This window comes from Malus domestica, chromosome 07 (assembly GCF_042453785.1).
Source record: "Malus domestica chromosome 07, GDT2T_hap1".
In the NCBI taxonomy this organism is placed as follows: Eukaryota; Viridiplantae; Streptophyta; class Magnoliopsida; order Rosales; family Rosaceae; genus Malus; species Malus domestica.
Window position 1 is genome coordinate 29822461 of NC_091667.1, and position 60948 is coordinate 29883408.

The 60948-nt window shown below is 39.9% G+C and overlaps 4 protein-coding genes and 3 long non-coding RNA genes across 10 annotated transcripts; 3 read left to right on the forward strand and 4 right to left on the reverse strand.

Annotated features, from left to right (window-relative positions):
- Window positions 1–18949: 18949 nt before the first annotated feature.
- LOC103432947 (probable LRR receptor-like serine/threonine-protein kinase At3g47570) lies at window positions 18950–22409 on the reverse strand. The gene is made up of 2 exons (XM_008371172.4): window positions 19601–22409; window positions 18950–19483 (listed from the first exon to the last, which is right to left on the reverse strand). The coding sequence occupies exons 1-2, from the start codon at window positions 22299–22301 to the stop codon at window positions 19068–19070; spliced, it is 3117 nt and encodes a 1038-aa protein (XP_008369394.3). The 5' UTR covers window positions 22302–22409; the 3' UTR covers window positions 18950–19067.
- An 11318-nt stretch (window positions 22410–33727) lies between these two features.
- Window positions 33728–35854, forward strand: LOC103432813 (uncharacterized). Of its 4 annotated transcripts, none has more exons than XR_011583083.1 (5): window positions 33742–34121; window positions 34312–34346; window positions 34630–34744; window positions 34956–34985; window positions 35538–35854. It is a non-coding gene; the product is annotated as an uncharacterized lncRNA (long non-coding RNA). The 4 variants fall into 4 exon arrangements; XR_011583084.1 differs by having other exon boundaries at window positions 35600–35854; XR_011583082.1 differs by lacking the exon at window positions 34956–34985 and having other exon boundaries at window positions 33728–34121.
- Window positions 35855–35918: 64 nt separating this feature from the next.
- On the reverse strand, window positions 35919–39544 carry LOC103432945 (putative receptor-like protein kinase At3g47110). Its single transcript, XM_008371170.4, has 2 exons — window positions 36749–39544; window positions 35919–36610 (listed from the first exon to the last, which is right to left on the reverse strand). Exons 1-2 carry the CDS (start codon window positions 39204–39206, stop codon window positions 36171–36173), a joined length of 2898 nt encoding a protein of 965 aa, XP_008369392.2. The 5' UTR covers window positions 39207–39544; the 3' UTR covers window positions 35919–36170.
- Window positions 39545–41537: 1993 nt separating this feature from the next.
- LOC139197813 (uncharacterized) lies at window positions 41538–42437 on the forward strand. Its single transcript, XM_070825792.1, has 2 exons — window positions 41538–41993; window positions 42102–42437. Exons 1-2 carry the CDS (start codon window positions 41538–41540, stop codon window positions 42435–42437), a joined length of 792 nt encoding a protein of 263 aa, XP_070681893.1.
- Window positions 42438–44833: 2396 nt separating this feature from the next.
- Window positions 44834–45526, forward strand: LOC139197814 (uncharacterized mitochondrial protein AtMg00810-like). Its single transcript, XM_070825793.1, has 2 exons — window positions 44834–44936; window positions 45099–45526. The coding sequence occupies exons 1-2, from the start codon at window positions 44834–44836 to the stop codon at window positions 45524–45526; spliced, it is 531 nt and encodes a 176-aa protein (XP_070681894.1).
- Window positions 45527–46868: 1342 nt separating this feature from the next.
- Window positions 46869–60583, reverse strand: LOC139197585 (uncharacterized). Its single transcript, XR_011583085.1, has 3 exons — window positions 60463–60583; window positions 47603–47663; window positions 46869–47116 (listed from the first exon to the last, which is right to left on the reverse strand). It is a non-coding gene; the product is annotated as an uncharacterized lncRNA (long non-coding RNA).
- On the reverse strand, window positions 55250–56410 carry LOC139197455 (uncharacterized). Its single transcript, XR_011582892.1, has 2 exons — window positions 55830–56410; window positions 55250–55654 (listed from the first exon to the last, which is right to left on the reverse strand). It is a non-coding gene; the product is annotated as an uncharacterized lncRNA (long non-coding RNA).
- Window positions 60584–60948: the final 365 nt, after the last annotated feature.

Here is a 60948-nt window from a genome sequence, read left to right on the forward strand (position 1 = left end):
TACATACAGAGTGAGAACGACAAGCAACTCACCCTCAACCTGGATCTAGTCGAGGAACACATAAATCAGGCTCACCTGAGGAATGTCGCCTACAAGCAGCGCATCTCCAACTACTACGACTCAAGGGTCAAACCTCGCTCTTTCAAAGTGGGAGACTGGGTACTGAAGAAAAGATTACTCTGTGATAGAGTCCCGAGTGAAGGAACACTCAGTCCTAACTGGGACGGACCATTCGAGGTCGTCGGCATCAGCCGCCCTGGCTCCTACAAGCTCAGAAACTCCGACGGCAAGACCCTTGGCCATCCATGGAATGCTGACCACTTGAAGTACTATTACAAATATACTCACATTGTACAAGTGTTAAGCTACAGCCGTTCGACATCCTATGTAACAAAGACCATTTGGTATGAATTCAATAAAGAGGTGATTTAGCCAACTCGGCCATAAACTCTTTTCCATTCTGAGCAATGAAACACTCAAGTGTTGAAGCTTCAACGCAAATGTTTCCAATACAAAACAAAATCTAAGTATGTGTCAACAAGACTATACAAAGGATCTACATCATACATTCCAACACATTCATACATAAACATCATACATTCCAACACATTCATACATAAACATCATACATTCCAACACATTCATACATAAACATCATACATTCCAATACATTCATACATAAACATCATACATTCCAACACATTCATGCATAAACATCATACATTCCAACACATTCATGCATAAACATCATACATTCCAACACATCCATACATAAGCCAACTGTGCTTCGAAAGGGTTCAACACACTTTGTGTCATTCGACATTTGCTACAATGTGTCTCGACACCTTGCCCTTATTCTCACCAACTAGGTGATGAAGGAACTCACCTTCGTACCACCAACTAGGTGATGAAATGTACAACCCGTACTCTAATATTATTTGGAAACTTGCCACTCTTATCACCAATCAGGTGAAGAAGGAACTCATCTTCATGCCACCAACCAGGTGATGAAATGTACAACGCGTACTTTCCTTCATGCCACCAACCAGGTGATGAAATGTACAACGCGTACTTTCCTTCATACCACCAACCAGGTGATGAAATGTACAACGCGTACTCTCCTTCATGTCACCAACCAGGTGATGAAATGTGATGAAAGGTGATTAAGGAATTCACATTCGTACCACCAACCAAGTGATGAAAGCAACCTACCATTCATTCCATTAACCAGAAGACGAGTGGTACAACTTGTACATGTGAACTCCTAGCATTCATAAATAATAAAAAACCATCAAGCTTTACAACTCAACTAGGGGAGCACTTATGCCTAACAAGAGCTATAGTCACCAACAAAGTCTTATTGCAAGCCAACAATGGCTTCAATGCATGGTATACGAAGATCAAGCTCTTCAGCCCTCTTGCATCTGCTTCAGACATTTCTCCTCTGTAACAATGCAAACACTACAACTCATAGAAAGCTTCAAACGCTCTTGATCAAGACTGTTCAAAGCAAATTCAATTTATATGGTTCATCCAAACCTTCGACTACTACAAGATGTGGCTTGCATCACAATCTCTCGCTTAACAGTATGGAAGCAAAATTTGTATACGTTGTCTTTCCCACATTTTCAAATTTCTAGTTTTCCCAAAAAACAAAAAAAACAAAAAAAAAAAAAAAAAAAAAAAAACAACAACAACAACAAAAAAAAAGAAAAAAAAAGAGGAAATTGGAAATTGGGAAATTCAACAAAGCTTCATCAATGGAACACAACTACAATCCTCAAAAGCTTCGCACTATCTTCATCAAGATAGTGTGAAGCAAAATCAATTTATGGTGCCAACAAAAGCTTCATCAATGGAGGTCAAATATCAATCTCAAAAGCTTTGCACTATCTTCATCAAGATAGTGTGAAGCAAAATCAATTTATGGTGCCAACAAAAGCTTCATCAATGGAGGACAAATATCAATCTCAAAAGCTTTGCACTATCTTCATCAAGATAGTGTGAAGCAAAATCAATTTATGGTGCCAACAAAAGCTTCATCAATGGAGGACAAATATCAATCTCAAAAGCTTTGCACTATCTTCATCAAGATAGTGTGAAGCAAAATTAATTTATGGTGCCAACAAAAGCTTCACCTATAAAGCTTCAACCCCAAAGCTTCACCTATAAAGCTTCAACACCAAAGCTTCACCTATAAAGCTTCAACCCTTCAACACCAAAGCTTCACCTATAAAGCTTCAACACCAAAACTTCACCTATAAAGCTTCAACACCAAAGCTTCACCTATCAAGCTTCAACCCCAAAGCTTCACCTACAATACAAAATTTCAACACCAAAACATATAAAAGCTTCACACACTCTTCATCAAGATAGTGTGAAGCAAAATCAATTCATGATGCCCAACAAAGCTTCAACACCAAAACTTCACCTACAATACCAAATTTCAACACCAAAACACATAAAAGCTTCATACACTCTTCATCAAGATAGTGCGAAGCTAATTCCAGTGGAGCTGAATTTTGGACATCTTATAGTTCTTGAGCAGATGACCAACTTTCACGAAGGAAATTTTTCTATTTGAGTGACGGAAGTTAGAGTGTTGAAGCTCCAAACATGACGGTCAGATTTCTGCAAGCTTCAAAGCTGATGTGGTGTTTCGAAGATCTGAAAATATTCAACCGTTAGTTTGTTCTGAATTTTTGATATGCTATGGAAGAGATGATGAGGAACAACTTCGATGAAGAAAGTATGTTGATCTGAACAAGAGAAAATGGAGTTTCGAAGCTCACAACAAGTCTGACGGGTTAACAGAAAATTGATGAACAGTTACTCATCATACTTGAATTTCGGAAGTTGTACTACTCCGATGGATCTCAAATTTGGATATGTTGTAGTTCACAAGATAAGGAACAACTTTCATGAAGACGACTTTGCAATCTGAGCTATAGAGAATGGTGTTATCTTGCATCCACTCAGGCTGATTAGTGGAAACGAAAAGCAATTCCACCAAAGAAAAGATGAAAAAGAGAGAAAAGCTACTAATTGCACTTGATCTTGTCTAGTCAATAGCATGCAGTATCAAACACACAAAAGTTGGAAATATTTTTAGATAAGGCATATACGAATGTGTGACATCGAAACAAGGATTCGTTACTTTGACAAATTAGTAACAAGCGAGACACCTCATTCGGCAACTCTCTTCGCCTGAAGACTTGGGGGACTCCCACCATATGCTAATGCACCTTGATACTCGGCAGTCTCATAACCACTCAGTGACTTGGATTTTTCAAGTCTCCAACAGAGAAGTTTTCCTCACTCGGGAAATTAAGGGAACACTATCTCAAACTACACGCTTCACTCACAAAGCTTCAACAATACAGGTTTCAACAAAAGAAAAAATTCAAAGAACTTTCTGAAGAAGGCTTTGGTGTATTTAACACAATATGTTGAAATGAAGCAAAGCTTATTTATTAATATTTTCGATAAGCCACAAATATGTACATACACATGAGTCAAAATAAACAAACAAAAGGGAGCCTTCACAAAGGTTGCTTAGGGGAAGTCTCAGCAGTCGGTAGAGCCCCAGAAAGAGAAAGCACCGGAGGGTGGTTATCCGGAGCCTCAGTACTTGACAAAACCCCAGAAGGAGGAGGCATTGGAGGTTCATCATTTGAAGCTTCATTACCAGGTACAGCCCCAGAGGACGAAGGCAATAAATGCCTTTGGAACAAACCCACAAACCGCCGATGATCAAGTAAAACCTTACCATCAGATTCCTTCATCTGGTCAAGCTTCCTCTTCATGTTTGTAGCATAGTCATGGGCGAGCCGGTGCAACTGTTTATTCTCATGCTTGAGCCCTCTAATCTCCTGTTTGAGACTTATCACTTCAGCAGCCAATTATTCAACTTGGCGGGTTCTAGCAAATAGGCGTTGGGCCATATTAGACACAGAACCTGCACACTGAACACTAAGAGCCAGAGAGTCCTTAACAGCCAACTCATCAGACCGTTTGGAAAGTAGTCTGTTATCTTTGGGAGTGAGAAGGTTCCTAGCCACCACTGCAGCGGTCATATCATTCTTCATCACAGAATCCCCAACGGTAAGAGGACCAGTAGGGGATATGAAGGATGGGCGCCATATGTTGTCTGGAGAAGGCGTGGCTGTCTCTTCTCCAAAGTTCAAGTCAAAACGACGGTCGGAGGGTCCAGACATTTTCAAATGTGTTGAAGAGGGAAGAGGTCAGACAAATCAAGATCTTAGAAGTGCAAGAAGGGAGCTTCTACTGGTAGAGATTCAAGTGTGATGTGGAACTTAATGCCAGCCTCTATAAAAATCTGCACTCGACGGAGCTTCAGAAATCGAAGAGGCGTTTGCTTTCTCAAAAGCTGGGCTACTCAGAGACCATGAGGGCCGATCTCAGAAATCGAAGAAGCACCTGCTTTTTCAGCCTCGTCAGCACCTGTCACATGCACACTCAACTTTGCGGAAATTACGGGCAATCTGTCGAAGATTTCTGGTGAAGTAGAAAGCACGTGAATCTTACTGTTCAATCACCGCTCTCCACATACACCATCAACTCCTCGGGTACCACATATAACTTTGTCAAAGATCTCTGACAAAGTTTAGGCACGAGAATTTCGAAGTTCCAGCTACCCTACTATTACACACAAGGGTAAAGGAACAGCACCACTGCTTGACAACTGGAAAGTCCCTATGTGTGTCGACCTCCGTGTTTTGCGGCAAGACAGGTTGGCAAGAACGTCCAACCTTTACTCACATTCAAGAAAAGACTTCCAACATAATTACTTTCTCAAAAACCGAAGTAGCACCGCTTTCCGAATCTCGAGAGTCAGATCCTCGACGGGATTGCTTGTTCGAAAACCGAAGAGGCACAACTCTCAGAACTTCGAGAGCCAGATTTCCTTAGATAAAGCTTGTCTGTAATCTTCACACGTAACATCAGCTTTCCAGATACCACATACCACTTTTTCAAAGTGCTCTGACAAAGTTAAAACACGTGAAGCTGGCAGCTCCCACTACATTGCTGTGACCAAGAAGGGTAAAGGAATAGCGTTACTACTTGTTATTGGGAAATCCCTATATACATCGACCTCCCTCCTCAACGGACAAGCAAACCTGCAAAAATGCTCAACCCTTTCTCGCATTCGAGAAGGCACCCTCAACATAACCTCTCGAAATACTCAGCTTTATTTCCCCCCGATAATACCTCAGCAAATAAGCCACACCAAGAACAAGAGTATCTCATATCATCAGGGTCGAAAGCAAGAGTATCCCATATCATGCTTTCTCCCTATCTTTGTCTTTGTCCTTGTCCACACCTGCAGGACAAGGAGAAAGAGAGCAGTCAGTCGGAACCTGAAATCAAACCTCCAATCTGGAACTGACTGCCTGGAACCTTTGCCTGGTTGCTTACTTAGCATTGCTCTCGAGTACTCATCCTCAACTGCTGTCAAGGTCACGAATTCCACCGGCAAATACCTCATGACAGTTGATCAGATATTGGCTCTTTACACTGAAGCTGCCAGGCGTGGATAAGTCACTATGAAGGAATGTTCTGAAGGACCATTTAAATGCAAAGGTTGCACACCACTTCTGCCATGCAAAAGATTGAAGCAGAAGGTTCAACGGTGAGCTGAAACAGATCACTACAGCACGACACATTTCCATACCACATTCATTATTCCATCAACAGCAAAAGTATCCCATATCATCAAGGTCGAACGTACTCTAGATTTGATGGACTTGTTTTGACCCTCAAATTCTTGAGTTGGCCTTATACTCTGAAGGGAACCAAAAAACCCTCCAGCACAGTTCAAGAATAAGCCTGTGGAAAGTTACTTCTTCAAAAGCAAAAGTATCTCATATCATCTCTTCTCCATTTGCTTCTCCTTATCCTGGCAGTTGAATGAGAGACAAGGAGAAGGAGAACAATCAACCGGAAGCCGAAGTCGAACCTCCGATCCTGGGTTGCTTGCTTGGAAGTTTGACTGCTTACCTTGTCCGTCACCTCTTTCGGCAGATCTCCTAGCTCAGCGACTTGGGGGACTCCTACTATAAGGTTTGTATCGCACTTGACCAAGTCCGAAACTACAAGTAAGCTTCAAGTGAAATTGATACATTACCTTGTGCATCTTCATCGGTTAAAGATACCACCCATGGATGGAGGAAAAGTACTTCCAGAGAAGATGTCACATCTACATATGAGACAGATAAGACACGTGAAAATGATACCACACTTCAGTACTTAGAAGTTTCGTGATTACTCAATGGCTTGGATCTTACAAGTCCCCAACCGAGGAGCTTCCCTCACTCGGGAACTTAGGGGAGCATTGTTTGTACCATACTTGACCAATCCCGAAACTACTGAGCACCGGTCAACGTTATACCGTCAAGGACCTAGAAGAGCTTCCCTTCAACCAGGAGGCCAATCACAATGCGACACGTGTCGACATCAGAAGCCAATCATAGCTCGACACGTGTCAACATCAGAAGCCAATCACAACACGACACGTGTCGATGTTAGAACAAAACTAGAAACTCTCCTCTATAAATAGGGATCATTCTCCCACAATAATCTCTAATGTCATTTTGTACTAAACTATTCACTAGAACTCACAAAATGAGAGCTTGAACCTATGTATTTGTGTAAACCCTTCACAATTAATGAGAACTCCTCTACTCCGTGGACGTAGCCGATCTGGGTGAACCACGTACATCTTGTGTTTGCTTTCCTGTCCCTATTCATTTACGTACTTATCTTCACTAGTGATCGAAGCAACCAAGCGAAGGTCACAAACCTGACACTTTCTGTTGTACCAAAATCCTCGCTGATTTTGTGCATCAACAGAAGGTTTAAATGAGTGACCCCTGAAAAAAAATTTGCTCGGGTTTTCAACCTAAAATCAAGAAAAAAAAGGGCCACCAACATCAAAGTACAAACACGCATTCAAATAGAACTATCCGCGATCACTGTCTTCCCGATATGTTAACATGTGGTTGACTAGATTGTCTCGTCTATGACTCTATGTTGTCTCATTACATTCATAACAAATAAATCTTAAATAACGATGATGTTATTGTTGATATTTTTAATAGGGATACACACCCTTTTTAGTCTCACAAACAATTAATTTTTCCTGGATTATTTTTTTGACAAAGTGATACATTTACACCAGGGAGGTGGAGGAATAAATTTGTATATGAATGCAGATCCCTGATGTTTCTTCCGAGCATGCGAGACCAATCTCCAGAACTGGAAGTATGCTGTATGCACTTCCTCACGAATGGATTCATTTCACTTGTGTTCGCCATCTGGGTGCCAACTAGTACATCCCTGGAGAACATAGTCCACCTGCACACCAGTGCTGACGTCCGTCTGGTTGCTTTCTCTCTCGGCATTAATTAACAAGGGTCTCCTACTTTTGCACGGATGGGAAATTAAGCTCCCGACGAGGTTCATGCGCGCCATCGGGCATAATATTCCATCTCTAAATCTTTATTCATATTTCTTACACATAAATCTGGCAGAGACTAATCTAGCCCTCTCACATCGACCCCAAAATCTTCCCATACCACTAGAAAAAAATTCTGAGAACCTAAGGGCATGTTTAGTGCTTTATTTGAATCTAACTTTTGGGTTCGTTTGGCAAGTGCTTTCCAACAATTGAATGACGCTTTTAAATAAAATGTTTTTGTGGAACCAAACCTTAATTAATAAAAAGGGTAAATTACACTCTCATACCTCAGATTTGGGCTCTATTTCAATTCCTTACAACATCTTTAAAACATTTCATTTTCATACCTTAAGTACTATTTTATTTCAAAATAATATCTCTGTTACATTTTCCATCCATTAATCCGTTAAATGTTGACGTGGCTATCACATATATGCCACGTGACTGCTAAATGTCTGCAACATGGCAAAAAAAAAATTAAATTTTAAAAAAAAAAAACCTGAATTTTTACAAAAAAAAAAATGAAACCCCAGCGACCCACATCTGCAAGAAGAAGAAGAGGAAGAGGGAGGAAGAAAGAAAGAAAAAAATCCCAAAATCCCACCCAAGCCACCCCTCCTAAAAATCCCCCATCAACCACCCCCGAAAATCCCAGCCAAGATTAGGTGGATCTACCACAAAATTAGTCCAAAAATCATCTCAAACTCAAAATATTTTCAAAACTCACCCACACTAAAAATCACCAGATCGCGGAGGGAGGAGGGTTGCGCGGGGAGAGGGGGGAGCTGGGTCTCCGGCGAGGGGGAGAGGGGGACGGGAGGAGGGTCATGGGGGTTGGTTTTTTTTTTCTTTTCTTCCTCCCTCCTTCCTCTTTTTCTTCCTGCTGCAGATGCGAGTCGCGCTCAATTGTTTTTTTTTTCCCTCTTCCTGCTTCTTCTTCTTCTTCTTCTTCTTCTTCTTCTTCTTTTTCTCCCTCATCTTCCCCTTCTTCTTCCTGCTGCAAATGCGGGTCGCGCTCATATTTTTTTCCCTCTTCCTGCTGCAGATGCTTCTTCTTCTTCTTCTTCCTCTTCTTCTTCCTGCTGCAGATGCGGTTCGCGCTCAATTTTTTTTCCCTCTTCCTGCTTCTTCTTCTCCCTCCTCTTCCTCTTCTTCTTCCTGCTGCAGATGCGGGTCGCGCTCAATTTTTTTTTTCCTCTTCCTACTTCTTCTTCTCCCTCCTCTTCCTCTTCTTCTTCCTGCTGCAGATGCGGGTCGGGCTCATTTTTTTTATTTTTTTTCCCTCTTCCTGCTGCAGATGCGGGTCGCGCTCATTTTTTTTTCCCTCTTCCTACTTCTTCTTCTTCTCCCTCCTCTTCCTCTTCTTCTTCTTGCTACAAATGCGGGTCAGGCTCAATTTTTTTTATTTTTTTCCCTCTTCTTGCTGCAGATGCTTCTTCTTCTTCTTGTAGATTGCAAATGTGGTTGCTAGGGGTTTTTTTTTTTTAATGTGTAAAAATTCAGGTTTTTTATAAAAAAAATTTAAAAATTTTTTTTTGCCACGTGACAGACATTTGGCAACCACGTGTCATATATGTGGCAGCCACATCAGCATTTAAAGAATCAATGGATGAAAAATGTAACGGATGTTTTATTTTGAAATAAAATAGTACTTAAGGTATGAAAGTAAAATGTTTTAAAGATGTTGTAAGGACTTGAAATAGAGTCCAAACGTGAGGTATGAAAGTGTAATTTACCCTAATAAAAATGCAAGTTAATTCCGAAAAAGCATTTGAAGTGCTTTCAGTAAGAAACACATAACTTGTGCTTTTAGCAAGAAACATTTCGAGTGATTTTGAAACCCAAAAACTAAGTTAAAAATAGCCTACTTCTAGAAAACACAAAAATTGTTGTAAAATTGATGGTGGGTGCAGTGGAATAAATAAACAAGACACAAAATTTACGAGGTTCATCTACAGTCGGTGTGACTGGAGTACATCCTCGGAGCAGCAGTGATGCTTTCATTGTAATCTGAAATAATAAAAGTACAAAGATAACTCTCTCTTTTCTCCTCTCCTCTTCCTCTCTTTTTCTCTTCCGTGATTCTGTCTGTATGTTTTTCGTGTGTTGTTTGTTGTAGTTGGAGCACTCTATTTATAGAGCGGCTCCATACACACAATTTCTTACAATTTGAAAATTTACATCGCATCTTTTGACAAACACGCATTTTGTTTCCATAGTCTATGTCAACATTCATGAACATTGACAATAACAATGCCATTGTTGAATATCATCTTGCACACACTTTGAATAATCTTCCAAGATCTGTATGGGCATTCACTTTTCACTAGTATTTTCAACACTCCCCATTGGATGCCCATATATCAACATCAGTTACCTCGTTAAAACCTTGATCTGTTTTGGATGCTCCCCCTGATGAGTATCTCCCCCTATTTTCAAATCATTTAAGTTGATCGTTGATCATTCTACTTGAGTCTCTTAGTAAGAAGAGTTGCCGAAAGAGGTGCTTTACTTGTTGTTAACTTTCCACAGGCTTGTTCTTGAACTGGGCTAGAGGACCTTCTGCTAGACTTGATCCAAATATCTGAATTTACTCCTTTCATCTGAAGCGGAATTTGATTCAATGGTGGTGAACACTTGATCTTGAATCGGACTTGTGATTTCTTCAAGGACCTTCGAGGCTTGATCTTGAATGAAATTGGACCATGAAGAGCTTCATGTGACAAGTGATCTTCGGTTTTGTCAGGGATGAGTCAACATGCGTTTGTTGCGCTTGTCTCCACATGCTTCAATGTATCATTTCCACTTTCCTTACTTGCTCCCCTTGCTTAAGTAGTATTTTCCCTGCTTTTCCCCCATGCATGTGTGGCATCTTCTCCTGCAGTATTTGCCCTCTGATGTAGGAATGGAATGCAACCCTTGCATTTGGATGGTTCATCACTTCTTGGTGACTAGAGACCCAACTCCAACAACAGTTGAAGATGACTACTCGAGAGTTAGGTAAGCAATCAGGAAAGGTTCCAGGCAGTCAGTTCCTTACCGGGAGTTTGAGTGGAGGTTCCGACATATTGCTTTCTTTATCCTTGTCTTTGCAAGTAAGAACAAGGACAAAGGAAAGGACAGGGAGATTGCATGATATGAGATACTCTTGCTCTCGTCCCTAATGATATGTGATACTCTTGCTCTGGTATGACTTGTTTTGAAGAGGTATTCTCTGAGAGAAAGAAAACTGAGTATGTTGAGAGGTTTGATTGCAGATGCATCTTCGGCAATGAGAGAGAGTTAGGAGTTTTGGATGTGTGCCTTGCCATGGAGGATGAAAATTGACATCTATAGGGATTTCCCCAATAGCAGGTAGTGGTGTGGATGTGACTTTGTCATCCACGCTTGTCGGCAACAGTGTTGTAGTTGGAATAGTGAAGTTCACGCGTTTTCAACTTTATCAGAGATCTTTGACAAAGTTATACGTGATATCCAAAAGCTGAGATTGCGTCTGAAAAATTTTATTCAGGAAAATCTGGCTTTTGAAATTCAGAGAGCTGTGCATCTTCGATCTCTGAACAAGTGGCTCTGTTTCCTCTTCTTTTATAGAGGTATTGATTGTATTCAAATTTGCACACTTTGAAGATTTCCCACTTGTGAAAATTATCTCTGCTGTATTTTTGAGATTTCACTATATCCAAACTTTTTCTTTCATCAATTTCTGAAAATGGTTTTCCCATCTAACATTTGCTTATATTTGAGTCTTAGGACTAATACAGGCGAGCATCATCAGGATAATATATGGCGCCAGTCTTTCTTATCTTCAAATGGTCCTCTTACGGTTAGGGATTCTGTGATGAAGAATGACCTAACCGCTACAGTGGTAGCTAGGAATCTTCTCACTCCCAAGGATAACAGAATCCTTTTAAACCGATCTGATGAGGCTGCTGTTCAAGACTCTTTGGCTCTCAGTATTCAATGTGCGAGTTCTGTCTCTAATATGGGCCAACGCGTACTTGCTCGAACTCGACAAGTTGAATCATTGATGGCTGAGGTGGCAAGTCTTAAACAAGAGATTAGAGGGCTCAAGCACGAGAATAGAGTATTACATATGCTTGCAAATAATTATTCAACGAGCATGAACAGAAAGCTCGACCAGCTACTGGAATCCGAAGGTCGGACTCAAAATGACAATCAAGGGTTCAAGTCTTTATTCCAAAGACACCCATTGTCTCAACCATCTGGAGTTTCACCAAATACTGAGGTTTCAAATAATCAACCTCTGGTGCCTCCCCTTTCTGGGGTACTTCCGAGTACTGAGGCTTCACATGAGCAACTTTTATGAAGGCTCCCTTATGTTTTCATGTGTATGTACATGTCTGTAATTTCTCGGATATATCAATAGATAAGCTTTATTTCATTCAATGTATTGTGTCAAATACAATAAAGCATATACTTCACCAAGATGTGATACTTCTTGACCAAATATCAATTTATCTTTACCCTCACGAAGATAAATGATCTTTCTTAGTGTCTACATCATTTGAGTATTCAACTCATAATCTTCAATCCATATGGTTTTTTAATATCATAAACATCATAGATAATATTCGTGTTGGCATATTGTTCGATCTATAGTTCGAGACAATATTTCCCTTAACACTTTATAATCTTTCTCGACTCTTCAGGAGTTCCAATTTAACATCATCAACTCTTCAGGAGTTCTAATTTAATGTCATCGATTCTTGCAAGAGATTTTAGTATGTTGCAACAATATCATAATGATAGTACTCACTAAGGCAATTACACCATCCATTGGTATTGAGTACATAATTTATGCTTTCCCCTTCGGGGGCTTACTTCAAGCAATTTGAATCCTTCAAGGATTTTCTGCACTTCATAACACATTTTCCTTTGGAATTTATATAGAGCAATTTGCTCCCATGTATAATTGAGGGATTTACTTATGGAGATACGATGTGGGCGACTCACAACCCTTCGTATATAATTCTCCATTCAAATGAACTCATTTACAACAGTATAATTTCAGGTTTCAATTAGTAACCTTGTGTCATATCATGTGAGTGTAATTCACTGTATTACAAATGCCCAATGTAACCTTCTGGGTTCAACATCTTTTGGCTATTTGTATTACATTCAAATATATAGGTCCATTTTCCCACGTTCTTACAAAATTGTAATGGAATTGCCTTTCTCCATCTTTGTTTTTCGTTGAAAAGAACGAGACTCAATATCAACACAGCTCATTGATGATTTTAGTAGCTACTTGTAAAAAACCAAAATTACCATTGGTTATCATCAATCCGTGATCCCATATTCTCATGTGCATGTGCATGCATAAAAGCTTTTTATTTCTTTGGATATCCATTGTCTTTTCAAGGGCATTACACTATCTCTTCCAGGATAGTCGTAATTTAGAGAATGCGGATCACAACCTCTTCTTGAGCGTTATAGAGCTTGGATCTTAATCTCCACTTCCGGGAGTTGAGTCATTGGAACCTATACGTTTATCATGCTTCATGCATGAGACATCAACATTCCCATGTCCGCAGATTGTCCTTTCTGGGATGTGTATCCATGCGGCAATTGTCATGCTTCTGGCATGCAACAGTTATGCTTCGGAAATGCAATAGTTCAGTAATGTAATATTCTTCTTCTTTTGAAGGACTGAACCTTTTTTAGTCTAAGGGTTTGTCACGCTTCAAGCGTGCAACAGATAACTCATTTACTGCCTCATTATTTTGTCCAAACAGGGATATCAATTCTTGTAGGCACATTTGCAACAAGTATATGTGATTTCATCACTTTTGTTGCATCATTAAATGCATCTGGCATTTGATTGACACATCATTGCATCATTCAATTATTCTTACTTCATTTTCTCATTGATTGCTTCGTGAATCAAAATAAGACAAATTCTCTTCGTTCTTCTGGAATGATTATTTCTCGTCATTCTTCTGGAATGATATTTTCTCATCGTTCTTTTGGAAGGATATTTTCTCCCCCTAACGGCGGGAAAATTGTCTTATCAAAATGACAGTCTGCAAACCACGCGATAAACATATCCCCAGTCAAGGGTTCTAAATATTGAATGATAGATGATGTTCAACATCAATGTCCATTTTAGTACGTTGTGGCAGTGCAATAGGTACATAGATAACACAACCAAAAACTCGTAAATGTATAATGTTTGGCTAATGCCTAAACACGAGTTGTACTGAGAAATATTGATGGTTGGAAACTGGTCTCAACTGAACTTAATAATGCGTCATGTAAAATGACATTTCCCCATGTAGAAAACTGGTAATTTCATTTTCATGAGCATAGCGCGGGTAATCAATTTCATCCGCTTAATAAATGCTTCTGCTAAACCATTTTAAGTATGGACATAAGGAACTTCTGGTCCTTATTAAATAGTCTATGGACTGAGACTTTTATGACCTTTATTACAATTAAGTTGAGGCATTGTGGCACTTTAAACTTAAGGTACTCATCAAGGAACTTCATACTCGATCTTTTTGTATGATGGAACTTCGGGTCCAATCATTTTATATGATGAAGATCAAGAAACTGTAGGTTCTGATCTAATCAAGGAACTCTGGGTCCTTGTTATACTCATCGTAACAAAAGATAAGTACAATAAATAAATTAAAGCAACAGGCGGTAATTCCAGCCATAGTAAATAAATTGCATTTAAGTAAATAAAGCTTGTGATAAGGGCTTTAATTCAGCACCATTCACATAAATCAAAACTTAAAGCAGTAGGCGGTAAAACCGTCCATGATAAATAAATTGCTTTAAAGTAAATAGATCTTGTGAAAGGATTTTAAACCAACACCAATTCACATAAATAAATATATATTTTTTTTTCTTTCTTTTCAGATGGTACGACACCATCCAAAAAGTCTTCACCCTTTATATTTTATTATCTAAATGGTGCAGATGCACCAGGCACCAAAACCTTTTTGTTTCTTTCTTTTTCAAATGGTGATGTGCACTGTTGACTTTTTCAGATGGTCTCATGCATATTCCATAAACTTCCCCTTTTTTCTTTCTTTGTCTGTCTCTACCAAAGACTGGCGTTGTTCTTGCATGGCCCAGAGAACATGGCATCACAAAGCAAGAACCTCCATACAAAGACATAGATGACAACGGGGTTGATGGAGGCACAAGAGAGGGAGGCCTGTGTGGATTCATTCTTGCCATCACGATCTCAGACAACTGAGTATTCATGGGAGATCTCGAGATCCGTCGAAAACGACGCGATCTGGGTTTCCAAGTCTGATGAGATTCTTCTGGATCTCTGGAAACCAGTTGTCAGGTACGAGTTTTCTTATCTCGTGACGACTTCAGGTAAATTTCAATTCTCACCAGAATTCAGCGGGGCGCTTCTGGCGCGGTGGGAGATACAGAAAATGGACATACCTTTTATTCTGTGAGATTTTTGGCTAGCAGAGGTGGGAGGTAGGTAATGCTTCACTGGATTTATGGCATTGTGCCTTCCACTGACATGAGAGCTTCTTGTGCTGATAACGTGTTGTAAAATTGATGGTGGGTGCAGTGGAATAAATAAACAAGACACAATTTACGAGGTTCCTCTACAGTCAATGTGACTGGAGTACATCATCGGGGCAGCAGTGATGCTTTCATTGTAATCTGAAATAATAAGGTACAAAGATAACTCTCTCTTTTCTCCTTTCCTCTTCCTCTCTTTTTCTCTTCCATGATTCTCCTCTTCCTCTCTTTTTCTCTTCCGTGATTCTGTCTGTATGTTTTTCGTGTGTTGTTTGTTGTAGTTGGAGCACTCTATTTATAGAGCGGCTCCATACACATAATTTCTTACAATTTGAAAATTTACATCGCATCTTTTGACAAACACGCATTTTTTTTCCATAGTCTATGTCAACATTCATGAACATTGACAATAACAATGCCATTGTTGAATATCATCTTGCACACACTTTGAATAATCTTCCAAGATCTGTATGGGCATTCACTTCTCACCAGTATTTTCAACAAAAATGAGTTTTAGAGTTTTTAAACTCAAAACCCCACCACTTTCTCTCTTCCTCTAAGTCCCATTCTTTCTCTTTAGCTCTCTATTTCTAATAGGGCCGGGAATGTAGTCATGAAAAGCCAAACTGTGCCCAAACCAAACAACAAAAAATCAATTGGTTCGGTTGTTTTTCAACTCACCTAGGTATGGTACAAGTTCTGTTCAGTTACTTGATTATTTGGTTTGGTTTCAATTCTAAATTTGGTATCGAACTGAACCAAACCGAGCCAATTTTTCAATTAAAATCGTCTTGTTTCCATTGTTGCTTATCCAAGTTCAGAAGGACTCGGTCACACCTAAGAGCAAATCCACCCATGGACATTGCTCGGGGGACAGGGGAGATGAAAGAGCCTGAGGCCCTGTGAACTTGCTCCAGCGTTGAAAGAGCCCGAGCGGAGGTGATGCTCGAGCTCCGGGACTGTGAAGAGTTGACAACCCGAGAGCCCAAGTGGGTGTGACGCTAGCGCTGGCGTATGACCCTTTTTTTATTTTTTTCTGTCAGGTGCATGCACCCCACTCGTGCGTGGGGGCGTGTTTCTCGACCATTTTTCAAAAAAGTCAACCGACTTTTCAGACAGAAAAGTTACCGTTGGGAAGCCACGTGGCTTCCCACTGTCCGTTCGATCTCAACGGCTCTTTAATTTGGACCGTTGGATCTCAACGGTAAAAAAAATAAAAAAAATCTTATTTAATATCAACCGTTCGATCTGAGATCAACGGTCGATATTAATATGCTTTATAAATTAAAAAAAATAGTTTTAAAATTAAGAAAAGTTATCGTTGTGACACGTGGCATAATCTGGAGTGTTGGAATTCAATTTTTTTTTAAATCCAACGGCAGAGATTAATTATTTGAATAAAAAAATTTTAACATTGTAAAAAATCCGAAAAAATATCTGAAAATTAAAAAAAAAATGTTTCTACTTTTCTATAATAACACATGGGGCAACGAGAACGGTTTAAAATCTGATCGAAATCTATCCTCAAAGATTCTAAAAAGATAATGACACGTGGCACGATGACATTGGATAAAAATCTTATCGAAATCTATGACCAATAATAGTCGTTTTGGATAAATGACACGTTGCGCAATAAGAACGATTTAAAATATCTTATCTAAAATTACAAATAAATTTATGTAGTATTATTTTGTAAAAAAAATTAATAATATTTTATTACCTATTGTCAGAATTATTTAAGTAAAATAATGAAGATGCAAAAGACAATTACTATTCACAAAGTAGATTAAATAGTGGATTGATTGGATGGCTCTAATGGTGGAGTTGCTCTAATAGACCCCCGCATCATCCCTCAACTCTCGCCCCACTCCGCACCACTGGATCTCTCTCGCTCAGACAACTCACTCATCTCTCATTCTCTCTCACCTTTCTCCAATTTCCCAGTCACAGACTAGCAGAGCTGCCGTCCACCACTCAACCTCCTCTCCAATCTCTCTCACCAACTATCGTTCTCACCCAATCTCTCTCGCCATCGTTCTCTCCCAATCTCCACCACCACCATCGTCTTCTCACTTCTCTGTCTCAAAGCCGAAAGTTCCAAACCCTAAAAAAAACCAGTCGGTCGCATCAGACTCATCTCCTGCCTAGTGGCCCACTCCAATCATAAATGGTAAGTCAGTCTCTTGAATGTATTTGCATTTTATAAAATTAAGGTTTTAATTTTTAGGTTCAAAATGGGATTGGAATTGGGGTTTCACTGGAATTGTAAGATTATGCCGAAGCTTTTGGATTTGTTGTCGGATTTTGTCGTTTTGATGTAGTGTAAATTTAATTGGATTTGTAAATTCATTGGAATTGGGGGTTCACTGGATTTTGCCGTTTGGATGGGTGATTAAATTTCTGTGCATTTGATTGATGATTAAATCTAAATTGATTGGTAATATATATTTGAATATATATTTTTCTGTGCATTGTAATAAATATTTGAATTTAACGACATCGATTGGTGATTAAATTTTGGGGTGTGTGTATCTATCTGGTCAGATTTTGATGTGTAGAAGTTAATGTTTACCTTCTTTACCTTACTTGGCCACAATTTTTAAATGTTTTATGATAAATTTTGGTTACTGCTATTCTTTTAAACTTACAAAGACCGAGGGATTAGGAGGGGGACTTGGATTGTCTGCCCTATCATTCCATACCTTTTTCATGCTCTTTTATGTTCTGTAGTCACGTCAATATTTTTTATTAATTTTTTTATAAAAATAATAAAACAAAAAGTAATAAGAATATAAAATGTTGACGTGACTTAACTATAACCACAAAATACAGAAGGGGGTATGGAATAGAAAAGGCAGACAATCTAAGCCCAAGGGATGCCACGTGGAGTTGCATGTGTAATAACAAAATTTTGAACTTACAAGATGGAACCCTGTTCAGCTCAGAGACTACACCTACAGTTTTTAAACTTGTAATATATATTTTTCTGTGTAATGTGAATGTGTGTAGTACTAGTATGAATTTCCAAACATGGAAAATTCGTTTTTCATATGGATAATGGATGGTAGTGCTACTCTTAGATTTCTTTTGGTTGAAGCTTTGGTATACGTCTTTTAATTTAAATTCAACTTTGCATGGTTGAAACATTAAAATAGTATCTCCAAGTTGTTTGTTTTTTGTGTAAATGATGATGTATAAATAAAATTTTAACTAATATTGACGTTTTTTTTGTCTAATTAAATTTAGTAGTAATTTTCAAATTCATAGGAAGTTGCTATAGGTTTTTTTTTTCTTTTTAATTATTAAAATTTAAAAACAATTTAAATACGATACCAACCACGTCCTAAACAAACTCCCGAAAATAAGATTTCTACCCGGCCTGATACTTGGGCTACCAAAACCACCAAATAAACAATTTGAGTAAGGCTTGGTTTGGTACTGAGGTGCTTCTAAAAAAATTTGGTATCAAAAATAATTGGGAGCTTTTTTGTGTTTGCTAAACATTCAGCTTCAGCTTTTTTTCACAGTTTTGGGTGAAAAAAAAGCCGATAAACAAGAAGCTGCAAAACCCAGCTTTGAAAAACCGACTTTTTCACATCTGTTTTACATAAAAGTTTATCAAACACTATAGTATTTTTTTTTTTTCAAAAACACTTTTACAAAAAAGTTTACCAAACACTCTACAGCTTTATTTCACAGCCATTTATTCTCACAGCATAGCAAAAGCAGCTTTTTTTTCAAAGCAGAGCAATACCAAACCAGTCCAAATTTATTAACAATGCAAGAGGTGCACTTAATGTTCATTTTTGCGGGCTCCACACACACCAAAGTTAAGTTGACAAATTCCAACCTTAAAAATGTTTAATTATAAGAACATGAACCAAACTTAAATTGACAAATTCCAAATTTCTAAGCAAACATAAAGATGATCTTATAAATTAAGATCATTTACAAAACATACAAAATGAAATTGCAAAACGGGAAAATCCACCTCGTCATCATTCAGAAGATCACCACGCAAAGTTCAAGCATGTGCCATGGGTATTGTTACTCACTACTTGGATCGTCATCACGGATACTCTCTAGGCATCCTAGTTCCAGTTAGCACATCCCTTATTAGACTCAATTCAGCTACCACATTGCTCATGTCTTTTCGCTCTCTCGGCATTGCTACAGAACAAGCAACTCCTATGCTTGCAATGGAAGTCAAGCACTCCACAACCCTTTTTCTTCGATCATTTGGGGCATTATTCCCCCTATTACTTCTGGGATTAGTACTGATGCTGCTTTCTTCTATTTGAACAAGTAGTGGATCACATATTTCTCCCACACGTTCTGGTAGAGCCATCATAACAAAATTGTGCAGGTCCATACCACCGTTAAACATGTCATCTGTTGGCCTCTTGCCAGTTAACATCTCCAACAACAATATTCCGTAGCTATACACGTCGCCATATGTTGACACCTCGCCTCCCATTCCATACTCTTTAAGTTATATGCACAAAAACATAACTTTGTTCTTATGTGTGACTTCAAAAAACTCATACTATATACAAAACAATACTGCAAGCACAAATAAAATATATACAAAAGAAAATTTACCAGGGGGAGTATAGCCTATGGTGCCTTTTATGACATTGGAACTACTATCATGCAAGGGAGATGGGCAAGAAGCATCCTGAAGGAACCTTGCTAAACCGAAATCACCAACACAAGCAGTCATGTCACTGGCTAACAAAATGTTGCTGGGCTTTATGTCACAATGAACTATTGGCATGTGGGAGCGGTTGTGCAAATAATCCAGAGCACATGCTACATCAATGGCAATGTTAACTCTTTGAGTGAGATTCAGGTTCTTTGGCAGATTGGCTAGTCGATCTACTCTTTGAGCTGAAATGTGCAGCCACTCATCTAGGCTTCCATTCACCATGAACTGATACACCAGGGCTTTAAAATCGTTTCCTTGAAAATCAATGCTTGAACAAGCAGTCAGTAGCTTGACAAGATTTCTATGCCTGATGCTTTTCAAGGCTTCACATTCAGATAAGAAACTTTTAGAAGCTCTTGAAGTTTGAAGATTGAGTACTTTCACCGCAACAAATCTTTCTTCAAGCTGATTGATAATTCCCTTGTACACGGATCCAAAACTACCAGCACCGATCAAATTTGAAGCAGAGAACCCATCAGTTGCTTTGAGGAGATCTCCATAGGACAGTCTCAATAGTGAAACCCCTGATGATCTTGAAGTTGACTTAAGTGCTCTAGCTTTTCTTGATCGATAAAGAAGCACAAGTAACAACACCAAGACCAAGCCAACAACCCCACACGAAACTGAGATAATTAAGTTCAGCTTAGGAGATAGCCCTCGCTTGGATTGTGTGGAGATGCACTTGGGCAATCTTAAATGAGGTATACCTCCACAAAGCCGTGTGTTTCCCACAACAGATACCGCACTTGCATTATTAAAAACTCCTTGGATTGGTACTGCACCTTCAAAATCGTTAAATGAAAGATTCAAATTCTGCAAGAAGGGGAAACTCCCCAAGTAGTTGGGAATTATGCCAGACAAGTTGTTGCGAGAGAGGTCAAAATCTTCAATTCCTCTCAAAGAGCTCAAGGATTTAGGAATTGTCCCCTGCAATGAGTTCCCGCTTAGAAACAGAGCCGTCAAACTTGTGCAACTCCCTAAGCTTTGTGGAATCTCACCAGATAACTTGTTTTCAGAAAAATCCAAGAAAACAAGATGCTGTAAGTTACCTACTTCCATGGAGATGGATCCAGTAAGCTGATTGCTGGATAGATCCATCGAATATGGCAATGATAGACCGATGACTTGTTTTGGAATTGGACCGCTAAGATTGTTGTGGTAAAGAGCCAATTTTAACATAGACCTGCAGTCTCCGAGACTTTGTGGTATGCTGCCATTTAACTTGTTTTTGTAGAGAAACAATGAGCTTAATGAAGTGAGATTTCCTAGAGATGATGGAACATTACCTGATAATTCATTCGAATTTAGATATAGGCCATAAAGCTTATTCAGTTTACCTATTGAATTCGGTATAGTGCCTGCCAATAGATTTGCAGAAAAGGCTAGTCTCTCCACATTGATAAGATTTCCAACCCCAATGGGAATGTTTCCTCGTATCTGATTGCCCTGAAACCCTATTTCCCTGAGCTTTGTTGAGAGATTGCTGATAGATTCAGGCAGCACTCCTCCAAAATTATTGAAGCCGAAAGATAAACCTTCTAAATTCGTGCAATTAACTAGAGAAGATACGAAATCCAAGTCACCTTCCTCATTATTTCCAAGATTGTTCTCATGAAGTTCAAGCCAATTCAAATTTGACAGGCGTGCCAAACTAGGCACTTTCCCAGTAAACTTATTGCCTAAGATAGAAAATAGGGAAAGGTTTGAGGCATTGGAGATTGAAGCTGGTACTGGTCCAGTGAATTGGTTGGTACGGAAAAGAAAGGTTTCGAGGTTTGGAAATATAGTGTGGCCCAAGCCAGGAGGAAGAGTTCCATGAAGGTTGTTTTCATACATATTAATGACTTTAATTGACGAGAGGTTGTATATGGAGGGAGGGATGGTACCATTCAAATAATTTGAAGCCAATGAAAAATGCATTAAGCTTTTCAACTGGCCAAGGCTATTTGGAATACCTCCATGCAGATTATTTCCAAATACAGATAGCCACCAAGGAGAAGTAAGATTCCCAAAAGAAGGTGGGATTATCCCATAAAAATTGTTCTTGCCAAAATCAAGTACCTGAAGCTTGGACAATGAGGCAATTTCCGCTGGAAGTTCGCCACTAAGATTGTTGCCATATAAGTAAAGGTATTGGAGGCTAGAGCAACGTGATACGTTGAATGGAATATGACCACTGAAGGAGTTGTTACCAAGGAACAGTCTTTCCAAGCGGAACAAACGACCAATTTCTGTTGGGATGGTGTGGCTGAAGCTATTGTTCTGGAGGTATAAAGCCCTCAGAAAGCTCAAGTTTCCAATATGGGGAGATAGGTGGCCGGCCAGCCCGCTTGATTGGAGGTCAAGCACTCTAACCCTCTGGTGTCTGCGGCCACAAGTGATGCCTGGCCAATGACAAAAGTGGAGGGATTCATTCCAAGAGCCAAGGATGCCCAGGGTATCGGTCACGATTTCAGCTTTGAAGGCAAGCAAGGAAAGCCTATCCACCTCATGTCCAGCTAAACGCGAGGAGGCGGCAGAGCTAAAAAGAAAGAGAAGAAAGAGTGGTTGCATGAAAATAAACCAAATGCTAATATGAATACTTGAGAACTCCATTTTAGCTAGGCTGCAAAATGAAGCTCTGGATATTTAACCTTAGGTAATCGTAAGTTGACACAAAGAAAGGAGTCAGTTTTAGCGTCCAAATTGGGTTGCGCGGCTGGTTTCTGCGTGCATGCCGTGGTTGACGGGTTGGGGAACACAAAACATAGCTTTTACACTCGCAATAATTCTTAATTCAAAATTGCTAGTTTCTACCGTATTGGAAGGTTCATGCAAAGTAGGTAGACTGGTAGAGATCCCCTAGCTAGTTTTCTACCGTATTGGAAGGTTCATGCAGCGTAGGTAAGACTAGAAAAAGTGCCCGTAAGTATGTAAGACTAGAAAAGGTTCCCCGGCGTTGCCGCGGGTCTTCAAAAATATTTAGGAAATATATCAATATAGAAAACAGAGGTCTCTTATACTGTAAGTTTCAAAAAACTATATAGAACATGTAAGATTTACACACACATACATATGATAGCGATACTATTTACATACATGTGGAATGTAGGAAAGAAATTAGTCCTTTTGTTCCAAATCAAGATCACTAATTCCGAAATACAATTTCAAGAACCATTTCCCTACAGTTGAACGTCAAGAAGACCAATAATTCTGAAATATAGATTAAATCTCTGCATGTTAAAAAGCATGTAAGCAGAGAGACAAAGGATGTGGTTTCTATTACCGGTACGATTAGCTTAAAGACTTGTCCGCTGTGTTCTAAATATTGATCTCCATTGTAACCATCTAGAGAACTTTTCTGTAGATAATGTAAAAATAAATCCATGTTAGAATGCGTTTTTTATTCATAACACGTCTAATCCTTTTTAATGAACCATGATCGAGATTTTAACGTTGTATGTCAATATATAAAATAGAACAAAGCCACTAAAATTCTAAAAACATTATATAATTGATAGCGGTATGTACTTTTGATAGATAATTTGTAATCAGATTGCAAAGTATTGGGATGTCTAGTTCCCGCAGGAGTGTGCTATCCTTAGCGGAGAGGATACTTGAATTCTAATTGCCACTTCAAGCTTCCTAGCTTTTGACGGATCATGATCATACTCATAAAGCCCTCACCATAAAAACCAAAATCATTACTTTGACAAATAAATATAACCAACAACAAAACAAATAAAATTTTCAAATGGATTATGCCAAAAATTACCAGCTGAATTACTGATCACCATGATATCGAGTCGGAAAACTGATTTGCAATGCTCCAACGAAGACTCAAGAAGGCCAAGGTGTCAAGAAATAGGGTGCAGTGATAGTATTATCCTTATCGAATACAATTATACAACACAAATGTATGTGCATTTGACAGGCATTGTAAACTTGTGAAGCACAGCTTTGCAGGATACATTTTTAGAAGTCGAACCTATGCATATGAACGTAAAACGTTAAATGCATTTTTCCACCGGTGTCTTAAGAAAATATTTAGATACATATTGAGATCTCTATAATTGACAGAGGCTTGGAGCTTGTGAAAGTCACATTTTCCATTGATTGAATATCATAAACCACAATTTTATTCAATTAACCAAACCCAAATCAAAAGAACCAAATTTTAGCCAACAACTAATCAAAATAACATTGCACAAATCCCAAAAGTTGCACCAATTCCACACAAAAGTTTAAACTTGTACGGCAATTACTACAATCTGAATCAAAATTCCATTGTTTAACACACAGTGCTTTGGAACTGTGTAAATAATTTAAAATCAGAAAAAAGTCCCAATCTTTTTTTAAACTCACAAAATTTAAGCAAATTGTAATCCCAAACAAAGATTTTGGAGAACAGAATGGCCAATTCCACCCAATTGAAATTACGATAATTACAAAATAATTCAAATGCCAGCAATCTGATCGAAATTTGCGGAGCAAAAAACCCTAAAAAACAACCGAAAGAAAAACCCAAAATAAAATGAAGTACAAAAATCACTAATCACATAACCAAAAGGCCTAATTGGATAAATAGTCCTTGTGGTGACAAAGTAATCGGAAGATAGCCTTTCGTGGTAAAAAAATTAGGATTAAAACCCTAGTGGTGCTAATCCGTTAGCAAATTTAGTCCAAAAGTAATTTTTTTCGTTATATGTCTGTTAATTAAAGGGTAAACATGTACTTTAACTTGTGCACCTTCTTCTTTCTCGCCTCTGTAGTCTCTCTGTTGCATACATTCTGCAAGATCAAACATACATCGTTTCTTCCGCATTTACATTTCTTCAAGCACCACCCGAGAGAGAGACCTTACTGAAGCAACAGTCTCCAATCCATCGCTTCCCCTAATACTTTTCGAGTGGTATCTGCTATGAGTGTTGGATTAACCTAGCACAACAATGAGTAGCTAAATCTCTCAACGTTTCGAACCCTTTACCACAAACTTCGCAGGACTGCGTCTCCATGTGCCCGAACATCGCCCTCATCGAATCAAACCCTTTGCCATAAACCCTGCACCTGCAGACGATCTCTTTTTCTTCCCCCGCAGAAGCTTCAAACTTCGAGTGCCCTGAAAATTTCCAGGACTTTTTCGGGTTCACTCGTAATCCATAACCAGCGTAATCATCGTCTTCAACCTCAGAATGTGCTCTGCACATTTCGATATTTTTCTCAGTCTTAGCCGATTTCTTTGCTCCATGGCACCTCATGTGACCTCCCAAGACTCTGCCGCTCAAGAAGCTCTTTTTGCGGAGCTTGCACACATGCTCCATCGTCCTAACCAGAAAAGCAAACGAACCCATATCCCAAAACCAAGAAGGACTCCAATTTTCCGAGAAAGTTTGAATCTTTCCACCGCATTCCAGAAAAACAAAAATTAGAAAAAAGCTCAAGAAACAGAGGATGCTAAAAACCCAGATCAGAGATGATGCTTTCTTGCTTCTTTCAAAAGTGATTGGAGGAGAAGCACTTCTTCTGGGTTTTGTAGAATTTGTGGGCAAGAACAAGATCTGGGTCCCTAATCAAAACCTTTCTCTCCTGGGGAAGAAACGATTCAGATTTCAGGGTTTTGGTTTGAGCAGTAATGTTTCTCTCTCTCTTGGGTGGTGCTTGAAGAAGTGTAAATGTTTGATCCCGCATGTAACAGAGAAACTAGAGAGGTGAGGAAGAAGAAGGTGCACAAATTAAAGTACATGTTTACCCTTTAATTAACAAATATTTAACGGAAAAATTACTTTTAGATTAAATTTGCTAATGGACTAGTACCACGAGGGTTTAAATCCTAATTTTTTTGACCACAAGGGCTATCTTCCTATTACCTTGTCACCATAGGGACTGTCACACCCCGAACCCAACATACATCCAGGATCGACGCGTGACGTCATCCAGCATCCGTATATTTAACAGATCCCGCCTCCGATATATGTACAAGGCATAACTCAAGATCCAACTACGTAATAATTTTTCGTAAGCTTTATGGCTACATCTAACCTCTTCGTTAGACTGCCTACGTACCCTAAACAGGGATCAAGCCATTCGTAGTTCATCACTCACAAAATCAAATGTTTATCACATTCAGTTCAAGCAGAAAAGTATAGCATACCTCCATCATTTATTATAACCTGACCGCATGAAATTCCTGGACTCAGGCTACATAACAAACCCCCATGAAAATCATGATTTCTCTTTCATCCAACATATAAATCATTATGTCTCATCACATCGCCATTCACAATATACGTCGTATTTAAGAACCGACGAAGCATAAAACCATTCTCTAGCCACAGTAAATAATTAATCTGATCAAAATAATAACAATCATTCCTATACTTTCTAAATTCATACTTGAAGAAATCATAATCGAATCGTAGAAAATCCTAAAAGAGTCATCCAGACGTCTAAGATCTTTTCTAACTCAATTCACAAGATTTTCGAAACCATTATCGCAAATATATATAAACTAAGGCTAGAGTGGCACCATTAGGCCAAGCCTACTTCTCCAGATAATGGGATTCCAGACCACTCTACAAAATCCAACAACATCGAGTTCCGGACCACTCAACGGAACCAAACTAAATATGATCGCCAATCAAATGTATCCAGTACAACTAATCATCATCACCTCTAGAATACGTATGGTCCCCCATCGCGGATATACCAAGCAGGACCACTAGTGACCCCCCAATGCGGATTAACCAAGCAGAACCACTTGTGACCCCCCAATGCGGATTAACCAAGCAGGGTCAAGATAATCAAGTAGGTACTGACCACCCAACACGGATATACCAAGCATGATCACTCCTAGAATGTGTATGGTCCCCCAATGCGGATATACCAAGCAGGACCATCAATGTACACTGCTACATGGTGCAGTAACTTCAACACACAACTTATCCACACCTCAACCTCTATGAGTTACAACGTAGTCACCTACACCATCAACTTCTCAAGGCCATCCCTAATATGTCACACAAGTAAATAAGAACATACTACTAATAGGATTCTACGATCACATTGTCACAACATTTATCGAACTTGCCATTCACATTACTATAAAGATAATTAAACACACATATATCACAATCATCATCAGTACACAAGCCATATCATGTTTACTAGACATAAGTCTATGGCTAAATATATAAAAATCACATTTCAATAGAAATCATATTTATAAGACCAATTCATATTCACAAATAATATTAATGTAGGAAATTAAGGTAATAACCATATCACATATATTCAAGTCACTCTCTAACCAATGTACGCCCACTAGACTTCACTTAGTCTTCCGTAGTACTAATTCTATTATTTAGAACGTTTCAAGACATATTGACCACAAGTCAACTTTCGATCAAAGGTAGTCTCCACAACTCCAAGTAATTCGATCCGAAAGATCTGCAAATCGGATTTCGAATCCGTACTTCCCAAAGTCCACATTATGCTTCTAGAACAACATATTAAAATTTCAACACGATCCGACGGTCGGATCTCCACCCCATTGCTAGGATTAGGTGGCAGTTAACAATTAATTTTACTAACTTAGAAATCCAATTCAGGAAGATCCATACGTCGGATTCCCAATCTGTCAGTTCCAGCTATCCTCAAATATTACATTCTATAACGCATTAAAGTTTGGTGACGATCCAACGGTCGGATCGTTGATTCAAATATTTATCAAGTGGCGTATTGTAATGAAAGTAGGTTCAAACAATCAAACCGCATCATAAGGATATCAATTATGAAATCAGGGCATCTAATTGAACTTAAAAGGACATCGTCGGCCCACTGGCCAGGCTGCCGCCGCGGGTGGCGGTCGGCCGCCCCGACTTGCCGGAAAAATTAACTATTTCCAAAAATTACCAAAATTTACAGAAATGAAGATCACAATGAGTAGAGAAAAATTTATACATGTGGCCAAGTCCAATTTTTCCGGGAAAAGCCTCAATTTCCCTTAAGTCCGCCGGAAACCCTATAAATGGGTGATTTCGATCCTTCACCTCCGGTGTTCCGCCGCCCCTTTAGTTGTTTGGGCTTTGTTTGTGACATCTAGAGAAGTTTTTTGGTGGAGGTAATTGTATGAAATTGCTTCACAATCGAAGGATTTTGGCCAAAATCTCCCGCGACACCCAGGGTGGGTTTTCCACCAAGTTTCAACTAAATTTCTTCTAATTTTGGATGGTAATGGTGGAGGGAAGGTTGGATAAGTAATCCCAAGTGAGGGAGGGTGGAAATCAGCCGTGAAACGCCGCCCTTGGCGTTGGGTTGTGGCCGCCGGGTCGGGTCGGGATGAACAACCGCACCCCCTTCCCTTTTTTTTTTCTTCTTTTCCTCCTTTTCCCCCTTTTTCCCGCATTAGGCTGCTCCTCACCCCTTTTTTTTTATTTCTGATTCCCCCCCTTTCCCACTATGTGGGAGTTTTAAAATAAACTAAAATCTATAGTTTAGTAATACAACTTCAAATATCCGTAACTATACCGTTAAAACCCGGACTCGCAAACGGCTTTCGCCTACGCGTTCATGATCTCGAAATCTAATCAACAATATAAATTGTGACCTCGAAAGGTTTACGAATTTTAAATAATTAATTTCCAAACTTTAAACTTCGTAACTAATCTAATTAAAATCTAAATTCAAACAAATTAATATAAATTCCCAAAAATAATATAAAACCTCAATAATACGAATATGTAGATTATAACAATGAAATCCAGGAACGGGATTTCACAAGGAACATTTATCCGATTAGGCCTAACCAAAATTAATACAAATGAAAAAACCAATATGAATGCAATACCGAAATAAATAATCAGTGAGGGGGGAAGAAATTGATCCCGTGGGATGGACAAAATACCCACAGTTATGAGTAACCGTTTAGATAAATGAACGGTTATGGGTATAACCATTTACCAGTGAAATTTAAATGAGTGGTTATGAGTATTAACCGCAGTTATAAACGGGTAACCGTTTACCCATTTATTTTATATATGTAAAATTAATACAAACCATGTTCTCTATCGGATAAAATTTAGATCAGTGCTATTGACTATAGTGCATGGTTTATATAGCTAATTATAATATAATGTAGCTCATTATATATATTATGTTAATACTTTACATTATGAGTTAAATAACACAAGAATACTATCTTGTGAACAGTTTTCGTAACCCAATAATACTTAGCAAATATTATATTATCTTTATTGGTAACAGTTAAAAGTATCGTTCGTAAACTATTATTTCAATTATTGGAATGGTATAAGGACTTAAAAAATTAAAATAAGGAAATATATGATGAATGTACCTATAACGGTGTTTAATTGTCATAAAAAAAAATTATGACAATTTTTTTTTTAATTTTCAAGTTGTTAAAAAACATGTACACGGGTGAAAAAGGGGTAATGGTAATAAAAAAAAGGGTTTAAAAAGGATAAATGGGTAAACAAGTATTAAACGGTTACGGTTAAATGGGTATGTGATTATGAGTATGGTTAACTGTTTATAAATGGTTATGGGTATAGATATAACCGTTTAGGCAATTACCCAATAGGTAAACAGTTATACGGATATGAGTATAAACGGTTATGAGTAAATAACCGCTGTTACCAGGGCAAAGATGCCAAAAGGATACAGAGAGAGCCTACAAGGAGTGAAACAACCAAATTAAAGCAAAAAACACCAAGTAGTGTAAGGGGATACAAGAAACTTTGACGTCGCATCTGATGCTAACAAAACGTCACCCCTCACACTACCAAGAAAAGACCTAAGGAAGGCAGGGAAGCCCATCATTACAAAAGACATGTACAAGTGGCCCAAAACAAATATTAGAGCCCATAACAGAAAACGCAAAATACAAGGAAACCTAGCAACTTCTTCAATCTTTTTGCATGCACCGCCTCCAGCACCCCAAGCACCAAAAAGGAGACTGAAGTCTCGACAGGTAAAGAAGAGACAGAAGCCTCGACATGAGATATGTAGAAGATGGTATTGTAGCACACTCTCGAAGCTAGCAACATGAGTCATCTTCAAGCGATCAAGGGATGAGTCAAACATGACTCTCAAACTATCCGACCCACCACCGCAGACATGAAATCCACAACTGTAGAAATGACTGAAAGGAGCACCAGCAGCAAACAGATGCAAAAAGACATCAAAAGCAATTAATGCAAAATTAAAAACAATAAAACCTTTACCCCCATTAACAAGAAGCAACCCAATCAAACCAAAAAGCAAACCCAAAGCAAAAATCAAATCTTAAAGTGCAACTGAAATTCTAGATTGTTTACCCAAAAAAAAAATCCAGATCGGGCCTGAAACTTTGAGATATAAGTTTTGATTTAGGGAGAGGGAAGATGGTGGGAAAGAACATGGTTGAAAAGGACTGAGGTGTGGGTTGGTGAGGAAAATATGGAAGGGCTAGGTTGGAAGGAGAGGGCTGCAAAACAGGGAAAAGGTGTGGAAAAAAACAGAAAAACAATGAGAAATCCCAGAGCGCCGACTCTCAAAACGGCAATCGAAAGAAGAAACTGAAGAAAGGGAGGAAAACGAGAGAGAGGTTGAGAAAAACTGGTAAAATTCTCTCGCAAATGAGAGAGAACCCCTACAGATAGAGGGAAGAACTCCCACGCCCAACATAAAGTTTTTCCTACGTGAGTTTTTCCTTTCGGAGCATTTCGCTAGGCATTTCGCTCATCAGGTGCACTTGACTTAATCATGGCCTCGTTCTCTCAGCCCGAAGTCGACTCGGTCCCGACCACCGGGTCAACTCGCCCGTTCGACGATGACGGTTACCTGGGCTACGACCCTCGACTCTCCTCCCAGCGATTCGACTCAGAGTCGCTCAAGAACTCCGCCACCGATTCCCGACTCTTCCACGGCTCCGCCGCAGACGACGCTTTCGCCACTCAGCCGGCGTCGGAGGCCTTCTCTCCTCCATGGATCTACGCCGAATCGAACGGCTAGGGCTTTGATGGAGGGTTTGGTGGGTCCGACGATCCGATTTTGCCGGGTCCGTTGAAGATGCTGCCTGAGGGGGGCTTCGCTCTCGGAGAATGGAGGAGGTAGGGTCTTGAATTCTAATTGTTTTCGATTGAACTGATAGTTCTGTATATCAATTAAATTTTGACTCTTTTGTGCAATTTAGTTGAAACGGCTACCAAGTTGAATATTAGAGTGCGCCATGAACAAAACTACAAAATAATAAGAATATTATTAAACAAAGGAGAATGCTAAAATGACTACAGAATTCCAAAAGACTACATTGTGAATGACTTGTTCTCTAATGAATAACAAAGCACCCTATTTATAATAACCTAACCCTAATCTCTAACAAAACCTAATTCTAACGGGCTAAGCCCAGAAAACCAAATATTCAAATAAACCAAAATACTAATATTTTCTAACAATTGGTTTTGATTTGGCTTGATCTTTCTGTTGCTGAGAAATTGAGTGGAAGTTGTTGTTTTGATTTCAGTAATTTTCAAGAATTGCATGCGTGGTGATCAGTGATCATCTTTCTGATATCAAATCTTTATAAATTTTCTGATATCAAATGTTCGAATAAGATTGTGGAGCTGAATTCGAATCGAAAAAAAGATTGGTGATTGTTGTCAAATTGTAGTTATTGACTATAAGTGATTTTGTGTTTGCATTGAAGGTGGTGGGAGAAATAAATGGTTGAATTCTGTGAGGTTGTAAGGGAGTTATAATGATCCGAGCTTTTGTGACATTCAGGCAAAGCTATCCGAATAAAGTTGTGCAGGTTCAGATCATCCTTGAACATCTCATCTGTAGGCCTCTTTCCAGTAAGCATCTCCAACAGCAGGATTCTGTAGCTATACACATCTCCATATGTTGAAACCTCGTTTCCCATGCCATACTCTAGATTTTTTTTTTCCCGGACAGAAACATATGGATCATACTGTTAAAAACTGAAATAAATGAAAAATTATGTTCTTGTACATGTCAAAGAGAGGTTGAAGCAACAATGCATCTTACCTGGGGCGATATAGCCTATGGAGCCATTTATGACATTGGCAGTGCTTCTGTGTGAAGGAAGTGAACACGAAGCATCCAGGAGGTACCTTGCTAAACCAAAATCCGGGAGGTACCATTTAAGACTGATTGCTGGCCACATGATCTGCATTAACAACCAGGGTTGTAGTTTTGGAAAGAATCTGGAGAGAGAGAATCGGAGAGAATTTGGATCCGTGAAATGGTATAGACCTTTGGGTTTGGCACATAACTCTTCTAGTGTTTGTTGCTGAGGAAAATGTTACATGTTAGTTGAACTGAGCCCTTTTCGTTGGAAAGGTACACGTAATGCAAATCGTAGCTTTTGGCTGAACCCTATTTCTGTCCCCTACCACTAATAATGCAAAACATGTCCAATTCAATTCAACGATTAGCTTTCCTCCTAGCGCGGCTGATGTTGGTTTCGGGTTGCCCAACAATTACTTGACTTCTTCACACCATGCCTGAAGCGCATAAAGAAATTATGCAGCAAACTGCCAAGAATAAGACCATAAATTATGCTCATTCATACTATGAAGAATATTATGTTCATCTTTTATTTTGACGCTTACAATATTGTTCATGTCTGCAATTCTGCAAGTGTAACTCAAGAGTCTAGAAAGCTTATGAAATAGGCCTGAATCCTTGACTCAGTACTCGAACAAATTCAGTTGGACGCGTGCTGCTTAGGCCGTGATCATATGAATTCTAGGAATCTAGGTTCCGGTTCGTACATCCCTTACTAGGCATAGTCCTTCAACATGTCCAAATCCATCTGCTCTCCCGGCAAATCTGCAGAACAAGCAAATCTTTGCCTTTCATCATCTTGGACCTTATTCCTATTGTTTGCGGTATTACTATTGTTGGAAAATAAAAAAGAAAGTATTTTAGGATTTGATTTAATTAGTGATTTTATATGATTTAATTACGGTTTTGATATGATTTGATTTGGTCTAGGTTTCCTTGTCTTGTTAAGAAAGGATTGTTGAGATTTATTTCTTTTATTGCTCCTATGTAATCTTATAAATACCTCCTTATGAAGAAGAATAAAGTATCGAAGTTGTTATTTAAAAATTGTGAGATTGTAGAGAATTTTTATACTTGTCATAAACCCTTTAGGTTCAACTACTATGTGTGCGCTCAAGCAAAGGCTATCCGAACGACCTTGTGCAGGTTCAGACCATCTTTGAACATTTCATCTGTAGGCCGCTTTCCAGTAAGCATCTCCAACAAGAAGATTCCCTAACTATGCATATATACGCATGCAATAATTATAGCTCTTGATATTAAGGGCGTTTGGTAATTAAGTTGGAGAGATTTTTCAGTGTGATCAGCACACGAGGTGGTACACCACGTGTCACTATACAAATGATGGGATATGTGTGTTAAAAAGTTAATAACTTAAAAAATAAAAAAATTTACAACTTACATAAAAACAAGTGGTGTACCATACGTGTTTCCGTCACAATGAAAAATTCTCATTAAGTTGACGCAAAGACTCAAAAAAAACATGAATGATTTTTACCGTCCATGATTTCAAGAGAGACTCTTATAGGAATGAGTGACGTTACCTGACATTTATGAAATTATTTTTAACTTGTGACGTACAAGTATTTATTGGACTGGTGATGCCACTAAACTATGTATTTGGTTGCAACTTGCAAGACAAAATTTATGTATAATGAAAATTGCATTATCTAAAGATACAACTGATTATTGTTAACATTAAATAATTTGAAAGAAACAACTGAATACTTTATAGAAGAATGTGTTGGAGCAATTTAAGAAAATACGAAAATAATATCAATTCTAGCGATAATAAGAATCAAGAAGTCACAATCAAATTTAATTTGATATAAAAACTCAAAACTAGCTGATTTACTGTTCATAAGAACAAATTTCTTCCCGTTTTGCCCCTGTTAAATTTGATTTATTACTTCTCTGCCACTACCTGAGAAAATATATATACGCTTTAATTTTTGTTCATTTCTCTTCTCTCTTCCCCCTCTCGCTCCTCACCGACTCCGACTTACCGTTCGAACGAGAAACCCAAAAATCGACGTTTTCTGACGGCTGCCACTGCAACCACAACAATTCGGCTCAAGAGAGTGCTAACAACAACAACATTCGAGCTTTGCGTGCTCGAATCTACCCTCGACCGAAGAGTTCCATAAGCCCAGCTTGAGGTGTTTATTTTGCCCGCCAATTTCAGGCCTTTCCGACCTTTTTTGGGTCGGAGAGGGTAATATTTTTCCTCTACACCCTCGAATTATCTTAGATTGTGAGCTAATCGGAGTCTGCAAATTTTTCCACGGCACCACCATTCCATCCGCGACGTTTTCCAAAACCCGCTTGACCGAAGGGAAGCAATTTATCGTACGCTAGATCCCAAAAATTTCTTTACAAATATCCCCTTTCACAATTCTTTTCTTGATTTTTGCATACCCCTTTCTCAATTGAACCGAACCATAGCATTAGAAAAAAAATGTAATCATTAGGGTTTTTTTTTTTTTTTTGGTAATTTTTCCGATTTTGGAAATTTGATGGTGTTTGTGTACCGTTGCAGGTGATTGCCAAAGAATCTCTCTTCTGACTGCACAGGTATGAAAACAATAGCCCTGACATCACTGATATAAATCCTTGCTGATTTGTCATCATGGTTAAGATTATTGTTTCAATCGGGTTGTGTTTTTGTCATAAGGAGGATTTCCGCAGGGTGGAATTGAATGTTAGGTGCAAAACTATTTTTCATTAGATAAGGAATGAGCAATGTTGAATGCTATTGGTTCTCATATGCTGCCTTGACATGAAAACATAAATATTGACGAGAATTGTGCATCTATTGCATAAAATCATTTATTTTCATCCTATTTTGCGTGTTTAGGGAACTTGAATGGTCAGAATATACCATCCTATGCATTGGCGTTGAAACGTACGCATGGGTCCCTAATTCGCCGCCGGTGGACGTTAGCCTTTTCTCCTCCCCCTTCAGTACTCATGTGAGTCTGTGACTCAATTCTAACACTTAATCTTCTATTTGGAAATGCCTCTGTTTTATTACTTGCTGAAAACGCCTCTGTCAAAAATTTTGAAGGCCTTTTCTTTGTTTCATCTTATCTTCCTCCTTTTCTTTGTCCATTTATGCCTATGTCAACTCTTTCCAATTTAAATGCACTCATTTAGTCACTCACATTGTATCTGATAGAGCAGATGAAAAAAGAGGAAATGGGGATTATATATGTAAGCTCTCTGTCTCAGCTTTGCTTATATGTCCCCCATTTGATTTCTTATACGTCAATATTAGATGTGAATATTAGAACTGCCAATCCAAATTCACCTATTTGCTCGTCATGAGACTAATTAGAATTAGCTATCTTACGGATGTGTTGATTAAAAAAAGTCTAGCCAATTTTTAGCATGTTTAAGTAGTAGTAATTAAACTCAAAAGATGCTCGAGTGCTTGAATTTCTAACAATGTTCCATTAGAGGATCAAGCATTGTAACTTAATGCTGCCTCATTGGGTTGTCAGCTTTTGTATGGATGCAATTAGTAGAAATTACGTTTTCATTGCTACGAACAGTTTTGTATTCATTGATGTCTGGAAAGATTTCGGGAAAACAGGATGAATAGTGTAAGAATGTAGGTTGGTGTATGTATAAATTAGCTCTCCCAATTTTCTTCTTTAATTTATTTTTCTGTTTATTTTGTTTTCATTGCTTAGCTTAATTATAAGTTAGGTGTGGTTGAAAATTACAAGTTTTCTTCATGCATGTGTTTTTCTTTCTTCCTAGCTATCTATCTGTTGTCTGAGGTTTCAATTACATTCACACGATATTTTAACGGACTGTGCCAGAAGAACATCTTTTTGGCAACGATGAAGAAAGAAGAGTGAAGTCCCGAGGAACGATCTGAAAGTTGGGACATGAAAAGCAAAAATATTTTGGTGTGTATTATATCTATATGAACAGCTTAGTCTCCAACTTTTTTTGCTATGTAATGTGTTCTACAAACACCTATCTTTTATTTCTTAATGAACATAAGGATGTAAATAGAGTTTGATATGGATGTAAATGGATTTTAACATATTCTACACGTTTACAATTAAAAATCTACGGCATCGCGCAGGTTCAATTGCTAGTATATACTACAATAACAAGTGTGTAAACAATCAATGTAAACAACAAAGAAAGTAAGAAAGACTGACAAATTTGAAGACTGGACAAACACGAACTTAGTAACGCAAAATATTAAACAGACAGAACACTAAACTTAAATAGACATCCAAGCAAGCGCAAAGATGATCTTACAAAGATCATTCACAAATCATACAATAAAAGCAACTGCAAAAATATTAAAACCGACAGACCACTCCACGCAAACTACTGTCCAAGTTTCATGGCAGTTGAAATAATGATGACAGGCTATTATTTCTCACTACATAGGCCTTGATCAGAGAAGCTCACTTGGCATCTGATTCCAGTTAGCATGTCCCTTATTAGACTCAATTCAGTGACCACATTGCTCATGTCTTTTCGCTCCCTCAGCATCGCTACAGAACAAGCCACTCCCACTCTTGCAATGGAAGTCAAGCACCCCACAACCCTTTTTCTTTGATCATTTGGGGTATGATTCCCCCTGTTACTTCTGGGATTAGTACTGCTTTTGCTTTCTTCTATTTGAACAAGTAGTGGATCACATATTTCTTCCACATGTCCTGGTAGAGCCATCGAAACAAAACTGTGCAAGTTCATACCATCTTTAAACATCTCATATGTTGGCCTCTTGCCAATTAACATCTCCAACAACAGTATTCCATAGCTATACATGTCACCATATGTTGCCACCTCGCTTCCCATTCCATACTCTTTTAAGTTATATGCACAAAAACATAGCTTTGTTCTTATGTGTGTCTTGAAAAAACTCATGCTATATATATATATATATATATATATGTATGTATACACGTATGTATGTATGTTTATGTATGTAAAAGAAAATTTACCTGGGGGAGTATAGCCCATGGAGCCTTTTATGACACTGGAACTGCTTTCGTGCAAAGGAGATGGGCAAGAAGCATCTCGGAAGTACCTTGCTAAACCGAAATCACCTACACAAGCAGTCATGTCACTGTCTAACAAAATGTTGCTGGGCTTTATATCACAATGAACTATTGGCATGTGGAAGCGGTTGTGCAAATAATCCAGAGCACACGCTACATCGATGGCAATGTTAACTCTTTGAGTGAGGTTCAGGTTCTTTGGCAGATTGGCTGGCCTATCTACTCCTTGAGTTGATATGTGCAGCCACTCATCTAGGCTTCCATTCACCATGAACTCATACACTAGGGCTTTGAAATCGTTTCCTTGAAAATCAATGCTTGAACAAGCAGTCATTAGCTTGACAAGATTTCGATGCCTAATGCTTTTCAAGGCTTCACATTCAGTTATGAAACTTTTAGAAGCTCTTGAAGTTCGAAGATTTAGTACTTTCACCGCAACATTTATTTCTTCATGCTGATTGAGAACTCCCTTGTACACGGACCCAAAACTTCCAGCACCAATCAGATTCGAAGCAGAGAACCCATCAGTTGCTTTGAAGAGATCTCCATAGGATAGTTTCAAGAGTGAAACCCCCAATGATGATCCTGAAGTTGACTTAAGCGCTCTAGCCTTTCTTGATCGATAAAGAAGCGCGAGTAACAACACCAAGACCAAGCCGACAACCCCACAGGAAACTGAGATAATTAAGTTCAGCTTAGGAGATAACCCGCGCTTAGATTGCTTGGAGATGCATTTAAGCAATCTTAAGTGAGGTATACCTCCACAAAGCCGTGTGTTTCCCACAATAGATACCGCACTTGCATTCTTAAAAACTCCTTGGATTGGTACTGCACCTTCAAAATCGTTAAATGAAAGGTTCAAATTATGCAAGAAGGGGAAACTCCCCAAGTAGTTGGGAATTATGCCAGACAATTTGTTGCGAGAGAGGTCGAAATCTTCAATTCCTCCCAAAGAGCTCAAGGATTTAGGAATTATCCCATGCAATAAATTTTCTCTCAGAGACAGAGTCGTCAAACTTGTGCAACTCCCTAAGCTTTGTGGAATCTCACCAGATAACTTGTTTTCAGAAACATCCAAGAAAACAAGATGCGGCAAGTTACCTACTTCCATGGGAATGGATTCAGTAAGTTGGTTTCCAGATAGATCCAAGTGAACAAGTTGGTTTCCAGGTAGATCCAAGTGAACATGTAAATTGATGACTTGTTTTGGAATTGGACCGCTAAGATTGTTGTGGGAAAGATCCAATTCTAACATAAACCTGCAGTCTCCGAGACTTTGTGGTATGCTTCCATTTAACTTGTTTGAGCTGAGATACAAGTTGCTTAATGAAGAAAGATTTCCTAGAGATGATGGAACATTACCTGACAATTCATTCGAATCTAGATATAGGTCATAAAGCTTATTCAGTTTACCTATTGAACTCGGTATAGTGCCTGCCAATAAATTTGCATGAAAGTTTAGTATCTCCAAGTTGATAAGATTTCCAACTCCGATGGGAATGCTTCCGTGTATCTGATTCTCATAGAAAAATATTTTCCTGAGCTTTGTTGAGAGATTACTGACAGATTCAGGCATCACTCCTCCAAAACTATTGGCACTGATATCTAAAACTTCTAAATTGGTGCAATTAACTAGAGAAGAGATGAAATCCAAGTCACCTTCCTCATTATTTCCAAGATTGTTATCATTAGGTCCAAACAAATACAAATTTGACAGGCGTGCCAGACTAGGCACTTTCCCAGTAAACTTATTGGAAGAGATAGAAAATACTGAAAGGTTTGAGGCATTGGAGATTGAAGCTGGTACTGGTCCAGTGAATTGATTGGCATAGAAAACAAAGGTTTCGAGGTTTGGAAATATAGTGTGGCCCAAGCCAGGAGGAAGAGTTCCATGAAGGTTGTTTTGAGCCATATAAATGAATTTAATTGACGAGAGGTTGTATATGGAGGGAGGAACGGTACCATTCAAATAATTGACAGCCAATAAGAAAGCCATTAAGCTTTTCAACTGGCCAAGGCTATTTGGAATACCTCCATGCAGATTATTTTCAATCACAGATAACATCCAAAGACAAGAAAGATTCCCAAAAGAAGGTGGGATTTTCCCAGAAAAATTGTTCTTGCCTAAATCAAGAAACTGAAGCTTGGACAATGAGGCAATTTCAGTTGGAAGTTCGCCACTAAGAGTGTTGCCTAATAAGCCAAGGTATTGGAGGTTAGAGCAACTTGATATGTTGAATGGAATATGACCACTGAAGGAGTTGTTTTCAAGGCCTAGTCTTTGCAAGTGGAACAAACGACCAATTTCTGGAGGGATGGTGTGGCTGAAGCTATTGTTATGGAGGTATAAAGCCCGCAGAAAGCTCAAGTTTCCAATGTGGGGAGATAGGTGGCCTGCCATCCCGCTTGATCAGAGGTCGAACACTGTAACTCTCTGGTGTCTGCCGCCACAAGTGATGCCTGGCCAACGACAGAAGTGGAGGGATTCATTCCAAGAGCCAAGGATGCCTAGGGTATCAGTCACGATTTCAGCTTTGAAGGCAAGCAAGGAAAGCCTATCCACCTCATTTCCCGCTAAACGGGAGGAGGAGGCAGAGGTAAAAAGAAAGAGAAGAAAGAGTGGTTGCATGAAAATAAACCAAATGCTAATATGAATACTTGAGAACTCCATTTTAGCTAGGCTGCAAAATGAAGCTCTGGATATTTATGTAACTGTTAGTTGACGCAAAGAATGGAGTCAATTTCAGGGTCCGAATTGGGTTGCACAGCTGGTTTCTGGAGGAAAATTGGATCACAGCCTTGTTAGATTAAGACTAGGGAATTAATAGACATCAACTGTTAGATTAAGACTAGTGTTGAAAATAATTGTGGGTAATGAATGCCCACGTAGAAACTGAAAACATTGGGTAGATTTTCAATGCCCATAAAAATCAATATTGACTTGGGAGATGAAGGAAGATCATATTGTCAAAGATGTGTGCTTGGAGTTGTTGGGTTTTTGGCTCAAAATTAGGATGATGCAATAAATTAGGTTTGTGTTACCTATTTGGTTTTGGTGTCCTAATTGGGTTTGGTTTTGACTTCTTAGTTAGTTTCCTTGGTGGAGAGATTTTGTTAATTACCTATTTGATTAGGATTTGGATTTATTTCCTATTAGGATTCTTATTGTAACCTAAGTCCTATGCACTATAAATAGGACCTTAGGGTTATTGTATTTAGTGTGCCTCGTCATGATTTAGAGAGCTTTTCTCTATTTTGGTTTTGGGTGGAGTCACGAGTGTGTGGCAAATTCGTGGCTCATTCGTGTGGCAATTTGGTGAGAATCAATTTGAGAGTTTGTGAGTTAGAGAGCAATTTTTCTCCGTTAGTTTTGGGTTCTCTACTCGTTTGGTTTAGGGTTTGTAATTTGTGGGATTTGGGTTGTGAGAGTTTAAACACTCTTTTGTAATCTCCATTTGTTTAGTGAAATTCCTCGCCGTGCTTTGCTCGTGGACGTAAGCTTTACGCCGAACCACGTAAATCTCGTATTAGTTTGAGATTGTTTGTTTTAGCTTTCACCTACGACGTTGATATTTGGTACTTTGTTATAATTCGCTTCCGTTTGCGCATAAAAGTACAACAGGAGTTGTTCTATAAATAGAGCACTCCGTAATGCTTTCAACATACAGATCAGAACAAAAGGATCAATAATATCATTCATTCCTCCATCTTTTATTTGTCATTCACTTGAGCTATAGTTTTAGTGTGATATTTTACATCTGCTTCGCACCTATCTAAAAGGTTATCCCTCTAACTTTTACATATTTATAATACGTTATCAGCACGAGTCTCTAAATATAACTATTACTCATTCCTCTTCGCCGAAAGAAATCATTTCTCTTCGCCGAAAGAAAAAATGTTTCCTCTAAGGTTTTTACTGTTCATCTTCTTCCCCTGCCTCAACTGCGCGGTATACCCTCGCGACGTACTGTTTGCTACATGCCTGCTTCTAGTTCTCCAACTAGTGGTTACATACATCTATGATTTCTTGTTTGGTTTAGATATTGATTACTAACCCAATATTTATTTATGCTGATTTTACTGCAATCCAAGATGGTGCGGTACAATCGCCCATCTTGAACTGCAAATTTCATGTTACTGCGATCCAAGATGGTGCGGTATCATCGCCTATCTTGAATTACAGATTTAATTTTACTGCAAATTTTAGGTGGAGCGGTATAATCGCCCGCCCTACCCTATATATTTAATTTGCCTGCAATTTAATTTCATTGCAATTTTAGGTGGTGCGGTATAATCGCCCACACTGCTCTGCGTATTTAAATTTTCCTGCTACTTGAGTGGTGCGGAATAATCGCCCATTCTATGTTACATTATTTCAATGAGAATGGTGCGGTACAATTGCCCTTCTCATTCACCTTGAAAATCTCGAGCCAGAAGTTTCGATTACTTATCATTTTGGCCTGAAGATCAAAATGAAAAATTTGTAAGAACCAGAAGTTCTAACATTATATTCCTCCAGGAATACATATTATTGCAAGTTCTTACACATCTCATTTTTCTTTCAGAAAAGAAAATGGCGACCTTGGCAAAGCTTGAATATGCTGCCCTGGACATTATCGGGAAGAATTACCTTACCTGGGTACTGGATACCAAGATCCATCTGGAAGCAGGGAATCTTGGAGATACCATCAGGGAAGAGAGCAGCTCATCCTCTCAAGAGCGGGCGAAGGCTATGATTTTTATTCGTCGTCATCTGGATGAGGCACTAAAGAGTGAGTACTTAACGGTTGAAGATCCATTAGCTCTCTGGCAGGCTTTGAGAAGCAGATACAATAACCAGACAACGGTGATTCTTCCAAGAGCTAGCTATGAATGGACTCACCTAAGGATCCAGGATTTCAAGTCAGTGGTTGAGTACAATTCTACGTTGTTCAGAATTACCTCTCAGATGAAGCTCTGTGGGGATACTATTACTGAGGAAATGTTGCTGGAAAAGACTTTCAGCATATTTCATGCATCTAACGTGCTCCTGCAGCAGCAGTATAGAGCACGAGGCTTCACTGAATACAACCAGCTGATATCTGTGCTCCTGGTAGCTGAACAGAACAATTCGCTCTTGATGAAAAACCATAATTCTCGACCTACTGGATCTGCACCATTCCCAGAAGTGAATGATGCTTCCCTTGAAGTGAACGCCACATCCTCTAGTGGCGATAATCATAAATGAGGACGTGGCCACAAGCGAGGTCGATGGAATAGGAAAAGCAATAACCATGGTGGTCAGTTTCACAACCAGGTTCCGAGGCATAATTCAGGCCCGAGCTTTAAACATGTGAATCGCCACAAAGGCAAAGCTCACATGAACAATGCTCCCAGGAACTCTGAAGGAGCCTGCCATAGGTGTGGTGGCAATGGGCATTGGGCGCGCACTTGTCGTACCCCAAAACATCTGGTGGAGCTGTATCAAGCCTCCCTCAAGGAGAAAGGTGTCGAGACCAATTTTCTCGACCAGGCTAAACCAATGGATATACCTGATCCAATGTTTGATTTATCAGGGCAATTGGACACAACACACCTAGATGTTTCAGACTTCATTATGGAAAGGGGGAATGAAGTATACCGGTCCGACTGAATCGTTTATGTTTGATGTACTTTTATTATGCTGAACTTGTTGTGTAAAACTAGCATTTCAGATTCAATAAAAGTGGCATGTAAATTTCTTGTTATAACTTGCTTTTAACTCTGATTCCCTTACTTAGAGAGCATGGATAAAAACTATGGTCATTCTCAGAACATGAAAAATGGCGAAGATATCTGTCTTGCAGACTACGCAACAACGCATACAATACTTCGAGATCGAAAGTATTTCTCAAGCTTGATGTTTACAAAAGTAAAGGTAACAACAATATCAGGCCAATCAGATGTGATTGAAGGCTCAGGGAAAGCCTAGATTATGTTACCAAATGGAACAATATTATCCATACAGAATGCGTTGTATGCTACTCCATCTACTCGAAACTTGTTGAGTTTCAAAGACATACGTTTAAATGGATACCACATTGAAACGAAAAGTGCAGAAAATGTGGAGTATCTATGCATTACCTCCAATGATACCTAGAAGCGTATATTGGAGAAGTTGCGTAGTTTGTCGAGTGGATTGTATTATACATACATAAAGACAGTTGAATCACATACTGTCATGAACCAGAAGTTCATAGATTCAAAAGTTTACATGCTTTGGCATGACCGTCTGGGTCATCCAGGATCCACCATGATGCGTAGGATCATTACCAACTCTAATGGACATCCATTATTGAGCAGAGACATTGCTATCTTAAATGATAACCCTTGCAATGCTTGTTCTCAAGGGAAGTTGGTAATTAGACCATCACAACTAAAGGTTGATGCTGAATCCCTATCATTTCTGCAAAGAATTCAAGGGGATATTTGTGGACCTATTCAACCATCTTGTGGACCATTTCGATATTTTATGGTTTTGGTTGATGCATCTACCAGATGGTCACATGTTTGTCTCTTGTCTACTCGGAATGTAGCTTTTGCGAGACTTCTTGCTCAGATAACTAAGTTACGAGCACAGTTCCCAGATTATCCCATTAAGTCAATCCGACTTGATAACGCTGGTGAATTTACGTCTCAAACTTTTGATGATTACTGCATGACATTGGGCATTGATGTTGAATACCCTGTTCCTCATGTCCATACTCAAAATGGTTTAGCAGAAGCATTGATCAAGTGGCTTCAGTTAATAGCCCGCACTCTGCTTATGAAAACCAAATTGCCAGTTTCTGCATGGGGACATACCATCTTACATGTTGCATCATTGGTTCGATTGAGACATATAGCCAACCACCAATACTCTTCAATACAACTCATGTTTGGACATCACATTTCACATTTACGAGTTTTTGGTTGTGCTGTTTATGTGCCTATTGCACCCCCGCAACGCACTAAAATAGGACCTCAACGTAGACTGGGAATTTATGTGGGTTTTGATTCACCATCTATCATTAGATATTTGGAACCCTTGACAGGTGATATGTTTACAGCTCGTTTTGCTGATTGTCATTTTGATGAGACAGTTTTCCCATCGTTAGGGGGAGAAAAGACTGTTCCAGAAGAACGGAAAGAGCTGACATGGGTTGTTCCCACCTTGTCTCATTTTGATCCTCGAAGCATTCAATGTGAAAATGAAGTAAAAAGGATCATTCATCTTCAAAGCATTGCCAATCAAATGCCAGATGCATTTAATGATGCTATGAAAGTGACAAAATCACATATACCAGCTGCAAATGCACCTGCTAGAATTGATGTCCCTGTTGGACAAAATAAAGTGGCAGCGAATGATTCATCTGGTGCACGCCTGAAGCGTGGTAGACCACGAGGTTCAAAAGATTCAGCCCCTTGAAAGAGAAAGACAAGGGCACAGCTGAATCCAAATGAAATCATTCAGGAAGAGGGAATGAATGACAAATCCACAATTCATGATTCTGGACTTCCAGAAGAAGAGAATGTCATTGATGAGACACATGTCCCTGAAGAGACAGTAGTACATGAGAGCAAAGAAATCTCCATAAATTATGCATGTACTAATGAATTGTGGGATCGGAATGAAATACTCATTGACGATATGTTTGCATTCGCAGTAGCCACTGAAATCATATTAAGTGATGATCTTGAGCCCCGCTCTATTGATGAGTGCAAATACAAGATTGGCCTAAGTGGAAAGATGCAATCCAGGCAGAATTAAATTCCTTGGAAAGGCGAAGTGTTTTTGGACCAGTAGTCCAAACCTCGCCTGGTGTAAATCTTGTGGGTTATAAATGGGTATTCACAAGGAAACGCAATGAGAAAAATGAGATTGCAAGATATAAAGCACGACTCGTTGCACAAGGTTTTTCACAAAGACCTGGAATTGATTATGAGGAGACATACTCTCCTGTAATGAACGCAATTACGTTCCGTTACTTAATAAGTTTAGTGGTTTCATAAAAGCTTGACATGCGACTTATGGATGTCATCACTGCGTATCTATATGGAGAATTAGATACTGACATATATATGAAAGTCCCAAAAGGACTCAAGTCGCCTGAAACAGCTAACAAACCACGAGGTATGCTCTCGATCAAATTAAGGCGATCATTGTATGAGCTAAAACAATATGGACGAATGTAGTATAATCGTCTCAGTGAGTATTTGATCAAAGAAGGGTATATCAACAATGTCATTTGCCCTTGTATGTTCATTAAGAAATCCAACTCTGGATTTGCTATAGTGGCAGTATATGTCGATGATATGAACCTAGTTGGAACTCCTGAAGAGTTACATAAAACTGTTGAATATCTGAAAAGCGAATTTGAAATGAAAGACCTTGGAAAAACAAAATTTTGTCTCGACCTGCAGATCGAGCATTGTGCTAGTGGAATTTTGGTCCACCAATCAGCTTACATTGAAAAAATCCTGAAGCGATTTGATATGGACAAGGCTTATCCACTCAGCACGCCAATGGTCGTTCGTTCTCTGGACATTAAGAAAGATTCATTCCGTCCAAAAGAAGATGATGAAATGTTCCTTGGACCAGAAGTACCATATCTGAGTGCAGTAGGTGCTTTGTTGTATTTAGCACAACGTACCAGACCAGATATAGCTTTTTCAGTCAACTTGTTAGCCAGGTATAGCTTTGCTCCAACAATCCGTTATTGAAAGGGTGTCAAAGATGTATTGCGATACCTTCGTGGGACAAAAGATATAGGTCTTTTCTACTCAAAGAACTCCACAAATGACCAGGTCCTTGTCGGATATGCAGATGATGGTTTCCTCTCTGATCTGCATAAAGCCCGCTCACAAACTGGATATGTGTTCAAGAATGGAGATACAACAATCTCATGGCGCTCAACAAAGCAAACATTAGTTGCTACATCTTCAAATCATTCAGAAATACTTGTTTTACATGAAGCAAGTCGTGAATGTTCTTGGTTAAGATCAATGATTCATCATATTCGGAATTCATGTGGTCTAACTTCGAAGACAAACAATGCAACTGTCATTCATGAAGATAATGCAGCATGTGTTGCCCAAATGAAGGAATGATTCATCAAGGGCGATAAGATTAAACACATATCTCCAAAGTTTTTCAGTGCACATGAGCTCCAGAAGGCTAAAGTTATTGACGTCAGACAAATCCGTTCTAATGAAAATCTGGCAGACTTGTTCACCAAGTCTCTACCAAAATGCACGTTTCAGAAGTTAATGCAAAGTATCGGATTACGTCGACTTACCAAATAGCTAAACTTGGAGAATGCGGAATCAGGGGGAGATACATATCAGGGGGAGCATCCATGATACATGCTTGTTGTACTCTTTTTCCTTCGATTAGGATTTTTCCACTGGGTTTTTCTTATCAAGGTTTTAACGAGGCAACATAAGCATACTTAACACTATATCAACAATTTAGGTAAAGTTGTACTCTTTTTCCTTCGCTGTGGTTTTTTTCCCACTGGGTTTGTCCAAGCAAGGTTTTAACGAGGCAACTGATGTTGATATGTGGGCATCCAAGGGGGAGTGTTGAAAATAATAGTGGGTAATGAATGCCCACGTAGAAACTGAAAACATTGGGTAGATTTTCAATGCCCATAAAAATCAATATTGACTTGGGAGATGAAGGAAGATCATATTGTCAAAGATGTGTGCTTGGAGTTGCTCTATAAATAGAGCACTCTGTAATGCTTTCAACATACAGATCAGAACATAAGGATCAACAATATCATTCATTCCTCCATTTTTTATTTGTCATTCACTTGAGCTATAGTTTTAGTGTGATATTTTACATCTGCTTCGCACCTATCTAAAAGGTTATCCCTCTAACTTTTACATATTTATAACAACTAGGGAATTAATAGACATCACAACCTTGTTAGTCAATAGAAATAAAATTGGATCAATGCGGTTTTTAGCTTTGATTTGTCAAACTATACCGATATCCACATAATTTCTCTAAGAATTTGATTCATATATATATAGCGATACTATTTACATACATGTGGAATGTAGGAAGGAAATTAGTTCTTTTGTTCTGAATCAAGATCACTAATTCCCTACAATTGAACATCAAGAAGACCACTAATTTTGAAATACAAATTAAATTTCTCTCCATGTTAAAAAGCATGTAAGCAGAGAGACAAAGGATGTGGTTTCTATTACCGGTACGATTAGCTTGTAAAGATTTGTCCACTGTGTTCTGAATATTGGTCCCAACTGTAACCACCTTTGAGAACTTTTCTGTAGATAATTCCACTGTAAAAAGAAATCCATGTTAGAATGCGTTTCTATTCATAACACGTTTAATACTTTTTAGTGGACCATGATCAAGATTTTAATTTTATATGTCAATATATAAAATAGAACAAAACCTCTTAACAATCTAAAAATATCATATAATTGATAGCGGTATGTACTTTTGGTAGATAATTTGTAATCAGATTGCAAAATATTGGGATGTCTAGTTCCCGCAGGAGTGTGCTACCCTTAGCAGAGAAGATACTTTTAGATATTTCGTAATTGCCCAGATGAAATCATGGCTAATGCCTCACACATCTGTCATAAAATAATCTTAAACACAAAGATTCATGATTATAGCCTAAATTAACATCGCATTATCAAGTGTCCCACATGCTGACATCCAACAAACCAATCAAAACAAAAGATGCATAAAAGGGTCTCAAGTTTTGCCAAATACACCACAATGAAGATGCTTTTACCCAAATGAAGGAATAGACTTACCATCATAGGAAACTCATGCCTCCTCTCTACGAAGCTTTGCTGGCACTCTGCGTTTTCTCACCTGCAATTTAGACCCAATGCGCAGAGGCCAAAGAACCGAGAAAACCGTGTGTGCGGGCATGTGTGTTTCTCTGGTATATTTTATCAAACAGGTGATAGGCAAACACAAAATACATATGGATGTAAATGTTGTTTGTAAACTCAAATAGAACGCGTAAAATTACACTCTAAAATGGTTTGGCAATTTCATTTCATTAAGTGATTTCAAATTCAATAATTAGAACATGTTTGTACCATACTTGACCAATCCCGAAACTACCGAGCACCGGCCAACGCTATACTGTCAAGGACCCAGAAGAGTTCCCCTCCGACCAGGAGGCCAATCACTACTCGACACGTGTCAAGATTAGAAGCCAATCAGAGCGCAGCACGTGTCGACATCAAGAACCAATCATAACATGACACATGTCAATGTGACAAAGCTACAAGTTTTTCTATAAATAGGGGTCATTCCCCCACAATATTGGCTAATGCCATTTGTGTTAAATCATTCACAAGAACTCACTAAATTGAGAGCTTGATCCTTTGTACTTGTGTAAGCCCTTCACTACTAATAAGAACTCCTCTACTCCGTGGACGTAGCCAATCTGGGTGAACCACGTACATCCTGTGTTTGCTTCTCTGTCTCTATTCATTTACGTATTTATCCTCACTAGTGACCGAAGCAACCAAGCGAAGGTCACAAAACCTGACACTTTCTGTTGTACCAAAGTCTTCGCTGATTTTGTGCATCAACATTTGGCGCCGTCTATGGGAAGCGACACTTATTCCTACTCTCTTCAGCTGTGTCAAGCTGGTTTCTATCATTCGTACACTTTCTTTTGATCAGGCATCCCTCTCCAACATGGGAAGCGAAGGAAGCCACAGCACACAGAATGACACCCCCCTTGCACATAGTGCGAAACAACGAAAGAAGGAAGGAAAACGAGTTATTCTTCAAGCTAAAGTCGATGAGTTGGAAGCTCAGAACAACAAGATAGCAATGAGGAATGAGGTCCTCCAGGAGCAATATGAGAAGCTCTTCGAGACACTCCACGAAGCTAGGCAAGCTCAGACACGCGAGCTTGTTGCCCCCGTGGAAGTCAACCATCAACTGGGTGCCCCCCAACATGGAGGGTCACATGCATTCGACATAGATATCCCTGATAGGGAACAGATTACCCCTCGACTTGATAATCAACATGAGGCTTCTCTTAACCCAGTTGCTTCGACCCGAACCATGAGAAGTGGAGAGAGACACCTCTTTGCTGAAGGGGCAGAAGGATCGAAAGCCGTCTTTCGCGATTGTCGGGATTTCCTGAAGCAACGTCGAGAGAATTCCATCCATATAAGCTCAAAGATCAATGACCCAAGGATTTCTGAGAGACTCGGTCCCCTGCCACGGCCCGAGCCGGCCACCAATTTGGGGAAGGGGCAACAAGTCCTAGAGAGACATGAGGGTACAGGGGACTCAGAGGTGTTCCGACAGACATACCCTGGAAGCCAGTACAACGAGTCCAGGGAAAAATCACATGCCCTTGATCAAACCTTCCTAATTCCAAGAGGAGATGGAGATTTACGAAAGAAAGCTCCAGTGGCACATAACTCCGCTCAGGACCCCCTTGTCCTACAACTTTTTGAGGAAGTAAACAAGTTGAAGGCTGAACGTCAGGCTGAAATACCTGACTGGAACCAACCCAGGCCTGGCCCTCTTACAAGGAGGATCCTCAACACCCCCCTTCAAGCAAAGACAAAGCAAAAGCTTGGCTTGCAACTTTATACTGGAAAAGAGGACCCGATTGAGCACCTTAACCTCTTTGAGTCCACCATGGCATACCAGATGCACACCGACGAAGAACGATGTCTTCTCTTCCCCTCCACCCTCTCTGGTGGAGCTCTAAATTGGTATTGTCGTCTTACACCTGAGACGGTAGACTCATTTGAGGAATTGAGGAAACTATTTGTTTCCCAACACATTTTCCAAACCGATCGCTTGCACTCTGCAGATGACTTGTACACTATCCGCCAGAAGCCAGACGAGTCATTACGTATGTATGCTGGCCGCTTCAGCCATGAATACTCCCGGTGTGCCGAGGCAGACGACAAGACTGCCCTCAAAGCCTTCACGGCAGGCCTACGTGATTGTTTCTTTAAATACATGATCAATGCCAATACTTGGAAGACTTACTCTGAGGTGATGGCGCAGGCTTATAACCATGCCTCCGCCGAGGCAAAGACATATCAGGAGAAACCCCCTACAACCATCCTTTATCAACAAGTGGGAGGTGGAAGCCATACTCACCTAAATGAGAAGACCTCGACTTTCCAAACAGCAGTGGCACCTCCCCATGCCTTGCATAATGCTTCATCGAATCAACAGACATATCAATTTCAAGGCAAGAGGAAGGATTTCCATCCTCACCACTCTCCTTTCAATAAAAAGAGTAAGGGACACTATCCCGATAACCAAGGGTATCGCCACAATAACGCTCGCCCCCAGGCAGTCAATGCAGTGGGTCAAACCCGCGTCAAGATACCCCCTACCCCAAGGTATGAGACATACACGCCCTTGAATGCCACATGCGCGGCCATTTACCCCAGCATAGCTCACCTGATACCAAAGCCAAAGCCGAGGCACCCAGATTACACGCCCCCGAATAACGCGGGCATGTTTTGTTGCTACCATGAGCATAACGGCCATGATAGCGAGAAATGTATCATCTTCCGTGATCGTATTGAAGCTTTGGCACGAGAAGGAAAAATTGATCAATTCCTTCTTCACCCTCAAAGGGATAACCGTAACCAACGCCAGGTGATTGTCATATATTCCATAAGCGGCGGCACACCCATATCTGAATCTTCCAATAGGGCCATGAAAAACAGTGAACGAAGTCTGAGGCCTGGTCACCAAGTGTTTCACGTGGAAGACATCAGGGGAGGGAAGTATCAAAAACCTAACTGGGATCCGATATGTTTCTACCCTGAGGAAGAAAGAGGCATCATCTACCCTCATAACGACCCATTGATCGTGGAGGCTCACATAGCCAACTTTGATGTTCGACGAATCCTCGTAGACACAGGGGCTTCGGTCAATATCATGTTTGCCGAAGCTTTCAGGGCACTCAGTGTAGCTGAACACTTGCTCGATCGCTCGATTTCTCCTCTGATAAGCTTCTCCGGTGATATCGTGCAACCCTTAGGGAGCATACATTTACCCTTTACTATTGGTACAGGCCCTTACACGGCTACCATTACCACTAACTTCCTAGTGGTTGACTGCCCAACGGCATACAATGTCATCTTTGGGCGCACAGGCATCAATGATCTCAAGGCTATGGTATCCACGCATATGCTGTTGATGAAATTTCCAACCCCCCATGGCAACGGCTACATCAGAGGAGATCAGCTTAGTGCACGATCATGTTACAACACTTCAGTTAAGCAACAACACTTGCCCGGACCCAAGGAAACCCTGTCTGTACATGACCAAGTCACAAAGACCAGCCTAGATGAAGCGAACTTGGATCTTCCTGATAGCAACAATCAACCCGATGATCCTCGAGATGACTCTTTCACCCAGCAAGCCCAACCTGCTGAAGAGTTGGAGAAGGTACCTATCTCAAGAGATTATCCAGATTGCATGGTGAAGATTGGCACCACATTGTCACCACCCCTTCGGTTAGCATTGATATCTTTTTTGAAAGAGAACACTGAAGTCTTCGCCTGGTCATACGAGGACATGCCAGGCATCTCTCCCGATGTCATCTGTCATCGTTTGAGTATTGACCCCAAGATCAAGTTGGTGAGACAGAAGCGAAGATCTTATGACGCTGAACGATACGAGGCAATGAAAGCAGAAGTTGAAAAACTCAAAGGCATAGGCTTTGTCCGCGAAGTCAATTACCCGACATGGGTAGCAAATGTGGTCCTTGTTAAGAAAAATCCGACCAAAGAAAGTCTTTTGCTTCAAAAGGTCTTGTGGAGAATGTGTGTTGACTACACCGACCTAAACAAAGGGTGTCCGAAAGATAGCTTCCCTCTTCCTCTTATTGACAGACTTATAGACTCTACGGCCGGGTGTGAACTCCTGAGCTTCATGGATGCTTACTCAGGATACAACCAAATCCTCATGAACCCTTCGGATCAAGAACACACAGCCTTCACTACCGACAGAGGACTATACTGCTATAAAGTCATGCCTTTCGGCCTAAAGAATGCAGGAGCGACTTATCAGAGACTAGTCAACTCAATGTTCGCCGAGCAGATTGGGAAGAGCATGGAAGTTTACGTTGATGATATGTTAGTCAAGAGCAAACATGCTGACCAACACATCACCAACCTATCTGAAACTTTCACTATTTTGAAGAGGTATCGAATGAGGTTAAACCCCAACAAATGTGCCTTCGGCATAGGCTCTGGCAAATTCTTAGGTTTCATGATTAGCCAACGAGGCATTGAAGCTAATCCCGAGAAGATCAAAGCAATCCTCGACATGAAGGAACCGGTAACTTCAAAGGACATCCAGAGCCTTACTGGCAAGGTGGCAGCCTTAACCAGGTTCATTTCTAAGGCCACAGACAAATGTGCTCCCTTTTTTAAAGCACTTAAGGGAAGTAGGAAGTACATTACATGGACTGATGAATGTGCCGAGGCATTCAAAAACCTCAAGGAGTACATGAGTAAAGCCCCTCTACTCTCCAAGCCCGAGGTAGGAGACATTCTCATTATCTACCTATCGGTATCAGCTTCAGCCGTAAGTTCCGTTCTCATTCGAAAGGATGGGAATATTGAGCGACCTGTCTACTACGCTAGCAAAGCCTTACAAGATGCGGAGACACGGTACTCTAACATTGAGAAATTGGCTCTGGCATTGGTCATGTCTGCTCGAAAACTCCGCCCTTACTTCCAAGCGCACTCCATCATCGTGCTTACCAATTATCCTCTTCGACAGATACTCCAAAGTCCTGACACTTCAGGGCGAATGATCAAATGGGCAATAGCGTTGGGTGAGTTTGACATCTCCTACCAACCAAAGCCAGCTGAGAAGGGCCAAGCAGTGGCAGACTTCATTGCCGACTTCACATATCCGGTTGACATTGCTTCTACACCTGAAGCAGTGGCTTCATTACCCTCGGAAGCTCAGAAAGTAGAATCAACGACCTCAGCATGGAGTCTGTATGTTGATGGCTCATCCAACCAACAGGGCTGTGGAGCGGGACTAGTCTTGACTACGCCCGACAAAGTAGCAATGGAGTATGCTCTTCGTTTCAAATTCAAGGCATCAAACAATGAGGCCGAGTATGAAGCCCTTCTAGCAGGATTACGTTTGGCCAAACACCTCGGGGTTAAACAAATTGATATTTTCAGTGACTCCCAATTAGTGGTCAACCAGGTTACCAACAACTTTGATGCTAAGGACAGCTCCATGGCAGCATATCTTGCGCAAACACAACTTTTGCTCAAGCACTTCCACTACCAGATCACCCAAGTTCCTCGAGCGGCAAACAGTCATGCAGACGCCCTGGCTCGCCTCGCCTCAGCTGTGGAAGACAAGATTGGAAGAAAAATTCATGTCGAACTGTTGGCAACACCAAGCACCATGGCCGCAGAAGTATGCAACTTACAACAGGGGGATAGTTGGATCACCCCGATCTATAATTTCCTTGCTCATGGCACCCTCCCAAATGATAAAGTCCAGGCTAAGCAAATTCGATACAAGTCTACCCGCTACCTGATCATCAATGATCAACTCTATAAGCGAGGTTTTAGCTTGCCATACTTAAGGTGTCTTACGCCTGCCGAGGCGGAAATCGTCCTTCGGGAAATACATGAGGGAGTCTGTGGAGATCATGCTGGATCTCGATCCCTAGCACACAAGACTTTTCGCCAAGGATATTACTGGCCAACACTCCACCAGGATGCCATCAAAGTATCCCGCTCATGTGACAAATGTCAACGATATGCGACTATTCCTCATTCCCCTCCAGAGCCTCTTACTCCTATGATCAGCCCTTGGCCCTTCGCCCAGTGGGGACTTGATTTGATCGGCCCAATGCCGGCAGGGAAGGGCAAAGTCTGTTACGCAGTCGTTGCAGTGGACTACTTCACAAAGTGGGCCGAAGTAGAACCCTTGGCAACCATTGCTGAGGCAAAGATAGAAGACTTCGTGTGGAAGAACATCCTTTGTAGATTCGGCATTCCCAATGCGATAGTCACTGACAATGGGCGACAGTTTGACAACAAGAGGTTCAGGTTGTTCTGCTCTAAGTTCAACATCAACTTATGCTTTGCCTCTCCAGCTCATCCCCAGTCTAATGGACAAGTTGAGGCCATCAACAAAATAATCAAGCGCACTTTGAAAACCAGCTTGGACAAAGCTAAAGGCTGTTGGCCAGAATTTGTACCCCAAGTTCTTTGGTCATATCGCACTTCATATCGGACTTCAACAGGAGAAACTCCATTCTCACTTGCCTTTGGCACAGAGGCGGTTGTCCCTGTTGAGCTCGAGCAAGCAACATTCCGAGTCCAGAACTACATTCAAAGTGAAAATGACAAACAACTCACCCTCAACTTGGATTTAGTCGAGGAACACAGAAACCAAGCTCACTTGAGGAATGTCGCCTACAAGCAGCGCATCTCCAACTATTATGACTCTAGGGTCAAGCCTCGTTCTTTCAAAATAGGAGACTGGGTCTTAAAGAAAAGATTACTCTGCGACAGAGTCCCGAGTGAAGGCACACTTAGTCCAAACTGGGATGGACCGTATGAAGTCATTGGCATCAGTCGCCCTGGCTCTTACACACTTAGAAGCTCCGATGGCAAGACCCTTGGCCATCCATGGAACGCTGATCACTTGAAGTACTACTACAAATAGACTCACGATGTACAAGTGTTGAGCTATAGCCGTTCGGCATCCTATGTAATGAAGGCCATTTGGCAATGAATTCAATAAAGAGGTAATTTAGCCAACTCAGCCCTCACTCTTTTACATTCATAGCAAGCGATGCCGGAACCCTTCTCAATCAGAAAGCAATCCGTCTTCCACAGTCACTACAAAACAAGCAAATGAAGACCGTGTCAAGCGCCAAAAAAAAAAAAAAAAAAAAAAAAAAAAAAAAACAGCTTCATCCAAAAAGCTTCACCTAAAAAGCTTCACCCAAAAAGCTTCACCCGAAAAGCTTCACCTCCAAAGCTTCACCCGAAAAGCTTCACCTCCAAAGCTTCACCCACAAAGCTTCACCTAAAAAGCTTCACCCACAAAGCTTCACCCAAAAAAAACTTCACCCGAAAAGCTTCACTTAAAAAAGCTTCACCTACAAAGCTTCACCTACAAAGCTTCACCTAAAAAAGCTTCACCTAGAAAGCTCCCTCTACATACTTTCACCATCAAAGCTTCACCATCAAAGCTTCACCTAGAAAGCTTCATCTACAAAGCTTCACCATCAAAGCTTCACCTAGAAAGCTTCAACACCAAAGCTTCACCTACAAAGCTTCAACACAAAACCTTGCTCCAAATAAACAAATTTTGTTCACAAAACCCAAGATGCCCTTGAACTTGTACAAAAACACTTGGGTAAACATAAACATTTTTTGTTTTACACCCACAAGGGCCCAAAATTTTCCTTCTTATTTATTCACTTATATATGTTCCCAAACATATTATAATAGATCCAACAACAAGCCAAAGTCCCAAGTTTCATAATGGACAAAAGTACAAGCAATTCATCAATAATGAAGGTGCTACAAAAATTGGAATCTGCCCCAAAATAGAAATCCAACCCAAGAGACTTTTTCTCTCTCTCCCTCTTCCGCCTCCTTTCATCTATCAAATTTCTGCAACCTCTGCTCTTCTCCAATGGAGCTGAATTTTGGACACCCTATAGTTCTTGAGCATATGAACAACTTTCAAGAAGGAACCATTTCTGTTTGAGCGACGGAAATTAAAGTGTTGAAGCTCCAAACATGACAGTCGGATTCTTGCAGATTTCGAAGCTGCTGTGATGTTTCGAAGATCTGGAAATATTTAACCATTAGTTCATTCTGAATTTTTGATATGTTATGAAAGAGACAATGAGGAACAACTTCAATGAAGAAAGCATACCGATCTGAACAAGAGAAAATGGAGTTTCGAAGCTCACAACAAATCTGACGGGTTGACAGAAAAATAATAACCAGTCATTCATCATACCTGGATTTCTGGAGTTATACTGCTCCGAGGGATCTCAAATTTGGATATGTTGTAGTTCACAAGCTGAGGAACAACTTCGATGAAGAAAGTATGTTGATCTGAACAAGATAAAATGGAGTTTCGAAGCTCACAACAAGTCTGACGGATTAACAGAACATTGATGAACAGTTACTCATCATACTTGAATTTCTGAAGTTGTACTACTCCGATGGATCTCAAATTTGGATATGTTGTAGTTCACAAGATAAGGAAAAACTTTCATGAAGACGACTTTGCAATCTGAGCTATAGAGAAAGGTGTTATCTTGCATCCACTCAGGCTGATTAGTGGAAACGAAAAGCAATTCCACCAAAGAAAAGATGAAAAAGAGAGAAAAGCTACTAATTGCACTTGATCTTGTCTAGTCAATAGCATGCAGCATCAAACACACAAAAGTTGGAAATATTTTTAGATAAAGCATATACGAATGTGTGACATCGAAACAAGGATTCGTTACTTTGAAAAATTAGTAACACGCGAGACACCTCATTCGGCAACTCTCTTCGCCTGAAGACTTGGGGGACTCCCACCATATGCTACTGCACCTTGATACTCGGCAGTCTCACAACCACTCAGTGACTTGGATTTTTCAAGTCTCCAACCGAGAAGTTTTCCTCACTCGGGAAATTAAGGGAACACTACCTCAAACTACATGCTTCACTCACAAAGCTTCAACAATACAGGTTTCAACAAAAGCAAAAATTCAAAGAACTTTATGAAGAAGGCTTTGGTGTATTTAACACAATATGTTGAAATGAAGCAAATCTTATTTATTAATATTTTCGATAAGCCACAAATATGTACATATACATGAGTCAAAATAAACAAACAAAAGGGAGCCTTCACAAAGGTTGCTTAGGGGAAGTCTCAGCAGTCGGTAAAGCCCCAGAAAGAGAAAGCACCGGAGGGTGGTTATCCGGAGCCTCAGTACTTGACAAAACCCCAGAAGGAGGAGGCATTGGAGGTTCATCATTTGAAGCTTCATTACCAGGTACAACCCTAGAGGACGAAGGCAATAAATGCCTTTGGAACAAACCCACAAACCGCTGATGATCAAGTAAAACCTTACCATCAGATTCCTTCATCTGGTCAAGCTTCCTCTTCATGTTTGTAGCATAGTCATGGGCGAGCCGGTGCAACTGCTTATTCTCATGCTTGAGCCCTCTAATCTCCTGTTTGAGACTCATCACTTCAGCAGCCAATGATTCAACTTGGCGGGTTCTAGCAAATAGGCGTTGGGCCATATTAGACACAGAACCTGCACACTGAACACTAAGAGCCAGAGAGTCCTTAACAGCCAACTCATCAGACCGTTTGGAAAGTAGTCTGTTATCTTTGGGAGTGAGAAGGTTCCTGGCCACCACTGCAGCGGTCATATCATTCTTCATCACAGAATCCCCAACGGTAAGAGGACCAGTAGGGGATATGAAGGATGGGCGCCATATGTTGTCTGGAGAAGGCGTGGCTGTCTCTTCTCCAAGGTTCAAGTCAAAACGACGGTCGGAGGGTCCAGACATTTTCAAATGTGTTGAAGAAGGAAGAGGTCAGACAAATCAAGATCTTAGAAGTGCAAGAAATGAGCTTCTACTGGTAGAGATTCAAGTGTGCTGTGGAACTTAATGCCAGCCTCTATAAAAATCTGTACTCGACGAAGCTTCAGAAATCGAAGAGGCGTTTGCTTTCTCAAAAGCTGGGCTGCTCAGAGACCACGAGGGCCGATCTCAGAAATCGAAGAGGCGTTTGCTTTCTCAAAAGCTAGGCTGCTCAGAGACCACGAGGGCCGATCTCAGAAATCGAAGAAGCACCTGCTTTTTCAGCCTCGTCAGCACCTGTCACATGCACACTCAGCTTTGCGGAAATTACGGGCAATCTGTCGAAGATTTCTGGTGAAGTAGAAAGCACGTGAATCTTACTGTTCAATCACCGCTCTCCATATGCACCATCAACTCCTCGGGTACCACATATAACTTTGTCAAAGATCTCTGACAAAGTTTAGGCACGAGAATTTCGAAGTTCCAGCTACCCTACTATTACCCATAAGGGTAAAGGAACAGCACCACTGCTTAACAACTGGAAAGTCCCTATGTGTGTCGACCTCCGTGTTTTGCGGCAAGACAGGTTGGCAAGAACGTCCAACCTTTACTCACATTCGAGAAAAGACTCCCAACATAATTACTTTCTCAAAAACCGGAGTAGCACCGCTTTCCGAATCTCGAGAGTCAGATCCTCGACGGGATTGCTTGTTCGAAAACCGAAGAGGCACAACTCTCAGAACTTCGAGAGCCAGATTTCCTTAGATAAAGCTTGTCTGTAATCTTCACACGTAATATCAGCTTTCCAGATACCACATACCACTTTTTCAAAGTGCTCTGACAAAATTAAAACACGTGAAGCTGGCAGCTCCCACTACATTGCTGTGACCAAGAAGGGTAAAGGAATAACATTACCACTTGTTATTGGGAAATCCCTATATACATTGACCTTCCTCCTCAACAGACAGGCAAACCTGCAAAAATGCTCAACCCTTTCTCGCATTCGAAAAGGCACCCTCAACATAACCTCTCGAAATACTCAGCTTTATTTCCCCCCGATAATACCTCAGCAAATAAGCCACACCAAGAACAAGAGTATCTCATATCATCAGGGTCGAAAGCAAGAGTATCCCATATCATGCTTTCTCCCTGTCTTTGTCTTTGTCCTTGTCCACACCTGCAGGACAAGGAGAAAGAGAGCAGTCAGTCGGAACCTGAAATCAAACCTCCAATTTGGAACTGACTGCCTGGAGCCTTTGCCTGGTTGCTTACTTAGCATTGCTCTCGAGTACTCATCCTCAACTGCTGTCAAGGTCACGAATTCCACCGGCAAATACCTCATGACAGTTGATCAGATATTGGCTCTTTACACTGAAGCTGCCAAGCGTGGATGAGTCACTATGAAGGAATGTTCTGAAGGACCATTTAAATGCAAAGGTTGCACACCACTTCTGCCATGCAAAAGATTGAAGCAGAAGGTTCAACGGTGAGCTGAAACAGATCACTACAGCACGACACCTTTCCATACCACATTCATTATTCCGTCAACAGCAAAAGTATCCCATATCATCAAGGTCGAACGTACTCTAGATTTGATGGACTTGTTTTGACCCTCAAATTTTTGAGTCGGCCTTATACTCTGAAGGGCACCAGAAAACCCTCCAGCACAGTTCAAGAATAAGCCTGTGGAAAGTTACTTCTTCAAAAGCAAAAGTATCTCATATCATCTCTTATCCATTTGCTTCTCCTTATCCTGGCAGTTGAATGAGAGACAAGGAGAAGGAGAACAATCAACCGGAAGCCGAAGTCAAACCTCTGATCCTGGGTTGCTTACTTGGAAGTTTGACTGCTTACCTTGTCTGTCACCTCTTTCGGCAGATCTCCTAGCTCGGCGACTTGGGGGACTCCTACTATAGGGTTTGTATCGCACTTGACCAAGCCCGAAACTACAAGTAAGCTTCAAAGTGAAATTGATACATTACCTTGTGCATCTTCATCAGCTAAATACACCATTCCCGAATGGAGGAAAGGTACTTCCAGAGAAGGGCAGATGAAGATCAGACCACACTTCGGTACTTAGAAGTTTCGTGATTACTCAAGGGATTGGATCTTGCAAGTCCCTAACCGAGGAGTTTCCCTCACTCGGGAACTTAGGGGAGCACTGTTTGTACCATACTTGACCAATTCCGAAACTACCGAGCACCGGCCAACGCTATACTGTCAAGGACCCAGAAGAGTTCCCCTCCGACCAGGAGGCCAATCACTACTCGACACGTGTCAAGATTAGAAGCCAATCAGAGCGCAGCACGTGTCGACATCAAGAACCAATCATAACATGACACATGTCAATGTGACAAAGCTACAAGTTTTTCTATAAATAGGGGTCATTCCCCCACAATATTGGCTAATGCCATTTGTGTTAAATCATTCACAAGAACTCACTAAATTGAGAGCTTGATCCTTTGTACTTGTGTAAGCCCTTCACTACTAATAAGAACTCCTCTACTCCGTGGACGTAGCCAATCTGGGTGAACCACGTACATCCTGTGTTTGCTTCTCTGTCTCTATTCATTTACGTACTTATCCTCACTAGTGACCGAAGCAACCAAGCGAAGGTCATAAAACCTGACACTTTCTGTTGTACCAAAGTCTTCGCTGATTTTGTGCATCAACAGAACATAAAAGAAGAAATACGAAAAATTACAGTTAGAAGTCACACATCAATTAAAGAGTTGAAAAATAAGCTAGCTTGCTTAAGGAACTTTATTTTAATTTTTTTTAATTTTTTTTTAATGTCAAATGATCGATTTTGTCAAACCATAAAAGTGCAGAAAACAGCATTCTCCATATACACGAAAAATGAAGAACTGATTGATTCCCACGTATTCAACTTTCATAATACACAAAAATTACAACAAAATCCCAAAAGGGAGAAGCAACAAGAGAAACTAAAATGTGAAGGATGAGAGTCTGCAGCCCTAATTTTCATATCCACAAACGCACAAATTCTTATATTTTCAAAAGCATGCGCAGCCCAACACAAAAACTAAATAAAAACTTACATAATACATGAATCATCTGTGTTTTGCTTTGCAAACAGCCAAGGGGATAGGAACTAAAATATATTCCCTGACCAACAACCTCTCAATAACCAAGCTTGAAAGCATAAAAACAAACCCTTCAATCTTAAAAAATTTCATCCCCGAAATTTAAAATCATTAGTTATACAAAAGTAGTGAAAAGACAACAGAGAAATAGATATGTAAGGAAGATATCAAGTTAGAGTGGTTGCATAAAAGAGAATGTCATTCCGTCACGTTCAGAGTGCAGTGATTCCTCTTTCATGCCTCCAAACTCAAACTTTCCTTCTCCTTTAGTACAATACTAAAATGTACAGTCCTTTATAAAACATAAAGTAGAAAAAGAGATGTATAACAACGTAATGTTGAAGTACGTAAATAATAAAGGGCATTTTCGTAAAATCACTACTTTAAAATTTATAAAACTTAAAATTTGGGACGAGATATCACATTTAAGGTCCATTTCCC

What these genes read in the sequence shown, in the direction of transcription:
- LOC103432947 (XM_008371172.4), bottom strand. Translation starts at nt 22,301, where the DNA reads ATGGAGTTCTCAAGTATTCATATTAGCATTTGGTTTATTTTCATGCAA. An exon ending in CATAGGCTATACTCCCCCTG is followed by an intron (nt 19,484 to 19,600) that starts GTAAATTTTCTT and finishes TATAACTTAAAG; the next exon opens with AGTATGGAATGGGAGGCGAG.
- LOC139197813 (XM_070825792.1), top strand. Translation starts at nt 41,538, where the DNA reads ATGATTTTTATTCGTCGTCATCTGGATGAGGCACTAAAGAGTGAGTAC. An exon ending in TGAATGATGCTTCCCTTGAA is followed by an intron (nt 41,994 to 42,101) that starts GTGAACGCCACA and finishes TTTCACAACCAG; the next exon opens with GTTCCGAGGCATAATTCAGG.
- LOC103432945 (XM_008371170.4), bottom strand. Translation starts at nt 39,206, where the DNA reads ATGGCAGGCCACCTATCTCCCCACATTGGAAACTTGAGCTTTCTGCGG. An exon ending in CATGGGCTATACTCCCCCAG is followed by an intron (nt 36,611 to 36,748) that starts GTAAATTTTCTT and finishes ATAACTTAAAAG; the next exon opens with AGTATGGAATGGGAAGCGAG.
- LOC139197814 (XM_070825793.1), top strand. Translation starts at nt 44,834, where the DNA reads ATGGATGTCATCACTGCGTATCTATATGGAGAATTAGATACTGACATA. An exon ending in AACAGCTAACAAACCACGAG is followed by an intron (nt 44,937 to 45,098) that starts GTATGCTCTCGA and finishes GATTTGCTATAG; the next exon opens with TGGCAGTATATGTCGATGAT.